Here is a 72,089-nt window from a genome sequence, read left to right as displayed (position 1 = left end):
TCGAAGACGTCGAGCAAATTGCAGTCCAACAGCAAACTATGTCATCAAATTCAAGTTTCATAGGCAAATATGAGTACAACTAAACAACAATGTCATCATGTTTTAGTTGTCATACAATCACCAAACACAAATCAGCATACATAACAAGTGATGTTCTCACAGCAAAATACTAAACAACATGTTCATCAGGTTTCAGTTGTCATAGCAAACACAATTTCACATAGTAGATAAAAAAACGTCTTCTGACAGGCAAATACGACAAAAGCAATGTAATCATCATCCGCAGCAGCAGCGTCAACATCTTTGCCATGTGTATCAGTCTGAATCGTAATTCCCCATGGTGTCATCTTCTTCTTCGTCCTCAACGTCCTCGAACGTTGGCTTCTTCTTGATCAACTCTTGTATGTCCACAGCACGATAGGCATTGTTTCGCCGGCGTCATTGACATGATGGTTCTCAAAGATATTAGGAACATCTGTGTTATCTTGTACATCAGGAGCAGTGTAAGCATCATCTTGTTGTGCAACTTCGTTAAACGAATTCCTCTGCTCAAACCATTGCAATACTCTCCAGTCATCGCTACGTGCAAATGTGTCTTCCAAGAAAAATATCTGTGTTGCTTGATTTGCCAAAATAAAAGGCTCGTTGGTCTGGTACGCCGCCTTGACATTGATGGATTTGAAATAATCATCAGCTCTGGGTTTTGCGATCCTGGAAAACAGGTTATACCAACGACAGCACAACAGAACCACACACCGATGATCCTCGAAACTGGAGATATACTGCAACTGAACAATGTCTGTTATGTTAGCATACATTTCAGTTGTCTCTTTGTCATATGTATCCGTGCTCATGATGGCACTATTTTGTGTCTTCCTGCCTTCGTCTCGTGCAAGGGTGTTGTAGCGCACATCTCCAACAATGCAAGATTCATAATGTCTTACCCGAGTATCTGGACCCATTGCTAGTGAGTAAAGGGCATCATCAACTGCCTGCCCATCCTCCCGCATCTTCTTAACCTATGGTTAGCAAATAGACAAGCTGATCATCTTATGTACTCAATATATTAAAAAAACTGACAGTGCACTTCAAAAGCTTACATGGTTCTTGAACCATTTCGCAAATCATGCCATAACCAGTTTGTCAATGTTTCTTGGATTTTGCAGGAGTAACTCCTCTTTGTAGATGTTGCACAACATAGTGATCGCGTCAAACATCTAAATATATAAGAATGTGCTGCAAGTTTAGTAGATTACGATGTATAAGCTGCAGTACTGCACTTACTTGATATAAGGTAGTATCTCAGGACAGTTATTCAACACATACCAAACCATTTTTTCCAAATCTTTAGGTTTGTCCTCTTGTCGACTCTTCCCTGTAACTCGAACAGAATAATCAAAAACATTGAGCCCGGGATTGTCTTCACCCACCTCTTTGCTCAGCTGATCAGCTGTTTCAATGTATTCTGAGCAGAATGTCAACGCTTCTGTAGAAATTTAGGCCTCTGCAATGGAACCCTCGGGTCTAGCTCTCTTCCTAACATAGCCCTTGAAAGTGCCTAGCCGCCTTTCAATAGGGTACATCCAGCCATACTGTACTGGACCTCTAAGTAGTGCCTCATCAGGTAGATCAACAGCAAATGCACCATAACATCAAAGAAGGCTGGAGGATATATCTTCTCAAGGTCGCATAGGATAGTTGGTATCTTGTCTCTAAGACGCTCCAAAGCATCTATCCTGATATTCCTACTGCAGAGTTCCCTGAAGAATTGTCCCAACTCTGCAACTGCTCTGTATAAGTCAGGGCGGCCCAATCCTCTAAGGATAACAGGTAAAACCCTTTGATGTAGGACGTGGCAGTCATGAGTTTTCAACCCTTGTACCTTGTTTCCATCTGCACTGACTCTCCTTTCAGGGTTGGAAGCAAATCCATGTGGGAATCTCACACGTGACAGGACCTCGCAGAATTCTTTTCTTTTTACCTTGTCCAAGACGTACACAGCTGGTGCCATATCCCGTGGTTTACCTTCATCTTGCACCTGCAAATCCTTTCTGATAGCTAGGTGTGTCAAATCAATCCTAGATTTTAAGGTATCTTTCGTCTTGCCTTCAATATTAAGAAGTGTGCCGATAATGCTGTCACATATATTTTTCTCGATGTGCATCACATCAAGATTATGCCGCAGATCCAAATCTTTCCAATACTCCAAGTCCCACAAAGTGGACCTGCGGGTAAACAATAATCTCTCTTCTACCCTGCCACGCTTCCTTTTCCCGCTACCATTACCAGGATGGTTTCCTGGGGTAATATGCCTGACCTTCTCTAATTCCACTTGCAACTCATCAGCGGTGAGCCTCTTTGGCGCATCACGGTTTTCATGCTTTGCATTGAACACATGTCTTCGGTATTTTCTAGGATGCGGCTTATCCTTGGCAAGGAAACGACGGTGTCCAATGTAACAGATCTTGCTAAGTATTGCGTATGACAACGGATTCCTGTCACAGCGAACACATGCATTGTAACCATGTGTCGTTCGCCCTGACATAGTGCCAAAGCCGGATAATCATGGATGCACCAAATTATAACAGCACGCAGAAAGAAATCAGCTGGTGGGCTGCTATATAGGTCTTGAGTGAGAACACCCTTCCATAGCTGTTGAAGTTCCTCCACAAGAGGCTCCATGAACAAACAAAATCCTTTCCAGGACTTTTTGGACCTGGGATGAGCAAGGCCATCATGTAGTTTGATTCTTTGGTGCAGACATTTGGAGGCATGTTGTAAGGGATAACAAGCACTGGCCACATGCTATATGTGGCGCTCTGGTGGCCAAATGGAGTAAATCCAGTTGAAGCTAAGCCAAGTCTAATGTGTCTCGGGTCAGCAGCAAACTCTTTGTGTTTACCATTCAAGCTTTTCCACTCACTACGATGAGATGGATGGCTCATTACATTCTGATCTCTGTACTCCTGGTTCCTAGAATGCCACAGTACATCCTCTCTTGTTTCAGCATCATGAAACAACCTCTGCAATCTTGGTATAATTGGAAAATGTCTCAGAACATTATGAGGAATCCTCTTCACAGCATCGCCATCTTTCCATCTTGATGATTTGCATTTCGGGCATTCACTTAAGTTGGCATAATCCTTCCGGAATAGAACACAATTGTTCTTACAAACATGGATCATATCATATCCAATTCCAACTGCACGAAGGAAATTTTTCATTTTACTGTAGGTGTGTGGCAGCTCAGACGCATCTGGGAAAGATTCACGGAAAGCAGCCAACATCGCATCGAATGATTTGTTGGTCATCCGCTCAGATGTCTTCACCTGAAGAAAGGTGACCATAGCTAAGAATACTGATAGCTTATTTCCTGGGGTGACAGCAACGTTGCATTGTTCCAACATGCGGGCCCACCGTTTTTCTTCTGCAGGTGAAAGTTCACGGAATGCACGAGCATTTCGTAGCATTGTTTCAATGTTGGTCAAACTCACTGGCTCCGCCACCACCACCTCCTCCTCCTCTTCCACCTGAGCATCAGGCAGATCAAGATGGTGATCTGCTGCTTCCCATAGTAAATAACATTGACGTTCACAGCTTCACCATGATGAACCCACCTAGTATATGTGACCGACATCCCATACAAGTGTAGATGATTTTGCACAGTTGACTGGGGTCTTGTAACTGAATTCATACAACTGCTACACGGGCAGAGCACATCTGATTTCGGACCATCGTACTCAGCTCTGATAAAGTTCATGAAGTTTTCAACCCCCTCGACATATGCAGCGGAGAATCTTCGATCAGAAGTTATCCAAGTCCCGTCCATCGGTTAGACATACAAATTAGTTCTTCTACTAGATATTACAGGAAAAACATATATGCTTTTTTATGAAGTCCAGAAAAAATACCTAGGTCGATGTCTAAAGCTATTGCAAGATATTTGGACGAGCAGATCTAAGTAACAAAATATATGTAAAGCTAATTTAGCAAACATATTTGAGTGCCAAATTATGGCAGGCTGTTTCAGCAGTCAATGAGGCCGAGCACACAGCCATCGAACTACCGAAGGCCATCGCAGCAACAAAGATCGAGTATAAAACGGTGTAGAGCTATTTCACCTAACAGATTGGCTACTAGACCATGGCAATCTACGTCACAATAAATATATGGCAGGATATTTTAGCAACTAATCGGCCTTGGCATGCCATCTCAGTTAAGCAGATTGAGTGCAGAACAGGGCAAGGAAGCTTCTTAAGCAGAGCATATTGAAAGTAAACTACTTCAGCAAACAGTGAGATTAACAGCGTCTATCAGCTAACATTCAGCGCTACACCGACATGAACGGGGCCTCAGTCTAGAATGCGCATACCGTGGGAGAAGCTAACCGCCGTGCGTCTCCACACGAACGTCGCCAGCCGTGGCGGCGCTGACCGCCGTGCGCCTCCACAAGAACGTAGCCAGAGGTGGTGGTGCGGCTAGAGGACGGCAGTCTACGAGAGCGTACTGTGGGAGCGAGAGGATCACCGAACCGCGGCGCCGACGTGTCGGCGCGGCGGGGAGGGCGGCTTTGGCGGAGCGAATGGAGTGGAGGGGGACAGGGGGGAGGGGGGTTTGGGGAATATTATTGGCTAGTTGGCCGAAGGGCAATTGAATCAGATTTGGGGGAATTTTTGGGTGTGGGGGGGGGAGGATTTTCGCCCGGTGGGCGGGGGGAGTTTGGCGCATTGTCGGTTTCTCCAAGTGCAGTCCCACGTGTCAGTGAAGAGGAAAGCCGAAGCGCGTTCCGTTTGCGTGAGCCGTGTGCAGGACCGAACGGGTGTGGGGTGCAATGCGACCGCGACAGGAGTGCAGTGAGTGTACCGCCTTTTTTCCTTTTAAACTAGGTGCTTCGTCCCCTCAAAAAAAATTGTTGCTTCGCGCGATCCATCGATACTACTACTAGTAATCCGGTAATCCCGACTAAAACGGCGCAGCCGGGTCTTTTCCCGCGCGATATGCTGGGAGGTTGGCTTAGTTGGGTTTTTTAGGACGAGTAATGTTACACCTACGTAATCCCAGTTATGTAATTAACATAATGTGAAACGTGTGAGCTGTTGATTGTAGATTGGGGGGAGGGAGGGGCCCACCACCATGAAAATCAGGGGAGGAGAGAGAGAGGCAATTTACGTTAACCCTTTCCTAGGTTCCCGTAGATGTAGAAAGATGTGAAATGCGTGAATGTGTAGTGGACGTACTATTGGAGTGCCTAAGATAATTTGTGTATGTATAGACCCTATGTGTTTATTTTACTTCGCATGTTAGATTTGTCTCGGTTCAATAAAAAGCAGAGTTGGTGATGATGGTGCGCCTGTCATCCTGCAATATAGGCCGTCCGATCTATATCTAACGGATAGGAAGGAAACTATGACAATTTAGCCGCGCTCCTCTCCACATTTGCAGATAAGGCTTTCCCTCGTTCATCCTTTTCTCCCACAAGATCTTGATCTTCCGTGCAACGCACGGGCATCTTGCTAGTACTCCTACAATATGTATATTATTGTGAAAGTTCATATACACCGGCCGAGATTAATGCAAACACGGCAGATTTTCATTACATTTCGAACTTTTATAGGACAGAAAAATAAAATAAACCCGACCCTAAACCTATTCTACGGCGGCGACCGACGTCCTCCATCTGCGATCTCTATGTACAGGGGCGGGGTTTAAGACCCATGAAGTGAAGGTGCGGTCTCTAGCGAGGAAGAGTAGAACACGGGATACAGACCGGCCAGTTGGCACACCATGCCCTGCCGCCTCCCATGCCCTACTCATCCTCGGAGGAATCCCCGCCCTCGGCGGTGTCGGACGTTGGACGGCGGCAAGTAGGACGCGTGGCTGACGGTGCTGCCGTCGTCGGCCGCCAGCGTGGCCACCGCTTGTGCGGTCGCGTCCGCGTCCGGCTACGCCGCTATTGCGTCGCAAGAGGCGACTTGAGCGAGGGCGGCGACCTCGAGCTTCATCCCCGAAGACAAGCTCTCCCGCAGAGCGTTCGCACTTGCGGTCATGGCGGATGTGGTGCCAGGTAGGAGGACGATGCGCTATGGTGTGGAGGTTAGCTGGGCATTGCCGCTTTAAGTAGCGCATTCCGGTGAGGCCAAGCGTCTGGGTGCGTCATTAAGTCGCCAGAGTTGGTTCCTCGGGCACCGAGCCTCTTAACGACGACATACGAACGGACGGCATGAATGCGGGCAGCTGGCACTGGCTGGGAACGCACCGCGCGACGGCGCGAGGGACGAGGGTTTTGGTGTGCCAGGGTAGTCAGCTGCGGTCGTGGCAACCTTGGAGACGCCCTTTGCTCACATGCGATCCCCGCATGTCATTGAAAAAGCAAGACAACCCGGCATGGTCTCTGGTCCAGAGGATGCAGTTGGCCGCGCTACACCACTCCGCGGACGCGTCGCGGCGCCCCGTGCATCCTCGACGAGCCGGGTGTTGGGGTGTGTTTGGATTGTGGCCAAAGTGCACTTTACCAAAATTTTGGTCATGACCCAAAGATTGGTCTTTGTTTGGATGGTTGCCATTTTTTCGGCATGCCAATGAACTCTAGCCAACTCTAGTTCATTTTTCTTCCCAGTGTCGACCAAATCATGGACAATCAATACCTCAACCAAAATTTTGGTCATGACCCAAAGATTGGTCTTTGTTTGGATGGTTGCCATTTCTTTGGCAGGCCAATGAACTCTAGCCAACAGTGGTTCATTTTCTTGCCAATGTCGGCCAAATCATGGTCAACCAATACCTCAACCAAAATTTTGGCTACCCAATGCTTTGATGGGGCAACCTTGGGCACAAACCAAACATACTGTTGGTTGTGCCACACCACTAACGCCACCCTCGGCACACTGAAACCGACCGTGTCTAGCGACGATATGAGCGTGTCGCTGACCGCGGTCGCCGTGTCCAGAGGCGGTGCTGTAGCTGCGCCCCGTTGTTGGCCCCAATGACCCACATGAACGGTTGTCGGTGGCGAGGAGGTCGTGGGCCAGCTCCTCCATTGGACTAGTATGTACTACGCCGTCCCGACGGGTGTGCCCCACATGTCGGTTTCCCTGTTTTCCTGGCCATATTCGAGCATCAGTGCTCCGCATTGCGCATTAGGCCTTTCACTATGTAGGCCAAGCGAGACAACTTATTGTTTATTTGAGCCGTTCAACTATAATCATGTGGCGTTTGCTTATTTCTCATTCCTCTCCAACCCTCTTCTCCATCGATCATGTCGCCCTCCAGTCGAGTCCATCCTCCCGCATGCCTCATTTGAACATTCCGCCGAGTATCATTCGCATGTACCCACCCTAGTCCTCTTTCAATAGATCTCCGGACCCCGAGATGAAATCGAGAGGGAACGAGTGGGGGCACGTGATACCTAAGGCGGATTCAAAATTTTGAACCGGTGATCATAGCATCCGCAAATCATATATAAAGGGTATTCAATGTTCGTTTCGTTTTTGAACGTACAATATACTCACCCTATCCTTTCTAGTTTACATATAAGTTTTATGTGTAGTCAAAGTATCTCTACTTTGATCAAAAAGGTATGAACATTCAACAACGCCCAATTAATATTGTTAGATTCGTACGTACTCCTAAATTTGTACTCGAGATGGTTTCCAATTTGACTATTGACAAGATTAATAGTACATGAGATGTATAATGTGAAAATTATATCATTGGAAACTCCTTTCACATACGAATTTGACCGTATGCTTTGTGTAAGTTGCATGTCATATATTATTACTCTAACATTTGGTCAAAGTTAGCCTCGAAAAATGCATTAGACCCTGTATGCTATGTGTAAGTTGCATGTCATATATTATTACTCTAACATTTGTGTAAGTTGCATGTCATATATTATTACTCTAACATTTGGTCAAAGTAGTATAGTGGAAGTGGATCCTCTGACGTAGGTATCCCTGCCTTACCCTCCCTTTCGGTCACTTACTGGCGGACCCCATGCTTGCTAGGCCCCGCATGTCAGTTACTCAATGGGTTCGGCCATGTCAGGGGATCCTCATCTGTAGTATACTCCCTCTGTTTTTATTTACTCCGCATAAAACGGAGGGAGTGGTGGTATAATAAATGACGCGGGCGGGGGAGGGGAGGGACGTCGGTTTGCTCTCAACTGCGGTCCCACAAGCGATCGAAAACGCAAGATGAAGCGCGTTCCATTCGGTGAGCGACGTGGAGGGTCCAGCGTGCCGGGCTGCAGCGCGAACGCGACAAGAGCGATGTATAGTCAAAACCGATTGACCAGTCGTCACCGGAACCACTATTCACACCAGAACCTTCGCTGCTCGGCCTACGCCAGCCACTGCCCTAAAACCACACCAAATCTCCAGCCCATTCCCCCACCTTTCGATCCCCTGGCCCGCATCAAGCGTCCCCTAGTTCGCCGGAAAGCCATGGTGCGCCGCAAGATCACTTACTACAAGATGCTGACACCGGAGCGCCGCGCAGAAATCGCGGCGGCGGTCGGCGCCACAGACCTCCGTTCCCAAGCTCGCTTTGCGGCGGGCCAATCCCCGAGTTCTCTGGAGCCAAGCTACGAGGAGGAGGAAGCCGATCCAATGTTCATGGCGGAGGTCGCGGCGCAGAAGGCCCCCGATGGGTATGAGACGATGGACGTCAACCTCGTGCCGGCGTCCGAGTCCCCCATGGTGCAGGCGGACCAGTGGTTCAACATGGCAATACTAAAGGAGGACCGGGAGGCAGAGGCTCAACTCGATGCGGAGCGCGTGCATGCCGCTGCCATCGAGGCTCTCCTACAGGCGGAACCGGATGTCGTGGATGTGAACCGAGCGGCGGAGGCTCAACTTGAGGCGGAGCGCGCGGATGCCGCTGCCATTGAGGCCCTCCTGCAGGCGGAACCGGACGTCCTGGACTTGAACCAGGCGTAAGAGGCTCGACTCGACACAGAGCGCGCGGATGCCGCTCTCATCGACGCCCTCCTGCAGGCGGAACCGGACGTCCTGGACTTGAACCGGGCGGCGGAGGCTCGACTCGACGCGGAGCGCGCCGATGCCGCTGCCATCGAGGCCCTCCTGCAGGCGGAACCGGACATCCTCGACTTGAACCGTGCTATGCTCTCGTCCGTGCAGAGCGCCCGCACGCTCCGCTCGAACGAGTAGCTGGAGGCCGAGGACAACCACGGTGCGGAGACACACATCGGCAGCGACGGCTGGTTCGCGCCGGCAGCCAAATACGATGAGGTCGTCTCTTTCCGCGAGCAGTGATAGTTTTTCTTTATGTTGTTGTTTTTATGGATCTTTTGCTGTGTAAAAACATATATTTTTATGCAAGTCGCCTGACTTGGGTCAGTCTACCATTTCAGGCGGTTGGATGAATATCCTACGTCTCCTAACCCTTCTTTCCTTCTTCGTCACCTCTTCTTCTTCCCCGACAGACCACCGCACGGGCCGTACGGATAATCCCCAACATGTGGTTGGCTAAACATACTCTATGAACGAAAATTATGTGTCAGCGATTGGATGGCTGAGTTTGGTTTGTTCACATGCGACAGCACGTGTCAGTGAGGGTGCGTTCCCTTGGTTGGGTTTGCGGCGTGCAGGAGCGACTGTGTGAGGGTGCGGTGCGACCGCGGCGTGCAGGAGCGACCGTGTGAGGGTGCGGTGCGACCGCGACAGCCGTGCGCAAGTGTACCTCCTTCTCATTTTGAAAACTTTAGGCAAGCTTTGCAAAAATGTGTGGCGAAGTTTGGCAATGCAAGGCCTAGACCCAAACAGGATAAGTACATACGTACTAGGAGTACTAGTGTTAAAAAAGAAAGGCGGGGTTTTCCTTCGCGGGATTTAATCGATACAAATCCTCGTTTCACGTGTCAATTAATGCGTATTTTTTTCTCCAAAGACCAAAGAGCTAACCATCTCACTCCTCATCGCTTGATTAATGCAGCGCCATGCAAACCAACCTTCTCACTTCCGCATGCATGCAGGGGATATTAATGTCCTTGGTTGCTAACCCCATTTTGCCTCGATTAGTGTTAGTGGCCCTTTGCAAATTGTAATTTTGATATACTGGCCTTGTGTACAAAAAAATGGAGGTAGTAACTATATTTGACTTCCTTCCCCATTGCGGTGACGTCGACGATATCTTTTTTTTGGTGGTATGGCGAAGTGCGCTCGACGGAGAACACCATTGAGGGAGACCACGGTAAGTCGTTCGCAAGTGCCGCCTGCAAGCCGAGACAACCGCCTTATTTGCATCCAGGAAGTCCTTTACTAGTACTACTAGGAGTACTAGTGCGGTGAGATGGTTTCTCGAAGAAGACGATGGAGAAGCGGAGTCAGCGAAGAGTGAAATGATGGTTGCTTCGTCCGTGCTTTTGTGATTTGACGCCTCACTGCTTTGTGATTTGTGATAGAAGGGACAGGGGAGTAGACTCTGTTCTCTATACTATACTACATGCGTCCAAGCATGGGAGAAAGAGGAGAGACGTTGCATTTTTCTATTCCTTCAATCAATCAATCAGGGAGCTTCGGTTCCATCTTTTTGGCTTTGGCAACACCGTCCACAATGGTTCCCACGATGCCAAAAGCTATTTTCACATTTGGCTACACATTGTGGATGCCCTTAACCGTACCACTTGGTTTTGCTCATGTGTGCTATCTATACAAATCTCAATTATATTGATCTAAAAAATTATAGAATCAAGATTAGTAAAAAGGAGGTGATTTTGCCGCGCAGATGGCGGGGGAGGTTTCTTATTTGAGCAATGCTACATCCATGTAATGGTTTACGTAAAGTTACGAACTGATGTGATGTGGGACTATTTGATTGGATTAAAGGAGAGGATTAGGCCCACCCCACCTGAAAATCAGGGGGGCATATATAGATTAGATGGAAAGTATACGTAGCAGCTACGTAGCCCTTTGTAAGTCTAGGATTAGGCTTCTTATTTTTGGAGGACGTTGTCCTGGCGGTTTAACATGCGGTCCCACGTGTCAGTGCTTTACCAAGCCGATCCGCGTCCCACATGAGGCAGAACAACGGCAGAAGCAACACGTGGTTAAGTTGAAGAAGATGAGGGAGAAGCGGATTCAGCAACGAGTGAAATGATGGTTGCTTCGTCCCTCCAACTTAACTGCGGGAAAGGTGCAACTTGTGATTTGACGCCTCATTGCTCATTACTACGCCGGCGCCATGACTGGGGTGCTTCACCCCGACTGCTCTGCACTGTATTCCGGTATGGCACGTGGACCCGGTAGCTTGATGTCCCACATGTCGGCGAAAGGGACTAGAAGATTTATGAAAGCGAGCGCTCCACTCTTACGATGGAGGAGTAGACGACACGACGGCCCAGTGAACTGTCACTTGTAGTACTGTATAGTACTATAGTTTTGTTGTTTCGCACGATCCATCGATACAAACCCGATTAAACAGGAAAGGGCAGGATTTTTCCCGCGCGGTAGATGATACTGGCCATACATTTCAAAGGCACTTTTAATGTATGCAAACTGAATAATTATAAGTAACAATATGATATCTAGTAAAACTAAAAACACATATGATTTATTGTGTTAGAGTGTAGTAGTAGTGCTGTATTGCATAGTTGTTAGATGTAACATGCGAGAACGTGTAGAGATGTAGTTTTGGAGGGCCTACAGAGAGAAAAGCGTAATACGGTCACCGAACTTCAGAATAAGCTGATTACGGTCACTATATACGTTTTGCGGTGATTATACGCTCACTTGCTCACAGTTCAGCATCGGATTGCACTCTGTTGACCAGCCAAATAGTCTGCTTGGCGCCATGTTGACTAGTTAAATTGACCACGTTCCTTGTGGGTCCCACCTGTCAGTTCGCATAGGCAAAAGGTCAGATAAACACAAATTTACGCAGGCGCGACAAGGCTCCAACCCGTGCAGGGGAATCACCTGGTTGTGTATGTGTCTGTCAGGGCCTGATGTGTGCGCATGCACGTGTAGGTTGAGCACTTGAGCGTGAGAGTGTGTGTTGGTCGTGTGGTGTACTGGTGTGTGCATGCATGCGTGCGTGTGTGCGTGTGAGTGTTGCGTGCGTGCGTGTGAGTGTTGCGTGCGTGCGTGGCTGCGTGTGTACGTGTGAGTGTTGCGTGCGTGCGTGGGTGCATGTGTTTGTGTGAGTGTTGCGTGGATGCAGTTCGTGTGCATGCGTGCGTGTGTGTATAATCACCACACCAGCTCCTGTGTGTTAAAACAGACGGCTCAGCATACCAATACAAGGCCACCTTGTCCGTTGTGCCCGCGGTCATGTCGAACCACCGTCCAAAAAATTTTTTTGTCGTTTGTTTTCATTCTTACTAGAAAGATGCCCGTGCGTTGCACGTAACATCAAGATGCATTTGTATGACTTGTTTATCTTGTGAGAGAAAAGGATGAACGAGGGAAGGCCTTATTTGCAAATGTGGAGAGGTGTGTGGGTACCTTTTTGCAAAATTGCCATAGTTTCTTTCCTATCCGTCAGATATAAATTGGACGACCTATATTGCAGGATGGCAGGCACACCATCATCACCAACTCTGTTTTTTATAAGAGTGTATTTTATGTATTTTATAAGAGTGTAGATGTAGAGTAGATACAAGTCGATAGGTGGGCATGATCGTAGTGAGATAATGTGATGCAACACTAGAGGTGCCACGTGGAGCGTTTAACTGGTCAACTAGTCATGTCATGAGCAAATACAGAGTTGTACGGTGAGCCCGTGACTGTATAATAACCACTAAACGTAAATGGTGACCGTAATGAGTGGATTCTGAAGTCCAATGTATGTATCGTGCTTTCGCTTCAAATACAATGATCGTCATTGCATATATCGCGAGAGAAAGATGAAACATGCGTGAATTTTTTGGGGGCTTACTTTTAGAGGACCTGGAGATAGTTTTGTGTGCATACGTGAAAGGGGCGTACAGGGGCGGTATGCGATGGAGAGAGAGATGCTCTTCGTTTCTCTTTATTATGACTAACTTTGTATATAGTATAAAAATAAATTCATAGTGCGGAATAAATATCATTGTGGGCACCATGCAATGCAAATTAGCGTTCGTACTCCTCTATATAACTTTGTAATGTTGTATATATGTAGAAACTCTAAAATAATTTTTTGGCCACACTTTATTCAAAAGGAATGTTGTATGCGACATAAACATGAAGAGAGGGCTTTTTAGATCAATGGGGTACGTGATGTAACATGTGTGAATGTGTAGTTGATGCATTTGGCGGGGCCTAGAGAGGTATGTGTGTGTATTACGTATTCGAGAGAGGCATGGATAGAGGGGCCGACCGGGGGGCGCGTGGGAGAGATAGCACGAGAAATGAGAGTGGTCTAGAGAGAGAGACGAATATGACATCACGACAAGAGATTCCATTCCCTTGAGTGTGTATATGCAAGGGTGGAGGGAATAGAGGCACCAGGAGAAATTTTCTGTGTGTGTGGTGTTTGTGTTGGTATGTGTGGGTGTGAGAAGATAATGGGACGTGGGGGCAGAGGGTGTGTCACCACGTGAGGTCCGGTGGGTCGAGGTGAGGCCCTTCGTTCGGTTCCGACCTGCGCCACATTGGTCGGCCCGTGACGCATTTAGGAAGACCCATGGATGACTAGTCGTACAAGACAAAGATAGCAGAATTGTGAAGGACTCTATGTCCACTGACAAAGCCGGCTAGGATTTGTAACCCTAGGTTCTCGGACTAAGGTAACCCCTTTATCTCTGATATTACTATTCATCCAACCTAACTTTAAGGGGCATCCTACAGAATGCTCTGCTAGAATAATACTTGTCGATTAGGAAGAGAGGTGTGAGACAATGCGTGAGAGACAGGCGTAAAGATAATGTGCGTACATGAGACACGTAGGCAGGTCCATGTATATAGAAAGGGTCGATGAGGATTGTGCGTGTGTATGTTTGCGAGAGGAAGAGTGCTTGTGATAAAGGTTAGTGAAAACAATTGTAAATGGTTACGAGAGGGAGGGAGGGTTATATCTAGAGCATGTGTGCGAGAAAGACACCTCGGGAGAGAGTGTGTGAGCATGTGTGAGAGACCACCGATGGAGAGTGAAACTACACGTAAAAGACTGCTCTACACATTGATTAAAGATATAAATTGTATCCAAATATTAGGATGGGATCATGATATTTGTAATTCGCGTAAGGAGCGGTCATTGATCCATCAGACATCTAGATTCTATCGAATTTGAGCATGTCTATGTTATTATTCGACACAATTGATCCACATAGTTAGTATTTTGAACTCCAGAAAATGCATCGCTTTAGCAATCGAATATAAACGTGAGTATAGTTCATGTTGTGTGTGTAAAGCACATTATACATACGAAAGTTACACAATGGACATTATAAATAGCTACCTATGAACTAGCATACATTTGAATTAAACTTAAGGTGGTTTAAAAAAATCGAATTCAACATGAAGTCCATTCAATTATTTGAATTTGATATCATGGCATTTGTAAACCATACCTAAATTATGGGGGCACCAATCTTTGCTCTGATTTTCTACATAATAGCATATGTAGTCGTGTACAAAATAGATTCAAATTTAGCTCCTCCATTCCAAAATAATCGTAGTTATAGGATTTTCAAGTGTCAAAATTTCAAAAAGAAGCAGATAATTTAATGAGGTTTTCAAACATACAAGGTCAAATATAACGTTGTCTATTTAGGTCAATCCTCATAGTTCAAGAGTACTCTAAACGTGAATGCTTGTGTTTCAAAATTTCGAACAAAGCGCCAAAAGAGCCTCTACTCGCCCGAAACCGCGTGAGACCAATGTTTGGTAGTACAAGGAAATTACTTTTCTAATAACTCCGACCCGTGAAACCTACCGGACCGACGTCCAAAGGTCTAAACCAGGGTAGGTTTGTAGCTTCATCTAGACGCCACGCAACCGCATCCGAAAAACATTCATACACAATGGCCGCATGTTCAAAAAAGCCAAAAACAAGCGCGTCCCATACCGAAACATGGTTCCCCCCCCACCCGTCCGATTCCCCATTCGTACTCCGTGGGCGCCAAAACTACCTCTCCACCAGCCGCGAAACCCCGGCATCCTCCGTCCGCCACCCCATCCCACCCATCAACCGCCGCCCTCCTCCATCACGCCGGAGCCGATACCCCGACGTCGTCGTCCACCGCAACCTCAACCGCAACGCCCTCCACGGCTAGTAGTTGAAGCCGAGGCCGAGCCGTCCATACCCGAGGCAGTTCAACCACACCTTCCTGTGCCTCACCGCTGCCGCTCCAACTTCGCCACCCTCCACCGCATCGGAGCTGTTCCTGCTACGCCATCCTTCGCCGCCTCGGATCTGCTTCCCCTCCGCCGACATACGGCCACGGCAACACAGTCAACAATTTGGCCATGGGTTCGTCCAAGCCTGCACCCTCCAGAACATCGGTTTCCCCGGTAAAAAGAAGATCGGCGCGACATGTGGAGGTGACCACACCGGCAACCGAAAAAGGTACTCCTCTTCCCTTATTCATGCAAATCTTACGTCTCTGCTTGCACGGTATTCATCCCATAGAAGACACTAGTTGACCGCTTCTTCTTGATACTAGATGTTCCTAGTAACTCGCGATGCACAAGGTTTCTCCTCATATACTATTTCACCTTAGCTAGAGGTCCGTCGCCCCCCTGAATTTCAATTTCTTGCCAGTTGATTCCCAATTAACGGAAGCATTCCCCGGCGTAATAGGCGCTAGTACGCCTATTACACCGGGGAAGCAGCGCCTTGGTGTTTATCTTAGGGGCGTGTGCGGCCTAGAGCTACTGGCGCCCGATCTGGAGGTCGATCGGGATTAAAGGGATGGCCTGGGGGCGCTGCCAAGCACGGCGGTGGTGTGAGGTCGATGGGAGGGCGGGGCGGCGGAGGCAGGGGTCTGGGCCGGTGGTCGCTGGCGGTTCGAGAAAGATCGTCAACAGTGACTGGCGGGAGGTAGACGAAGGCCATCTGCCCGTTCCTTATAGGTCGGATGGTTCATAAAAAAAATTGACTGACCTATTTATTTTCAGTCGACTGTTATCTTAGATATGACCAAATGTGGCGGTGTGCTGGAGGAGTACCTGCATTTCCTGTGCTCATATATTACAAAATCATACAGAGTAGAATCTAATTTTGTTTGCCATGCAATGTTGTAGAGCTATCATATGTCTCCTATCATTTATTTTTCAGCCACCTGCTATCTGCTACTGCACACACTTCACCATTACTCTCACTATTGTGTTTTTATGCAAGGGTATTTCAGACTCTGCTGCCATGAGAGAAGCCAAAAAGAAAAGAGAGAAGTCGCTCCAGCTTCGTGTGCGGTTAGGCAAGACACGTTACAGCGCTATAAAGGGTGCAGTGTCAGCAGATGGAGACGGTAAACGTAGCTCTAGAGTTGATGACCTCGCTCACAATGAACCACCATCCCAGGTGCTTGCTTTAACTTCGCGGTGTCATATGTGGTTGCATGTTCCATATGGTGTCTAGCTTGTATTCGAAAGGCCGAAGTCGGTAAGGTAATGAAAGATATTTTTTTTACATGAACCACCATCCCGTGAGCACCAGAAGACAAATAGCTAGTCAGGGCACTGGCCGAGCCAGTGACAAGCCCAGCAAAGATAGGCATCACCTGGAAGCCAACTAAAAAGCTGCGATGGTGGCGAAGCAGCCCGCCTCCCACCAGGCTCTCAGGTCCTAGATGATCATGCTTACCACTCCAGCCGGATGTCTAGCTTGTATTGCTTCCAATTTGGTTAAATTGCATCTGATTAGCTTACACATTATACCTTTGAATATGACATGCCTTTCTGTTTTTGGTACATACTAGTACATCTGTGTATTAACCATGTTCTTACATCAAACTAATGTTCTTGTGTATCCCTCATCAATCACTTATGACGAGGTAGGCAGGCAAGGGGACTACTCCTCATTTAAAGAATGCAGCGTCAGCCTCCCGACATGATTCTCAAGAAACAGAAATGCTAGATGAAGATAGTGAACGTAGCTCTGTAGTTGATTACAGCATTTCCCCTAAACTAGCATCGCAGGTGCTTGCTCTAACTTGGCAGCGTGATATGTGGTTGCATGTTGCATATGGTGTCTAGATTGTAATTCTTCCAATCTGGTTAAACTGCATGTGCTAGTCTGCTTAGCTTATACATTATACCTGTTAATGTGACATGCCTTCCTGTATTTAGTACATAGTACATCTGTCTATTAAGCATGTCCTTACATAAAACTATTGTTTTTTTTGTATCCCGCATCAATCAACATGACGAGACACCTTTAGTATATGCAGTGCGATATTAGTTGCATCTTTCATATGATTTATAGCATGCGCTGCTTCTAATTTGTTGAAAAATTACATTTATGATGGGACGCTTTTAACTTGGCAGAGTCATATTGGTTGCATCTTTCATGTGGTGTCTAGCTTGCATTGCTTCTTATTTGCTGGAATGGTTTCTGCTTAGTTTACATAAACAGTTGTGAACATGCCATGCCGTCCTGTTTTTCATACATATTCCATCCTGGTATCATGTGTTTGCCTTACATCAAAGTAGTGATTGTCAGTATCATGCATGAATGAGTTCTGAAGAGAGAATTTTATTGCTTTTTATTGTCGGTTTTACTTGACAATTCAAAATCAATAAAGCGGAAGGAAGTTAGCAAGGCAGCGGATAAAGGTGCTCCTTCCGAACAGAGGGCCTCTACAGTTTCTACTCCTCCACACCCCCAAGATGATTTCCAAGACAACACATGCATACACACTCAACAAAGCTGTGTTTATGATGAGCACGTCTCCCCTAGTGCAGCATCACCTGTGCTCCCTCTAACTTGGCACTGTTATATGTGGTTGCATGTTATGTGTGATGTCTAGCTTGTATTGCTTCTAATTTTGTTGAATTCCATCTGCTTATTTTACACATTATACTTGAATAAGACACGTGTTCCTGTTTCTAGAACATACAATATCTGTCTATCACACCATGTTCTTACATCAAATTACTACTGTTGTGTAACCTGCAACAATCACTTATCATAAGACACGTTTGACTTCGGAGTGTGATATAGGTTACATCTCACATTCTTTTCTAGCTTGTACTACTAATTTGTTGAAATGGCACTTATGACGAGACAGTTTTAACTTGGTAGAGTGATATTCGTTGCATCTTTCATATGGTGTCTAGCTTTCATTGCTTCTAATTTGTTGAAATGCCTTCTCCTTAGTTTACACATCATAAGCTGTGAATATGCAATGCTGTGAATATGCAATGGCACTAATGACGAGAGACCTCTAACATGGTAGTGTGATGTTGTTTGCATCTTGCATATGATTTATTTCTTGTACTGCTCCACATTTGTTTAAACGCCATTTCTAATGAGACACTGTTAACTTGGCAGAGCGATATTTGTAGCATCTTTCATATGGTGTCTACCTTCCATTGCATTGCTTCTAATTTGGTGAAATGTCTTCTTCTTAGTTCACACATCATAGTTCTGGTTATCTCTTCCGTCCTGTTTTTCATACATATTACATCCTCCTATCATGTGGTTGTCTAACATCAAAGTTCAGTTCGTCTGCATCATGCATCAATTTGTTCTGAAGAACTAAATTGTTATTCGTTTCTTGTCGGCTTGACTTAACATGGCATAGAGAAAGAGGAAGAAACACAGAATGGTAGGGGATGAGAAGCGGATGAATCCTGCCGATTCTGCTGGTACTGATGGTGCAATAGAAGGTCAAAGTCCAGCAGAAAATTCTACAAACACGGCATCCCATGCTCCACGAGTTGCAAAAAAGCCAAACATAAACAAATAGCTGCCACCAAACAAGCAGAGACAGCCCTAGTTCTTGCAACACCTACCACAGTACTACCAGCTGCACGACTTACTCGTGCGTCAACTGAGCTAGCAGCACGTTCCCAAGCTCCCTTGCCACCTGACACTACTTCCCAAGCACTCTTGACACAAGACGAGTTGGCAATATCAGATGAACCTTGTGAGCTTCAACAGCAAGAAGGTAGTTGCTGGAGTCAAGTTACAGTTGCATGCTTCTTTATATGTAGTCTCACAGTTTGATGTACACTAACACTTCCTATGTTCGTTGTTGGACTAGCACCTAGGCGCAAGAGGAAACAAACATCAGGGATAATGCTCGATAGGTTAACTAAATCTAGAGGAGGAAGAATGGAGATCCGTTTTGAGGCAGGTTTAAAAAGGCCACGTGATGCTACAGAGTCAGCCAAGTTAGTATCAGAGGTAGCAGTTGCCGTTAGGTGTCATGTACGTATCCTCCCAACATGGATTCAGTACAGGAATGACAAAGACGAAACCCAGTTCAACACCTTCCTCGACCATTTATCTGTAAGTATGGTTATGTATGGAAACTAGTAATATCGTCTTGCTCTGTCCCATACTTTCTAGGTTGCTGATAATGAGACTCCCATAATTTTCAACAGATGAGGTTCAAGTTGGATAGCCAAGATGATGCAACCAGACAAGCTTGCACCCATGTTTTCAAGTCTGCTTTGCGACAGTATCGGTATAACTTGAGGAAAACTCACTTTGAAGGCAAGGCTAACAGTGAACTTTCCCAAACATCTCCAGTGGAAAATATATCGGATGAAGACTGGAGGGGCCTTGTTAAACACTGGTCTGATCTGAAGTATCAAGTACATTATATATATGTGATCAGATCACATGTTGAAGTCCTATTTACGCATGTGCCACACAAATCTATCTTCTTGTAGGTGAACTGTTCAAAGAACAAGGCCAACCGTACGAAAGTGAAATTCCAACAGACGACAGGATCTCGTAGCTATATTGCACACTGCGAGGCTCTTGTAATTAGCTGTTGTTTCACTCTTTTCGCTGTACCATATTATCAGATCTATATTGACTTGTTCGAAATGCAGAGGAAAGCCCGCAAGGACCAAAAAGTACCTGAACCAAATGCAGTGGAAATCTTCAAGGACTGTCACACCAGCAAGAAGAAGGGCATGACTACACCAGTCAAAGCCGCTGTTGTAAGTCCTTAATCCTCATGCCTTTTAACTACTACTTACTCTGACTTGTGCCTTGAACTGCATGGTTTGCAGCCAATGTCTATTACTCTTTTCAATTTTATACACAATTGTCTTAGCGTATCATTGCACCTTACAAGGTTTAAAAGAGAGGAGTGATGTTCCTTTGATCTTGACCCGTAATCTAGTTCCGTGCTGGACTTGCCCACACAACGTTACAATTGCATGTTTGTCTGTTCTCAGTTGTTTTGTGATATGACTGATGTCATACTATGCTTACCGTATTATAAACTTCGTCTCTTTATCCTTAGCCCTCAATACAATGTGAAGAAATAGACAATACATTAGCGATGGTACATGGTCATATGTTTGGAATCTGGTTTTATTATGTACTTTGCAATAAAATACAACTAATATTTTACATGCGTTCACGAGAATAAGTTCTGTATATAGACCAAAGCTATTTTGTTTGGTTTTGTTGCCTCCTTAATATCTTCTGTTCTGGTACTACTAATGTAAAACCTCAACTTTTCAGCAAGCTATGGAAAAAATGGTGGAACCGCCACCTTCTGAAGGTGGCGAGGCAACTATAACCGCAATGTCAGCTCTTGCTGCAGTGGGTCAGTACCTGTCCACTAACAGTGCCAAAAGCACGTTCCTGCGTAATACTGGGTTGGTCGTTAAGGCAATATCGTCCAAACTGCCTCATGATCAAGATATGCAAGCTCAAAGCAATGTTGTATCTGCGCTTCAGACACAAGTCCATTCCCTAACAGAGACCCTTTGTGAAATAAGGAGAAACATTGCTCAATGTCGTCAAGATATGCATGGTTTTGAAACCAGACTATCAGACATTTGCTATGTTGTTCAGGAGCCTAGGGGAAATGAAGGCGAGGGTTATGGTGCTCCATCGGACAATACAGCATGAAAACATAACAGTCGGGTCAAATGAACTGAGCTTCTGAACTTCTAGTGGTGCATTTATCTGCTAGAATGTTAAGTTTTATGCCAACCTTCCTTTTGTTATATAGTTGTAATTTGTTTTGGTGCGATACAAAATTTATTCTTAACGTGCAGCCATCGGCTGAAGAAAACAACAAGCCATTTTTGTATAGTGTAGGGTGTTCCCTATATTTGCACTGGTGGCGATCTTTGATGCCGAGTGGATGTAATCTGTGCAATCGCCTTAATAGCCTAGCATTAGTTTTGGCCTTATTTATTTCCTAGTCTTCTTTTTCCCTGGTTTGCTAGTGGCCGCAACTACCATGGGCCATATACGTGCCGTAGGATCCATGGGTCTCCTACGGGCCGTTGATAAATGGGCCTGTAATCGGTGGGCCTCGGGCCGTCGGATAAATGGGTCTACATGGGCCGTAATCGGGCGTAATTGGTATCGGCCCAGCACGGTAACAGGCCGTAGGACAGGAAAGGCTTAATTCTGTCACAGGCATAACGGGTCGTTAATGGGCCAGAATATAGGACGGGCTGGAAACGGCGCAACGGGTTAACAGGCCAGAAACGGGCCGACTCTTGCCATGGGCCAAATTTGGCCCATTAGGGTAACAGGCCAGTAACGGGCCGACTCTTGCCATGGGCCGAATTTGGCCCATTAGGGGAACATGCCAGTAATGGGCCGACTCTTGCCATGGGCCGAATTTGGCCCATTAGGGGAACAGGCCAGTAACGGGCCGACTCTTGGCATGGGCCGAATTTGGCCCATTAGGGGAACATGCCAGTAATGGGCCGGAAGTAATCGAGGGCCGAAAAGGAGCCCAAGAACGTATGGGCCGTCAATAGGCCGAAAGCTAACACGGGATGGAAACGGCCCATGTAAATCACGGGCCGTTAACGGGTATAAAGAAAATTACTGTTCATTATGGGCTAGAGTCATCGTGGGCCTGTAAAGGGCCAAAAGAAACGAAGGCCTCATATAGGCCGAAAGACGTCATGGGCCATACATGGGCCGAAAGTGAAATGGGCTGGTGTTATATTCGACGGCCCACATGACGTTGTTGGGCCGATTTCCTTTAGGGCCTAACGGGCCGTGAGTTAACGGACCGTAAATGGGCTATTTGCGAAGAGACCGTTAACAGGCTTTTCATGGGCCAGCCCGTTAACTTTTGACCAAGCCAAACGGGCCGGCTTTGTAAGCTAAATGGGCCAGTGGTGGGCCGTGGCACGTGTCGACATATCATAGGCGCCTATCTGACCCACTGACGAGCTGACACGTGTTTCGTCCGGCCAATAAGAATTTTACACGTGGAAATTTCCCATTGGTCGGGGCTGTTAACGGGTTATCGGATCCAAAACCCGACCCGATAGCTTAACGGTGTTCCGTTACGGTGGATGCCACGTGTCGGTCACCCTTGACGAAAGCACTTCTGTGACGCGCGATTTATCGTCATGGAAGTGGACACTTCCGTGATGATAATTTTGGTAATGTCATGGAACACTTCTACGACAGCACAGGTATGACTATCTTGATTCTGTCATAAAATCGTCATGGATGTACATGCATGACAAAAAACGCGACCTACAGTGACAAACACGTATCATCACGGAAGTGTATTTTTTTGTAGTGATAATAAGCAGAGTTTAGCGTGTTGTAACACCCCGGATGTAACTTTCCATATTTGTAACTCCAACTCTTGCCATTTTTGGCTATGTGTTATGATATTCCCTTCGTTGTCGGGTTTTGTCTTTCGTTTTGCATTTTTTTTCATGTCATGCATCTCATATCATGTCATCATGCGCATCTCATTTGCATACGTGTTCGTCTCATGCATCCGAGCATTTTCCCCGTTGTCCGTTTTGCAATCCGGCACTCCCACATGCACCGGCGCACCCCTCTTGTTTCTTTTCGTGAGTGGGTGTTAAACATTCTTGGAATGGACCGAGGTTTGCCAAGTGGCCTTGGTACACCACCGGTAGACCACCTGTCAAGTTTCGTTCCATTTGGAGGTCGTTTGATGCTCCAACGGTTAACCGGGTAACCGCAAAGGCCTTTTGTGTGTTGCAGCAAAAACCCCTCCAAACAGCCCAATATCCCATCTAAGTCCCCTCCATGCTCTCGGTCGTTCGATCAAGATCGTGTGGGCGAAAACCGCACTCCATTTGGAGTCTCCTAGCTCCCTCTAGCTATAAATATGTCCTCCTCGTCCAAATTCGCGGTGCAACCCTAGCCCCGCTCCCCTCGCGCCGCCGGACGAAAAAAAAAACCCCGACGGACGTGTCCGCCGCCCTCTCCGCCGCCACGTGTCGCCTCCAGATTCGCCCGTCGCCCGTGGCCACTTCCCCCGCGCCGCCGCGCGTCGGCCCGCCCGGCCCGATCCAGCCGCGCCGCCGCCCCTCGTCCTCCCACTCGCCCGCGTCCCGAGGCGCCCTGCGCCGCCGCCGTTCCCGCTCCCCGCCGCCTCGTCGCCCGTCCGCCGTCCGCCGGACGTCGCCGCGCCGCCCTCGCGCTCCGGTCGCCGGACCCGCGCCACCCCGAGTCGCCCGCGCCCCGTCGCCTCCTCGTCCCACGCCGGCGCCTCCTCACGGCCCGCTCCGGCCTCGTCCCCTCCGGCCGCCGTCGCCCTCTCCTCCGGCCATCCTCGGTTCACGCGAGAAACCCTAGATCTGGAGAGGTTGACCCTGAAAATCTTCCAAGTCCCGAAAATATCACTTTGTGTTCCTATGTTCATCACATCATATCTCATTGCATACTGCTCCGTTTTGCGTGCATGATATATCGATATGTTCATCACGAGATGCTCTTCATTTTGTTCCATTGTGCCATGCTCGTTTGAGTTCAACTTGATGCCCAAATCTCTGGTGCAAGAGTGCTATATGATGTTTACTGCTGTTACTTATCAGAACTTGATGTTTTGTTATTTTGTTGAATTTGATGTGTGCATCTTATCGGCATGAGCTCTACAGGTGTTTTGATCTATGCCATGCCATCTTTACAGGGGTGGATGCCATGTATTTTTGTGATCTATGTGGTGACTAGCACAAGCATGCAAACTAGGCTTCGTGATGTTTCTGTTTTCAGGGACAGGATTTTGCTAAGTCCATGTTTCTACAGTGAGATTCATGCTTCTTTTGGGCATGTTCAGTAAGGATGTTTTGTAGATATAATGGTGCTCTATCCATCCATGCCCCTTTTGCAATTATGGAGTGCCATAGCATGTCTTAATATTGCTCTACGTTTGCTATAAAATGTTCTTGGCAGAATGTAAACATGATATTCAATTTTGCCAAGGTTGTTGTAGTTTAATCCATACATGCTATGAACTTGCTCTTGCTATGGTTAGCTTCATAAACATGCCATATTGCTGTAGGTATTCTTGTTTTGTCATGCATTGCTTTGTGCTGAGTGAATCGAGCTCACAAAGATGCCTTCATAATTCTGTTAATGCCATGCTCTGTTTTCTGCTAAGTCTGAAACCTGTTAACGAAATTTGCTATGTTTACATGGGTGCCACCATATCTTCTGTGCCTTTTTGGCTCATGGTCAGTAAGGGACTTTTGTTCTATGCATTTAGTAGATTCATGCCATGCCTTGTTTTGCTATGATAAGTTCCTGTAGCATGTGTTTTTCTTGCTCTGAACATTGCTACCTGATGCTGTTTCAGCCATGTTCAGTATTTTCACTAAATCTGTGAAGCTGTTCTCTTTTGCACTTTTGCCATGCTTGTTTGAACCTATGGTGTGATCTAGCCGTAGCTCAGTGTTCATCTTTTGTCAAGCATCTCCTGTAGATCACTTCCATATGCTTTGTTGCTATGTTGGGGTGCTGTAGAATAGTTACTTGATGTATTCTAAGTGCTATCCTGCTGTTAATCGTAGATTTATGTCATTCTTGTTTTGCTTGCCAATTGCAAACCGTGCATCCGTTTCCGGTGATCTTTATATCGATTTCGACCGAAATCATCTCATCTTTCCAGTGGCATACTTGGTTTGCCAAGTTACTGCCTTGTTCATCCTTTTTTCTTCCGGAGCACGCATATGCATCGCATATCACATCTCGCATATCATGCATGTATTGCATCATGTTGCTTGTGCATTTCCCGTGATTGATTGTGGTTCCATTGCTTGTGTTCTTGCTGTGGGTAGAGCTAGGAGACGAGTTCGTGAATGAGGAACCTGTTGAGTACGCTTACGAGGATCAAGCTTTCGATAACTCTGAGAACCTTGCAGGCAAGATGACCATACCCTCGAAATCACTTCTATCTTTGCTTTGCTAGTTGTTCGTTCTATTGCTATGTTGTGCTACCTACCACTTGCTATACCATGCCTCCCATATTTCCATGTCAAGCCTCTAACCATCCTTTCCTAGCAAACCGTTGTTTGGCTAAGTTACCGCTTTTGCTCAGCCCTTCTTATAGCGTTGCTAGTTGCAGGTGAAGTTGAAGTTGGTTCCATGTTGGAACATGGATATTTTGGGATATCACAATATCTCTTACTTAATTAATTCATCTATATATTTGGTAAAGGGTGGAAGGCTCGGCCTTATGCCTGGTGTTTTGTTCCACTCTTGCCGCCCTAGTTTCCGTCATACCGGGATTATGTTCCTTGAGTTTGCGTTCCTTACGCGGTTGGGTGATTTATGGGACCCCCTTGACAGTTCGCCTTGAATAAAACTCTTCCAGCAAGGCTCAACCTTGGTTTTACATTTGCCTACCTAAGCCTTTTCCCCTTGGGTTTTCGCGAGCCCGAGGGTCATCTTTATTTTAACCCCGGGACAGTGCTCCTCCGAGTGTTGGTCCAAACTAGAGCACCGTCCGGGACCGTCCCTTGGCAACTTGGGTTACGTTGGTACCTGTACGCTTAGCTTATCCGGTGTGCCCTGAGAACGAGATATGTGCAGCTCCTATCGGGATTTGTCGGCACAGCGGGTGGTCTTGCTGGTCTTGTTTTACCATTGTCGAAATGTCTTGTAAACCGGGATTCCGAGACTGATCGGGTCTTCCCGGGAGAAGGTTTATCCTTCGTTGACTGTGAGAGCTTATAATGGGCTAAGTTGGGACACCCCTGCAGGGTATTATCTTTCGAAAGCCATGCCCGTGGTTATGAGGCAGATGGGAATTTGTTAATGTCCGGTTGTAGAGAACTTGACACTTGACTTAATTTAAAATACATCAACCGCGTGTGTAGCCGTGATGGTCTCTTTTCGGCGGAGTCCGGGAAGTGAACACGGTTGAGTTATGCATGAACGTGAGTAGTTTCAGGATCACTTCTTGATCATTTCTAACTTTGCGACCGTTGCGTTGCTTATCTTCTCGCTCTCATTTGCGTATGTTAGCCACCATATATGCTTAGTGCTTGCTGCAGCTCCACCCCATTTCACCATCCTTTTCTATAAGCTTAAATAGTCCTGATCTCGTGGGTGTGAGATTGTTGAGTCCTCGTGACTCACAGATTCTACCAAAACAGTTGCAGGTGCCGAAGATACCAGTGCAGATGACGCAACCGAGCTCAAGTGGGAGTTCGACGAGGAACGTGGTCGTTACTATGTTTCCTTTCCTGATGATCAGTAGTGGAGCCCAGTTGGGACGATCAGGGATCTAGCATTTTTCATTTGGATTTGACCGTAGTCGGTCTATGTGTGGATTTTGGATGATGTATGAATTAATTTATGTATTGTGTGAAGTGGCGATTGTAAGCCAACTCTCGTTATCCCATTCTTGTTCATTACATGGGATTGTGTGAAGATGACCCTTCTTGCGACAATACCTACAATGCGGTTATGCCTCTAAGTCGTGCCTCGACACGTGGGAGATATAGCCGCATCGTGGGCGTTACAAGTTGGTAATCAGAGCCATCCCCGACTTAGGAGCCCCCTGCTTGATCGAATCGCTGGCGTTGTTGAGTCTAGAACAAAAATGTTTTGAGTCTTAGGATTATATATATCGAAGAGTAGGATTCTTTTTACTCCTCAGTCCCTTCGTCGCTCTGGTGAGGCCTCCTGACGTAGAAGTTTTGACTCTCCTCTCCTCGAATTTCACAAAAAAAATTAGGATCACGCGGGTATCTTGGAATCGTTCCGATGGTTTTGTGACGAGAACATTGTTCTTGGTGCCTCCTGACATTTAGGGGTTGTGGCAGTGTCCCGGGGAGTTGAGCTCCGAGGTGTTGTCGTCACAATTTTATCGTTGCAGTTCTAAAATACCTGAGTTTCGCCGACATCGAAAATCTCTTTTATGCAGTTGTTGGTGAGATCACCTCGACGCCACCCAGTACTAGGGCGGGAGTTCAGGAGTATTGCCATAACTCGTATAACGGATGCTTTTCGAAGGTTGAGGTACACGATTTCCGAAGGTTTCTTGGTTATGTGTTGACGGATGGATACAACTGGATCTAGGGATTGCTAGTTTGGGTGATATATTTTGTGTCCCCGGTATCACCAACACCAGATTGCATAACCAGAAAGTTTCGGGAGTTTATAGGTGGTATTCAAGTAGCTCTTACCATTTTCTTCCCGCAGATATTTGGTTTGTGATTGGGTAATCCTTACCACTTATTTGTTCCACTCGTACCTTATTATTTTATTCATCAACCCTTTATCAAGTGGCTTCTCACCTTATGGAAGTGTGATGATTTACTATGGAATTCATTCGTTCACCCTTGTTTGAATGTTTATGGTGAAGACTATATGTTGCAATTTCTATCCGTTGATTCAACTTGTCTATTTGTCTATCAAGATGCTAACGGATGTCACCCTCTTCAGGATGGCTCCGCCAACGCGTCAGAATCCGGAACGCGATGAGGGGAGTCAGGCGAACCCTCCGCCACCACCTCCGCCTCCGGAGGCATGGCAAGCTATCATGGCAGCCACAAACGCCAATGCTCAGATGATTTTGCAACTCTTGCAAGAGCGCACCCAAGGGCAAGGCAATCAAGGAAATCAAGGCCAAGGCAACAATCAGCCTCACTTCGCTACCCTCAACCAGTTCCTCGCAAATCAGCCAAAGTCTTTCGGCTACTGTGCCGAGGCCACAGACGCCGATGATTGGCTCATGGACATCAACAAGCATTTTGAATGTAGCAATGTCAGGCCTGAGGACTTTGTCAAGTTCGCTTCTTTTCAACTCAAGGATCAAGCTGCCGAGTGGTATCAACAATACAAAGATTCCAGAGGAGGTCGTGTGATTACCTGGGATGATTTCCGTCGAGACTTCAAAGCTCACCACATTCCACAAAGTGTTGTTGAGAGCAAGCGTGAGGAGTTCCGCAATCTCAAGCAAGGCAGCATGTCCGTGTATCAATACAATACTCAGTTTTAGAAACTCGCTCGCTTCGCTAAGCAAGACGTTCCTGATGAAAAGAGTATGATCTATCAATTCAGAGGTGGCCTCAGAGAAGATCTGCAATTACCTCTCGTGATTTTTGAGCCGACCAAGTATGATGATTTCTACAATATGGCACTGAAGCAAGAGGCTGCTCAGCTCAAGTGTGAGGCTTCTAAGAAGAGAGTCAGGGACGCAGTTCAGTCTTCTTCTTCCTCACTAGTGGCTGCTAAGCAACAGAAGTTCTGGTTGCCTCCTCCTCCTCCGTTTCGTCAGCCTTTCCAGCAGAAGAACAAAGGTGGCCATGGATCTTCCCACCCACCCAACCCTGGCTATCAGAACAAGTCTCAGAATCAAGCTCCAAAGTCGAATGCTCCTTATCATCGTCCGCTCTCGGAGGTGACTTGCAACAAGTGTCAGCAGAAAGGTCACTATGCTAACAAGTGCTTCAATCAAAGGCGTCTTCCACCTCCTCCTCCTGTGAGATGTAACATCCCAAATTTTCAATTTGGAATGTTATACATTAGATCATCATTGCATAGCATATTTTATTGCATTTTGGCAAATCCTCGATAAATCCTAAGCAACTCAAGGACCCTCGGAGAGAGTTGGGGATTTTCCCGGTTTTTCATATTTGATTTTATCAAATAATAAAACGAGGATTCTGGTTTTAATTATTTTTCTCTCCGAAAAATATTTCGTATTAAAATAAATGAGAGGAGAAAATATGACTTCTCCAAAATAACTGAAATATTGGAGGTAAAAATATTAAAATCAAATATTGGATTTTATTCAGATTTTTATTTGCTATTTTAATTGCATAAGAAAAAAATTGCACGTTTTCAAAACTGCATTTTGGGCCAAGAAAAATGTTCATCTCATTCTAATTATTTTAATTAGACGGGGAAACTTTGTTTTAGCATTTTTGGACTTTATTTATTTTTCTGCGATTTTTTTTTATTCGGCGAATTTAAAAAAAACGCCGAGCGCGCCGACTGGGCCGAAGCCCAGCCGACGGCCCAGCCTACCCCGCGCCCCGTCTCCCTCCCGAGCACGGCTCCCGCCGCCGCCGAGTCCGGCTCGAGGCCGACGCCGCCGCCGCCTTGCCCCCTCCCCCACGACACCCCCTCCTTTTATACCCCCCACCCCGCCGCCTCTCCCCACCCCGCAGCCGCACCCGTCCCCGCCGCCAGGAGCGCCCGCGCCGCCGCCGAAGACGCCGCCGCCCCGGAGCCCGTACGCCGCTGCCCGTCGCCTCCCGTCGTCACCCGCCGTCTCCCCGAGCCCCGACGCACCTCGCCGCCCTCGCCCAACCCGCCGGAAGCCCCGCCGGAGCTGCTCGCCGAGGTAGCCGAACGCCGCCGCCGTGCCCGGTTTCTAAAAAAACGCCCCGGTTTTTTTCTCTAAACCCTAGTTTTTTTATATAGATCGGTTTATTTTTTCGATTTTATTACTTAGTGAACGTTCACCGATCCGTTCGTTTTAACGAGCGTGTTCGTCGGTTTGTCGTAGATAACGAACGTCCGTTCATTTAACTGTTCGTCAGTTTTCTTTTTCAACGGATTTTCCGCGATTATTCCAGATCGCGATTTCTGATCAGATTTTCGTTCTGGTTTAACTTTTCGCTCGTTTATCGGAATCAGGCGATTCAAGCGCCTAGAGTTTCGTCTCGAAATACTCTTTCTGTTTAACCCACTCAAACAAGTTTTTGCTACTGTAAAATTTGACCTAGATCCAGATTAGTAAACGAAGCTTGTTTCTTTCGCCGTTTGACTTTCGTTGCTTCGTTTGAGTTGATTCTTTTTACAAACCGGAGTTCTTAAGTTGAACTTTCTGGCTAGATCTTTATTTGAGTTTTACTTGTGCATTAGATGAGTGCTTATTGTTTGCTTGTTTGTTTGCGATAGAGTACCCGGAGTGCGCCGCTTGCTACTTCGAATCTCTAGGTTTCACGGATCATCAGCAAGGCAAGTAACACTTTGATCATATCCCTTTTACTACCCAGTTTTATTGCATTAGATCAACCCTCAAACATTGCATGGATAGGATCTAATTAAACTGTGGGAATTGGGAAGTAGATGAGGTAGTACCTATCACCTGTTTCATTATCAAACCCTTGGGAGTTACTTCTACGTTGCTTATATTGCTATGCCATGCTTGTAGACGTGGATTGGGTTTGAGAGATATTCACGACAGATGTGAGATTGTTAATTAATGGTTTACTTAAGGTGGCAACTAAAACTCACATCTGGGTGGACTGAGGTACCTGGGTATTCCAGGATTTCCTGTTTTTCTTTTGGACCGCCACCCAGGTTCAAAGGGATCATGAGATTATTCATGCTAGAAACTTCAGTGTGCAGCCGCAAGCTATTATGGGCTCTAGCATAGTTGATTAAGTTGTGTGAACTCTTACAGTGGTAGACTAGCAGATGTAGGGGATGTAGGTGGTACGGTCTATCACATCGTAAGGTGCAAACGCTTCCGAAAGACTATGTCTCGTTCATCCGTTTCTCAAACATCATGTAGTGCAAGAACCAAGCGGAGGCGATCGAGTCTTGTGGGGAAAAGTGCACAAACCTCTGCAGAGTGTATAAACTAATCATGGTTAGCCGTGTCCCCGGTTATGGACATCTTGAGTATCTAGTACTTGGATTATCATATGAATCTCATCACCATGTTACTTTAATAAATTTTGTTGGGTTAATGATGATACTTACTTGGGATTGAGCTGTTGTCAACCATCTCAATGTTTAACAACCACCATGATAGTTAAATAAAATTTATTCCTTTGAAGTAGGGAAAAACTGGCTTTTCGCAAAACTGTAACCATAGAGCTTTCTACCAGCCATATATGCATGTAGTATATTATTATTATGTTCATTACTCTCTATGTGTTACATTGCCAGCATATTCCATGTGCTGACCCATATTCGGGCTGCAACGTTTCATGTTGCAGACTTTTCAGACGACGAGTAAGGTGCCTTAGGTCGTGGTCTTATACTCAGTGATGCCGTTGGAGTTGATGGACTCACTTATCTTCCAAGCCTTCCGCTGTTATCGTATTAGATGGCCTTAAGCCATATTTATCATACTTATTCTCTTTTGAGATATTCGTTGTAATAAGTGTGTGATTGCTACTCTGTTAGAAATCCTCCATTTGTACTGTGCGTGTCAGCATTACTGATCCAGGGATGACACTGGTGCACAGCAGCATAGACTGTTTGAGGTCTGGTCGCTACAAAGGTGGTATCAGAGCACACGCTGACTGTAGGACACGACCACTAAGCTTAAACCCTAGAACACTACTCTCTTCTCATTTCTGACTCCTCTCCACTTTCTACTCTTTTAGGAATGGCGGATGCAAGAAATAAGTTCATGCAACCAGATGAAGAAACGCCTTTTGGACGACACTTGAAGGAAGTCACTAAGTACTTGAACATTGGAATACCAAGCATCACCGGAACCTACAACGCCACATTACCAGAAGAGGGGAGCTGGAAGATTCAAGTTCAAGTTCCAGGAAGGACGTTTACGCCAGTCACTGAGCCTATAAAGTTGTCTTTTGAAGCACCAACCTGGAGTTTAGGGAAGAGCATGGCAGCCCACATCTCTATGGGACGCATTGGAGAAGTCTACCACAGGGAGCTTAAAGATACTGTTTATCAGATTTGTGGACGCCGAGACGAGCAATGGGAGATGATTAGCACCAAGAAGGATGGATCAATTGCAGCTTTCATCCAGGAGCAAAACCAACACATTCGTCGCCAGGAGAACCAGATGTGCTCAGACATGATAGATCTGAAGAAGGCATTGACTAAGATCAAGGAGTTGGAGGAAGAACTCAAGGCTACACGCGAGGATTATTTGGAGGAAATCGTCGCACTAGTAGGGAAGAATGACGACCTGGAGAAGAAGATTGGAGTATCAAAAGGAGAAGATGATGAATGCGCTTGCCCGGATAACTACATCATCATCGACGACACCGACTCGGACCCCAGTGAAGATGACTTTGTTGATGAAGCTGGAGCAGATATCATGGAGTCTTCGACTGATCAAAATTTCTAGTAGACCACCATATCAGTAGTAGTATTTCCCCATATATATAGTATAGTTCGAGCACTTTTGTAACGCTAGTTAGATCGATTGTATGCCTTGTTTGATTTGATTGAGTGATATTGATTGTGTTTGTCTCATGAGCATATGGGTAGTGTTTTCTCTCTAGACCTCATTCTATTCTAAACTCTCATCTTTTCTAACCTATCAGATGCCTCCGAGACGCGACACCCGATTTGTTTTCCCACCGGAGATCACACAGTTGATTCAGCAGCAGAATGCCCTGGTGCAAGTGTTAGTACAGAACCAAGGCAACAACAACAACAACAACAACCCACCACCACCACCACCTGTTGACCACCTAGCCCGTTTCTTGAGGCTAAATCCGCCGGTGTTTTTCAGCAGCACCGAGCCGATTGTTGCATATGATTGGCTCTGCAAAGTTGGAAGGGAGTTGACCACTGCAGGATGCACAGATGTGGAAAGAGTGTGTTTTGCCGCACATCAGCTTGATGGACCCGCAGCATCATGGTGGGAGAATTACACGGCCACACACCCTATTGACACTGTCACATGGGACCAGTTTCAGCAAGCTTTCCGTACAGCCCATGCTTCAGCAGGAGCTATGGCTATGAAGAAGCGTGAGTTTCGCAACCTACGCCAAGGAGGACGCACCGTAGGCCAGTATGTGGAGGATTTCAATAAGTTAGCACGTTATGCACCAGATGACGTTGCTACTGATGCAGCCAAGCAGGAGAAGTTTTTGGAAGGACTGAATGATGAGCTGAGCATGCATCTAATGGTAGCAACCTTCAACAACTACCAGGAGTTGGTAGATAGAGCACTCATGATTGAGGGGAAACAGCAGCAGATTGAAAACCGTAAGAGGAAGTATGGGCAAGGGAAGTATAATTCTGGAGCCCAGCAGAAGCCACGTTTTACCCCGAAATCGGGAGGACAGTTTCAGCATACCCATGGAGGAGGTAGTTCGCACAACCATAATGACTCCAAGAATGGAAATGGGAACGGAGGAAGCAACGGACAGAACCGTACCAACCCTTCAACCCCAGCTAAGAGAGACCTGAGTCAAGTCACTTACTTTAAATGTCAGAAGACTGGACATTATGCCAATGAATGTCCTGAAGCCCAGAATGGTAATGGAAATGGAAGCTCTGGGAAGAAGCCGAACCCTTTCAACAAAGGACATGTGAACCACGTTAGCATGGAAGAGGTTGAAGCACAGCCTGATGCAGTAATAGGTAAGTTTGTGGTTAAGTCATTTACTGCACTCGTTCTTTTTGATACTGGTGCATCGCATTCGTACATATCAAGGGGATTTGTGGATAAGTATAAACTGCCAACCCAAGCCCTTAGGTCACCCATGTTAGTAACCTCGCCAGGAGCAGAGTATATGGCTAGTTTATGGTGTGATCGGTTACCATTAAGGATTGGTAACTACGTATTTCCCTCGGACCTAATAATATTGGAATCGCAAGGATTGGATGTGATATTAGGCATGGATTGGTTATCAAAGTATGGAGGGAACATCGATTGTACCAGTAAGTCGATTTTGCTTACCACCCCAGAAGGAAGAAGGATTAAGTATGTATCCCGGCATGTGCCGAAGAGGACTCAAGTGAATTCCTTATCAGGAGTTGTACAGGAGGAAGTACCAGTGGTGAAGGATTACCCGGATGTATTTCCAGAAGAGTTGCCAGGCATGCCACCGGATAGAGACATTGAGTTTCTGATTGAACTTTTGCCAGGCACAGGACCGATATCTGTAACATCCCAAATTTTTAATTTCGTATGTTATACATAGATCATCATTGCATATCATGTTTTATTGCATTTTGACAAATCCTCGATAAATCCTAAGCAACTCAAGGACCCTCGGAGAGAGTTGGGGATTTTCTCAAATTTTCATATTTGATTTTCATCAAATTATAAAACGAGGATTTTGGTTTTAATTATTTTTTTGTCCGGAAAAATATTTCATTTCAAATATAAACGAGAGGAGAAACTATGACTTCTCCAAAACAATTGAAATACTGGAGGAAAAATGTTAAAATCATTTATTGGAATTTATTTGGATTTTATTTGCAATTTTTATTGCATTAAAAATATTGCATGTTTTCAAAATATTTATTTTGTGTTAAAAAAATGTTCACCCTATTCTAGATTTTCTAACTAGACGGGGAAAATTTATTTTATATTTTTCTGACTTTTATTTATTTTTCTATGAATTATTTTCCACGATACATTTTAAAAAAAACAGCGCGCGCCCGCTGGGCCGAGCCCAGCCGCGCCAGGCCGTCGGCCCGCCCGCGTCGTCCCCTTCGCGCACGACCGCCGCCGCCGCTCGGAGTCCGAGCTCCGCACGGGAGCCGCCGCCGCCCCCTTCCCCAAGCCACCTCCGCCCCCCCCCCTTTATATACCCCCCCTCTCTTCTCTCCTCTCACCCCGCCGCCGCCCGCCTTGCCCGCCTCGCCGCCGCCGGACCGAGCCCGAGCCGCCGCCGAGCCGCCGCCGTTCGCCGCCCCCTTGCCGCCCCTCGCACCCCCCCCTGAGCTCCGCACCCCCGCCGCACCCCGCGCCCCACCGGAGCCCCGCCGGACCTCTGCCCCGACGAGGTACTGCCTCGCCTCGTTCGTCGCCGGTTTTGTTTTAAAAAAAACCGTTCGTTTAAAAAAAACCCTAGATCGGTTTTTTTCGGTTTTATTATTTTGCGAGCGTTCACTGAACCGTTCGTTTTAACGAACGCGTTCGTCGGTTTTTCTCTATTAACGAACGTCCGTTCTTTAAGCGTTCGTCCGTTTTTCTTTTTCGTCGGATTTTTCTGCGATTATCTCAGATTCGATTTCTGATCGAATCTTTGTTTCTGTTTAACTTCTCGCTCGTTTATCGGAATCAGGCGATTCAAGCGCCTAGAGTTTCGTATCGAAATTCTCTTTCCGTTTAACCTACTCAAACAAGTTTTTGCTACAGTAAAATTTGACCTAGATCCAGATTAGTAAACGAAGCTTGTTTCTTTCGCCGTTTGACTTTCGTTGCTTCTTTCGAGTTGATTCTTTTTGCAAACCGGAGTTCTTAAGTTGAACTTTCTGGTTGGATCTTTCGTTCGAGTTTTACCTGTGCATTAGATGAGTACTGATTGTATGCTTGTTTGTTTGCGATAGAGTACCCGGAGTGTGCCGCTTGTTACTTCGAATCGCTAGGTTTCGCGGATCATCAGCAAGGCAAGTAACACTTTGATCATACTTTTCATACCCAGTTTTATTGCATTAGATCTATTCCTCAAACAATTGCATGATTAGGATCTGATTAAATTGTGGGATCTGGGAAGTAATTGAGGTAGTACCTATTACCTGTTTTCTATTCAAACCCTTGGGAGTTACTTCTACGTTGCTATTATTATTGCCATGCTATGCTCGTAGATGTGGATTGGGTTTGAGAGATATTCATGACAGATGTGAGATGTTTATTAATGGTTCAACTTAAGGTGGCAACTAAAACTCACATCTGGGTGGATTGAGGCACCTGGAGAACCCAGTGTTGCCTGTTTGTATAAGGTCCGCCACCCAGGCTCAAAGGGATCATAAGATTGTTCATGCTAGAAACTTCCGTGTGCAGCCACAAGCTATTATGGGCTCTAGCATAGTTGAGTAGGTTACAAGATCTCTTGAAGAGGTGGGCTAGCAGATGTAGGGGAAAGTAGGTGTACCGGTCCATCCAGAGTAAAGAGTGATTGTTTCTGAAAGACTGTGTCTCGGTCATCCGTTTCTCAAACACCATGCCGTGCGAGAAATAAAACGGAGGCGATCGAGTCTTGTGGGGAAAAGTGCGCAAACCTCTGCAGAGTGTACAAACTAATCATGGTTAGTCGTGTCCCCGGTTATGGACAACTTGAATATCTAGTACCTGGATTATCATTTGATTCTCATCACCATGTTACTTTTAATTAATTTTGTTGGGTTAATGATGACACTTAATTGGGATTGAGTTGGAGGTACCTTCTCAATGTTTAACAACCACCATGATAGTTAAATAAAATTTCTTCCTTTGAAGTAGGATAAAATTGGCTTTTCGCAAAAATGTAACCATAGAGCTTTCCACCAGCCATATATGCATGTAGTATAGCATTATTATTGTTCATTACTCTCTATGTGTTACATTGCCAGCATATTCTATGTGCTGACCCGTTTTCGGGCTGCAACGTTTCATGTTGCAGACTTTTCAGACGACGAGTAAGGTGCCTTAGGTCGTGGTCTTATACTCAGTGATGCCGCTGGAGTTGATGGACTCACTTATCTTCCAAGTCTTCCGCTGTTATCGTATTAGATGGCCTTAAGCCATGTTTATCATACATAATCTCTTCGGAGATATTCGATGTAATAAGTGTGTGATTGCTACTCTGTTATAAATCCTCCATTTGTACTGTGCGTGTCAGCATTACTGATCCAGGGATGACACTGGTGCACAGCAGCACAGACCATTTGAGGCCTGGTCGCTACAAAGTTGGTATCAGAGCACACGATGACTGTAGGACACGACCACTAAGCTTAAGCCCTAGAAAGCTTCTCTCTTCTCATTTCTGACCCCTCTCCTTTTTCTACTCTTCTAGGAATGGCGGATGCAAGGAGCAAGTCCATGCAACCAGATGAAGACACGCCTTTTGGTCGACACTTGAAGGAAGTCACCAAGTACTTGAACATAGGAATACCAAGCATCACCGGAACCTACAACGCCACATTACCCGAAGAGGAGAGCTGGAAGATTCAAGTTCACATTCCAGGAAGGACGTTTGTGCCAGTTACTGAACCCATAAGATTGGTTTTCGAAGCACCAACCTGGAGTTTAGGGAAGAGCATGGCCGCACACATCGCCATGGGACGCATTGGAGAAGTCTACCACCAGGAGCTTAAGGATACAATTTACCAAATTTGTGGACGCCAAGACGCGCAATGGGAGATGATCAGAACCAAGAAGGATGGATCTATTGCAGCTTTCATCCAGGAGCAAAATCAACATATTCGTCGCCAGGAGAACCAGATGTGCACGGACAAGGAAGAACTGAAGAAGGCATTAACGAAGATCAAAGAGCTCCAAGAAGAACTCAAGGCTACACGCGAGGATTATATGGAGGAAATCAACGCACTAGTAGGGAAGAATGATGACCTGGAGAAGAAGATTGGAGTATTCATGGGAAACCCAGTGCCAAAAGCAGAAGTCGACGAATGCACTTGTCCGGATAACTACATCATCATCGACGACACCGACTCGGAACCAAGTGAAGATGACTGGGTTGACGAAGCTGGAGCAGACATCATGGAGTCTTCAACGGATCAGAATTTCTAGTAGACCACCATATCAGTAGTAGTTTTCCCCCATTTAATACTATAGTTCCAGCACCTTGTAACGCTAGTTAGATCGATTGTTTTGCCTTGTTTGAATTGATTGAGTGATATTGATTGTATTTGTCTCATGAGCATATGGGTAGTGTTTCTCTCTAGACCTCATTCTATTCTTAACTCTCATCTTTTCTAAACCTATCAGATGCCTCCGAGACGCGACACCGGATTTGTTTTTCCGCCAGAGATCACCCAGTTGATTCAGCAACAGAATGCCCTGATGCAAGTGTTAATGCAGAACCAAGGCAACAACAACAACAACCCACCGCCACCACCACCTGTTGATCACTTAGCCCGTTTCTTAAGGCTAAACCCGCCGGTGTTTTCCAGTAGCACCGAGCCGATTGTTGCAGATGATTGGCTCCGCAAAGTTGGAAGGGAGTTGACCACTGCAGGATGCACAGATGCGGAAAGAGTGTGATTTGTCGCACATCAGCTTGATGGACCCGCAGCATCATGGTGGGAGAATTATACAGCCACGCACCCTATTGACACTGTCACATGGGACCAGTTTCAGCAAGCTTTCCGTACAGCTCATGTTTCAGCAGGAGCTATGGCTATGAAGAAGCATGAGTTTTGTAACCTACGCCAAGGAGGACGCACCGTAGGCCAGTATGTGGAGGAATTCAGTAAGTTAGCACGTTATGCACCAGATGACGTTGCTACAGATGCTGCCAAGCAGGAGAAATTTTTGGAAGGGCTGAATGATGAACTGAGTATGCAGTTGATGGTAGCAACCTTCAACAACTACCAGGAGCTGGTAGATAGAGCTCTCATGATTGAAGGGAAGCAACAGCAGATTGAAAATCGTAAGAGGAAGTATGGACAAGGGAAGTACAATTCTAGAGCTCAGCAGAAGCCGCGATTTGCCCCAAAACTGGGAGGACAGTTTCAGCATACCCATGGAGGAGGTAGTTCGCACAACCATAATGGCTCCAAGAATGGTAATGGGAATGGAGGAAGCAACGGACAGAACCGCACCAACCCATCTACCCCAACCAAGAGGGATCTAAGTCACATTACTTGTTTCAAGTGCCAGAAGACTGGACATTATGCAACTGATTGTCCTGAAGCCCAAAATGGAAATGGCAATGGAAGCTCTGGGAAGAAGCCGAACCCGTTCAACAAAGGGCATGTGAACCACGTGAGCGTGGAGGAGGTTGAAGCTCAGCCTGATGCAGTAATAGGTAAGTTTTTGGTTAAGTCATTTGCTGCAACCGTTCTTTTCGATACTGGTGCATCGCATTCATACATATCAAGGGGATTCGTGAATAAGTTTAAGATGTCTACCCAAGTTCTCAAAACCCCTATGTTAGTAACCTCGCCAGGAGCAGAGTATATGGCAACCCAAGGATGTTTTCAGATACCATTGGCCATTGGAAGGCATGTTTTCCCCTCAGACCTCATTGTTTTGGAATCGCAAGGTTTGGATGCGTTTTTGGGAATGGATTGGCTATCGTTGTATGGAGGAAACATCGATTGTGCCAGCAAGACGATTTTGCTTACCAACCCGGAAGGAAAAAGGATCAAGTATGTATCCCGGCATATGCCGAAGAGGACTCAAGTAAATTCGTTATCAGCAGTTGTACAGGAGGAAGTACCAGTGGTGAAGGATTATCCGGATGTATTTCCAGAAGAGTTGCCAGGCATGCCACCAGATAGAGACATTGAGTTCTTGATTGAACTTTTGCCAGGCACAGGGCCAATATCTAAGAGACCGTACAGGATGCCCGCAAAAGATTTGGAGGAAATTAAGAAGCAGATTAAGGAGTTACTGGATAAAGGCTATATTCGCCCAAGTTCGTCACCTTGGGGATCACCAGTACTTCTAGTGGAGAAGAAAGATGGATCGCTGAGGATGGTTGTTGATTACCGAGGATTGAATGAAGTGACCATCAAAAACAAGTACCCGCTGCCGATGATCAATGATTTGTTTGACCGCCTACAAGGAGCTAAAGTATTTTCCAAGATCGATCTACGATCAGGATACCATCAGTTAAAGATTCGAGAGCAGGATATACCCAAAACGGCATTTACCACCAGATATGGATTGTATGAGTATACCGTTATATCATTTGGACTGACTAACGCACCTGTCTATTTCATGAACCTGATGAACAAAGTGTTTATGGTGTTTTTGGATAAGTTCGTCGTGGTGTTCATTGATGATATTTTAATCTTTTCCAAGGATGAGGAAGAGCATGAGGAGCATTTGCGATTGGTACTTGAGAAGCTCAGAGAACATCAGTTATATGCCAAGTTCAGCAAGTGTGAATTTTGGCTGAAGGAAGTTGGATTCCTTGGACATGTTATTCCTTGAAGATGGCCCCTTTCGAAGCTTTGTACGAAAGGAGGTGTAGAACACCATTGTTATGGAACGAAGTTGGGGACCGTCAGTTGTTTGGACCGGATTTGATTAAAGAGTCTGAACAGAAAGTGAGGTTGATTCGCGATAGGCTCAAGGTAGCCCAGTCCAGGCAGAAGAGTTATGCGGATTCTAAACGTAAGGAGACAGTTCACGAAGTCGGAGACAGAGTTTATCTTCGAGTATCGCCACTTCGAGGAGTGAAGCGCTTTGGAGTTAAGGGAAAGTTAGCGCCTCGTTTTGTAGGACCATACAGAGTTTTGGGGCGTATGGGAGAGGTTGCCTACAAGCTGGAATTGCCTGAAGGATTGTCAGGAGTTCATGATGTATTTCACGTTTCCCAGTTGAAGAAGTGCCACGCAGAGATGGCTGAGATACCACTGAGAGATACAGTGCCACTGGAAGCGATTCAGCTGGAAAGTGATTTGACCTATGAGGAGAAACAAGTTAAGATTCTTGAGTATGCCAGCCGAGTAACCCGCAGTAAGGTTATCAAGTTTTGCAAAGTCCAGTGGAGTCACCATACTGAGGATGAAGCCACCTGGGAGCGAGAGGAAGATCTACGAAAGAACCACTCTCACCTATTTTCTAGCCAACCCGAATCTCGAGGGCGAGATTCATCTTAAGGGGGTAGGTTTGTAACATCCCAAATTTTCAATTTGGAATGTTATACATTAGATCATCATTGCATAGCATATTTTATTGCATTTTGGCAAATCCTCGATAAATCCTAAGCAACTCAAGGACCCTCGGAGAGAGTTGGGGATTTTCCCGGTTTTTCATATTTGATTTTATCAAATAATAAAACGAGGATTCTGGTTTTAATTATTTTTCTCTCCGAAAAATATTTCGTATTAAAATAAATGAGAGGAGAAAATATGACTTCTCCAAAATAACTGAAATATTGGAGGTAAAAATATTAAAATCAAATATTGGATTTTATTCGGATTTTTATTTGCTATTTTAATTGCATAAGAAAAATTTGCACGTTTTCAAAACTGCATTTTGGGCCAAGAAAAATGTTCATCTCGTTCTAATTATTTTAATTAGACGGGGAAAATTTGTTTTAGCATTTTTGGATTTTATTTATTTTTCTGTGATTTTTTTTGATTCAGCGAATTTAAAAAAAACGCCGAGCGCGCCGACTGGGCCGAAGCCCAGCCGACGGCCCAGCCTGCCCCGCGCCCCGTCTCCCTCCCGAGCACGGCTCCCGCCGCCGCCGAGTCCGGCTCGAGGCCGACGCCGCCGCCGCCTTGCCCCCTCCCCCACGGCACCCCCTCCTTTTATACCCCCCCACCCCGCCGCCTCTCCCCACCCCGCAGCCGCACCCGTCCCCGCCGCCAGGAGCGCCCGCGCCGCCGCCGAAGACGCCGCCGCCCCGGAGCCCGTACGCCGCCGCCCGCCGTCTCCCCGAGCCCCGCCGCACCTCGCCGCCCTCGCCTGACCCGCCGGAAGCCCCGCCGGAGCCCCGCCGGAGCTGCTCGCCGAGGTAGCCGAACGCCGCCGCCGTGCCCGGTTTCTAAAAAAAACGCCCCGGTTTTTTTTCTCTAAACCCTAGTTTTTTTATATATATCGGTTTATTTTTTCGGTTTTTATTACTTAGTGAACGTTCATCGATCCGTTCGTTTTAACGAGCGTGTTCGTCGGTTTGTCGCAGATAACGAACGTCCGTTCGTTTAACTGTTCGTCAGTTTTCTTTTTCAACGGATTTTCCGCGATTATTCCAGATCGCGATTTCTGATCAGATTTTCGTTCTGGTTTAACTTTTCGGTCGTTTATCGGAATCAGGCGATTCAAGCGCCTAGAGTTTCGTCTCAAAATTCTCTTTCTGTTTAACCCACTCAAACAAGTTTTTGCTACTGTAAAATTTGACCTAGATCCAGATTAGTAAACGAGGCTTGTTTCTTTCGCCGTTTGACTTTCGTTGCTTCGTTTGAGTTGATTCTTTTTGCAAACCGGAGTTCTTAAGTTGAACTTTCTGGTTAGATCTTTATTTGAGTTTTACTTGTGCATTAGATGAGTGCTTATTGTTTGCTTGTTTGTTTGCGATAGAGTACCCGGAGTGCGCCGCTTGCTACTTCGAATCTGTCATCAGCAAGGCAAGTAACACTTTGATCATATCCCTTTTACTACCCAGTTTTATTGCATTAGATCAACCCTCAAACATTGCATGGCTAGGATCTAATTAAACTGTGGGAATTGGGAAGTAGATGAGGTAGTACCTATCACCTGTTTCATTATCAAACCCTTGGGAGTTACTTCTACGTTGCTTATATTGCTATGCTATGCTTGTAGACGTGGATTGGGTTTGAGAGATATTCACGACAGATGTGAGATTGTTAATTAATGGTTTACTTAAGGTGGCAACTAAAACTCACATCTGGGTGGATTGAGGTACCTGGGTATTCCAGGATTGCCTGTTTTTTCTTTTGGACCGCCACCCAGGTTCAAAGGGATTATGAGATTATTCATGCTAGAAACTTCCTTGTGCAGCCGCAAACTATTATGGGCTCTAGCATAGTTGATTAAGTTGTGTGAACTCTTACAGTGGTAGACTAGCAGATGTAGGGGATGTAGGTGGTACGGTCTATCACATCGTAAGGTGCAAACGCTTCCGAAAGACTATGTCTCGGTCATCCGTTTCTCAAACATCATGTAGTGCGAGAACCAAGCGGAGGCGATCGAGTCTTGTGGGGAAAAGTGCACAAACGTCTGCAGAGCGTATAAACTAATCATGGTTAGCCGTGTCCCCGGTTATGGACATCTTGAGTATCTAGTACTTGGATTATCATATGAATCTCATCACCATGTTACTTTAATAAATTTTGTTGGGTTAATGATGATACTTAATTGGGATTGAGATGCTGTCAACCATCTCAATGTTTAACAACCACCATGATAGTTAAATAAAATTTATTCCTTTGAAGTAGGGAAAAACTGGCTTTTCGCAAAACTGTAACCATAGAGCTTTCTACCAGCCATATATGCATGTAGTATATTATTATTATGTTCATTACTCTCTATGTGTTACATTGCCAGCATATTCCATGTGCTGACCCGTTTTCGGGCTGCAACGTTTCATGTTGCAGACTTTTCAGACGACGAGTAAGGTGCCTTAGGTCGTGGTCTTATACTCAGTGATGCCGTTGGAGTTGATGGACTCACTTATCTTCCAAGCCTTCCGCTGTTATCGTATTAGATGGCCTTAAGCCATATTTATCATACTTATTCTCTTTTGAGATATTCGTTGTAATAAGTGTGTGATTGCTACTCTGTTATAAATCCTCCATTTGTACTGTGCGTGTCAGCATTACTGATCCAGGGATGACACTGGTGCACAGAAGCACAGACTGTTTGAGGTCTGGTCGCTACATGAGATCTTCCAGCAATGCAGTGGTCAAGCATAATCCCAAGTTTGCAAAGGTCAACATGATGAACGCAGCTCAGGCAGAGGACTCTTCGGAAGTGATAATGGGTAATCTTCCTATTAATGATTTTCCTGCAAAAGTTCTTTTTGACACTGGTGCATCGCTTAGTTTCATCTCAAGACCATTTGCATCTAAGCATGAGTTGCATTTCCAAGAATTGCGTAGAACGTTAGCAGTTGTCTCTCCGGGCAAATGCATGAACGCAAGCTACATGGTTTCGGATGTTTCCATCAAGATGGGGGACTATAAATTTCTGTCTAAGCCAATTGTCCTTGGTGACTCGGATATTGATCTAATTCTCGGGATGGACTAGCTTTGTAAGCACAAGGCTCAACTTGATTGTGCTGCCAGGGAAATTAAATTCACACACTCTTCTGAGGATGTTATCATCTATGCCGCTCGTGATGAAACCATTCGGTTGTTTTCTCTCAATGAGAAGGGCGAGTTGGATGCAAATTCCAGTCGTTTGTGAGTACCAAGATGTCTTTCCAGAAGAGCTTCCTGGTATGCCTCCTCACCGGCCAGTTGAGTTCGTTATCGATCTTGAGCCTGGCATGGAACCCGTTTGCAAGCGTCCATACAAGCTGGGACCCAAGGAGCTGAAAGAATTGAAGAAAACAGCTCGATGAACAAGAGCGTTTGGGTCTGATCAGACCGAGTTCATCTCCATGGGGTTGTGGTGTTCTTTTTGTCCAGAAGAAGGATGGCACGGACCGACTTTGTGTCGACTACCATCCATTGAACAAGAAGACAATCAAGAACAAGTATCCACTTCCCAACATCAATGAGCTATTCGAGCAACTTAAAGGTGCTAAAGTCTTCTCCAAGCTTGACCTCCGAATGGGTTATCATCAGATTCGCATTCGTGAAGAAGATATTCCCAAGACAGCATTCAGAACAAGCTTTGGTTCTTATGGATATACTGTCATGTCTTTCGGCCTTGTCAATGCTCCTCCAACATTCTCTCGAATGATGAACTTCATCTTCAACCCCTATACCAATGAATTCGTCCTGGTGTATCTCGATGATATCTTGGTCTTCTCCTAGAATAAGAAGGATCATGCCAAACATTTGCGATTGGTGCTCGACAAGCTCAGAGAGTATCAATTCTATGCGAAGTTTTCCAAATGTGAGTTTTGGCTTGATGAAGTTCTTTACCTTGGTCATATCATCTCTGCCAAGGGCATCGCTATTAATCCCGAGAAGGTGTCTGCAATTGTGAATTGGGAACCTCCTCAGAATGTCAAGCAGCTCCGCAGCTTCCTTGGTCTTGCAAGCTATTGCCGAAGATTCGTTGAGAATTTCTCTAAGATTGCAAAGCCTCTTTCCAACCTCCTCCAGAAGCATGTGAAGTATGTCTGGACTCCTCAGTGTGACGTTGCTTTCAACACTCTCAAAGAGAAACTCGTCACAGCTCCTGTCTTAACTCCTCCTGACGAATCCAAGCCATTCGAAGTTTTCTGTGATGCTTCTCTTCAAGGTCTCGCTGCTGTGTTAATGCAAGAGAAGAAAGTTGTGGCCTATACCTCTCGTCAGTTGAAGCCCAACGAAAAGAACTACCCCACTCACGATCTTGAGTTGGCGGCAGTTGTCCATGCATTAATAACATGGAGACATCTCTTGTTGGGAAGAAAAGTGGACATATTCACCGATCACAAGAGTCTCAAGTACATCTTCACTCAGCCCAACCTCAACCTCAGGCAAACTCGATGGGTCGAAATGATTCAAGAGTACAATCCGAGTATTGAATATACTCCAGGCAAGGCCAATGTCATTGCAGATGCTTTGAGCAGGATGGCTTATTGCAACAGCTTAATTCTCAAGCCCTTCCAACCGGACCTTTGTGAAGCTTTCCGCAAGCTGAATCTCCAAGTTGTTCCTCAAGGCTTTCTTGCCAACCTCCTAGTCTCTCCTACTTTGGAAGATCAAATTCGTGAGGCACAACTCCTGGATATCATGGTGAAGAAGGTGAAACGTGGTATTGACAAGGGTCTTTCCAAATACAAGTGCTATCGCATTGATGACAGAGACACTTTATTCTTCGAGGACCGAATTGTGGTTCCTAAAGGTGATCTAAGGAAAGTCATTATGAGCGAGGCGCACAATTCTCTTCTTTCCATTCATCCTGGAAGTACGAAGATGTACCATGACCTCAAGCAGTCGTATTGGTGGACTCGAATGAAGCGAGAAATCGCTCAATTCGTGAATGAATGTGATGTCTGTCGAAGGGTGAAAGCAGAACACCAACGACCAGCTGGTCTCCTCCAACCTCTTGCTATTCCAGAATGGAAGTTTGATCATATCGAAATGGACTTCGTGACTGGATTTCCCAAGTCCAGCGCGGAAATGATGCTATCTTCGTTGTCATCGACAAGCTTACTAAAGTGGCTCATTTCCTTCCAATCAAAGAATCTATCACAGCAGCTCAGTTGGCAGAGCTATACACCTCCAGGATTGTCTCCTTGCACGGCATTCCACAATTGATATCTTCAGATCGTGGAAGCATCTTCACATCTAAGTTATGGGACTCCTTCCAGAAGGCCATGGGCACCAAAATTCGCTTCAGCACAACTTTCCATCCTCAAACTAGTGGCCAAGTCGAGCGAGTCAATCAAATCCTTGAAGATATGCTCAGGGCTTGTGTCATTTCCTTTGGCATGAAGTGGGAAGATTGTCTTCCATATGCCGAGTTCTCCTACAACAACAGCTTCCAAGCGAGTTCGGGCAAGGCCCCATTCGAGATTCTCTATGGCAGAAAGTGTCGTACTCCTCTCAATTGGTCAGAGACTGGTGAACGCCAACTTCTTGGCAATGACTTAATCACAGAGGCTGAAGAAATGTGTAAAGTCGTCCGTGAAAATCTCAAAGCCACGCAATCGCGCCAGAAGAGTTACTATGATAGCAAGCACCGTGACTTGGTTTTCGAGATCGGAGACCATGTCTACCTCCGCATCTCTCCAATGAAAGGCACTCGTCGCTTCGGTATCAAAGGGAAGCTTGCCCCTAGATACGTGGGTCCTTTCAAGATCATTGGCAAAAGAGGCTACCTCGCCTATCAACTTGAGCTTCCCTCCAATTTCGCGAACGTGCACGATGTGTTCCACGTGTCACAGCTTCGCAAGTGCTTCAAGACTCCTGAGCGCACCATCAACTTCGAAGAGATTGATCTCCAAGAAGATCTGTCTTATCATGAGCACCCCGTTGCTATTCTTGAAGAAACTGAGCGCAAGACTCGCAACAAGTCAATCAAATTCCTGAAAGTGAAGTGGTCGCACCATTCCGACCGAGAAGCCACCTGGGAACGCGAGGACCACCTCCATTCCAAATATCCAGACTTCTTTCAGTCCTAGATCTCGGGACGAGATCCTCTCGTAGTGGTGGAGTGTTGTAACACCCCGGATGTAACTTTCCATATTTGTAACTCCAACTCTTGCCATTTTCGGCTATGTGTTATGATATTCCCTTCGTGGTCGGGTTTTGTCTTTCGTTTTGCATTTTGTTCATGTCATGCATCTCATATCATGTCATCATGCGCATCTCATTTGCATACGTGTTCGTCTCATGCATCCGAGCATTTTCCCCGTTGTCCGTTTTGCAATCCGGCACTCCCACATGCACCGGCGCACCCCTCTTGTTTATTTTCGTGAGTCGGTGTTAAACGTTCTCGGAATGGACCGAGGTTTGCCAAGTGGCCTTGGTACACCACCGGTAGACCACCTGTCAAGTTTCGTTCCATTTGGAGGTCGTTTGATGCTCCAACGGTTAACCGGGTAACCGCAAAGGCCTTTTGTGTGTTGCAGAAAAAACCCCCTCCAAACAGCCCAATAACCCATCTAAGTCCCCTCCATGCTCTCGGTCGTTCGATCACGATCGTGTGGGCGAAAACCGCACTCCATTTGGAGTCTCCTAGCTCCCTCTAGCTATAAATATGTCCTACTCGTCCAAATTCGCGGTGCAACCCTAGCCCCGCTCCCCTCGCGCCGCCGGACGAAAAAAAAACCCCGACGGACGTGTCCGCCGCCCTGTCCGCCGCCACGTGTCGCCTCCGGATTCGCCCGTCGCCCGTGCCCACTTCCCCCGCGCCGCCGCGCGCCGGCCCGTCAGGGCCCAGGCGGGGCCCTCCCGGCCCGATCCGGCCGCGCCGCCGCCCCTCGTCCTCCCGCTCGCCCGCGCCCCGAGGCGCCCCGCGCCGCCGCCGTTCCCGCTCCCCACCGCCTCGTCGCCCGTCCGCCGGACCTCGCCGCGCCGCCCTCGCGCTTCGGTCGCCAGACCCGCGCCGCCCCGGGTCGCCCGCGCCCCGTCGCCTCCTCGTCCCGCGCCGGCGCCTCCTCCCGGCCCGCTCCGGCCGCCGTCGCCCTCTCCTCCGGCCATCCTCGGTTCGCGCGAGGAACCCTAGATCTGGAGAGGTTGACCCTGAAAATCTTCTAAGTCCCGAAAATATCACTTTGTGTTGCTATGTTCATCACATCATATCTCATTGCATACTGCTTCGTTTTGCGTGCATGATATATCGATATGTTCATCACGAGATGCTCTTCATTTTGTTCCATTGTGCCATACTCGTTTGAGTTCATCTTGATGCCCAAATCTCTGGTGCAAGAGTGCTATGGCACTTCATCTTGATGCCCAAATCTCTGGTGCAAGAGTGCTATATCTCGTGATGTTTACTGTTGTTACTTCTGCAAACTAGGCTTCGTGATGTTTCTGTTTTCAGGGACAGGATTTTGCTAAGTCTTTTACCTGCTGTTATTTTGATGCCATGTATCCATGTGTCTACAGTGAGATCCATGCTTCTTTTGGGCATGTTCAGTAAGGATGTTTTGTAGATATAATGGTGCTCTATCTATCCATGCCCCTGTTTGCAATTATGGAGTGCCATAGGATGTCTTAATCTTGCTCTACTTTTGCTATAAAATGTACCTAGCAGAATGTAAACATGATATTCAATTTTGCGGTTGTTGTAGTTGATCCATACATGCTATGAACTTTCTCTTGCCATGGTTAGCTTCATAAACATGCCATCTTGCTGTAGGTATGCTTGTTTTGTCATGCATTGCTTTGTGATGAGTGAATCGAGCTCACAAAGATGTCTTCATAATTCTGTTAATGTCATGCTCTGTTTTCTGCTAAGTCTGAAACCTGTTAACGAAACTTGCTATGTTTACATGGGTGCCATCATATCTTCTGTGCCTTTTTGGCTCATGGTCAGTAAGGGACTTTTGTTCTATGAACTTAGTAGATTCATGCAATGACTTTTTTTGCTATGATAAGTTCTTGTAGCATGTGTTTTGCTTGCTCTGAACATTGCTACCTGATGTTGTTTCAGCCATGTTCAGTATTTTCACTAAATCTGTGAAGCTGTTATCTTTTGCACTTTTGCCATGCTTATTCGAACCTGTTATTGTGTGATCTAGCCGTACCTCAGTGTTCATCTTTTGTCAAGCATCTCCTGTAGACCACTTCCATATGCTTTGTTGCTATGTTGGGGTGCTGTAGCATAGTTACTTGATGTATTCTAAGTGCTATCCTGCTGTTAATCGCAGATTTATGTCATTCTTGTTTTGCTTGCCAATTGCAAACCGTGCATCCATTTCCGGTGATCTTTATGTCGATTTCGACCGAAATCATCTCATCTTTCCAGTGGCATACTTGGTTTGCCAAGTTACTGCCTTGTTCATCCTTTTTTTCTTCCGGAGCACGCATATGCATCGCATATCACATCTCGCATATCATGCATGTATTGCATCATGTTGCTTGTGCATTTCCCGTGCTTGATTGTGGTTTCATTGCTTGTGTTCTTGCTGTGGGTAGAGCCGGGAGACGAGTTCGTGAACGAGGAACCTGTTGAGTACGCTTACGAGGATCAAGCTTTCGATAACTCTGAGAACCTTGCAGGCAAGATGACCATACCCTCGAAATCACTTCTATCTTTGCTTTGCTAGTTGTTCGTTCTATTGCTATGCTGCGCTACCTACCACTTGCTATACCATGCCTCCCATATTGCCATGTCAAGCCTCTAACCATCCTTTCCTAGCAAACCGTTGTTTGGCTAAGTTACCGCTTTTGCTCAGCCCTTCTTATAGCGTTGCTAGTTGCAGGTGAAGTTGAAGTTGGTTTCATGTTGGAACATGGATATTTTGGGATATCACAATATCTCTTATTTAATTAATGCATCTATATATTTGGTAAAGGGTGGAAGGCTCGGCCTTATGCCTGGTGTTTTGTTCCACTCTTGCCGTCCTAGTTTCCGTCATACCGGGATTATGTTCCTTGAGTTTGCGTTCCTTACGTGGTTGGGTGATTTATGGGACCCCCTTGATAGTTCGCCTTGAATAAAACTCCTCCAACAAGGCCCAACCTTGGTTTTACATTTGCCTACCTAAGCCTTTTCCCCTTGGGTTTTCGCGAGCCCGAGGGTCATCTTTATTTTAACCCCCGGGCCAGTGCTCCTCCGAGTGTTGGTCCAAACTAGAGCACCGTGCGGGACCGTCCCTTGGCAACTTGGGTTACGTTGGTACCTGTACGCTTAGCTTATCCGGTGTGCCCTGAGAACGAGATATGTGCAGCTCCTATCGGGATTTGTCGGCACAGCGGGTGGTCTTCCTGGTCTTGTTTACCTTTGTCGAAATGTCTTGTAAAGCAGGATTCCGAGACTGATCGGGTCTTCCCGGGAGAAGGTTTATCCTTCGTTGACCGTGAGAGCTTATAATGGGCTAAGTTGGGACACCCCTGCAGGGTATTATCTTTCGAAAGCCGTGCCCGCGGTTATGAGGCAGATGGGAATTTGTTAATGTCCGGTTGTAGAGAACTTGACACGACTTAATTTAAAATACATCAACCGCGTGTGTAGCCGTGATGGTCTCTTTTCGGCGGAGTCCGGGAAGTGAACACGGTTGAGTTATGCATGAACGTGAGTAGTTTCAGGATCACTTCTTGATCATTTCTAACTTTGCGACCGTTGCGTTGCTTCTCTTCTCGCTCTCATTTGCGTATGTTAGCCACCATATATGCTTAGTGCTTGCTGCAGCTCCACCCCATTTCACCATCCTTTTCTATAAGCTTAAATAGTCCTGATCTCGCGGGTGTGAGATTGCTGAGTCCTCGTGACTCACAGATTCTACCAAAACAGTTGCAGGTGCCGAAGATACCAGTGCAGATGACGCAACCGAGCTCAAGTGGGAGTTCGACGAGGAACGTGGCCGTTACTATGTTTCCTTTCCTGATGATCAGTAGTGGAGCCCAGTTGAGACGATCGGGGATCTAGCATTTTTCATTTGGATTTGACCGTAGTCGGTCTATGTGTGGATTTTGGATGATGTATGAATTAATTTATGTATTGTGTGAAGTGGCGATCGTAAGCCAACTCTCGTTATCCTATTCTTGTTCATTACATGAGATTGTGTGAAGATGACCCTTCTTGCGACAATACCTACAATGCGGTTATGCCTCTAAGTCGTGCCTCGACACGTGGGAGATATAGCCGCATCGTGGGCGTTACACGTATATGTTTAGCTGTGGCCAAGCTATAGAATGCCCAACGCAATCTGACAGCATCTTCAGCTTTCCATGTTGCCGAGGAAGTATATGATCACCTCTCATCACACTATTCATAAGTACTTCATGGTACTCAGGACCTAAAAGAGATCCTCCCACACGTGCTTCTGGATTGGATGTTTGGAGAGTAGCCTTAGCCACGGGTTGACCACATGGCCTCTCAACAGAAAGTAGAACAACCTCTTTCCCACCCTAGAAATGGAACAATGTTATACTTCACTACAGAATCATACATTATACAACCATGAATAGGGTGGAGCCTTGGGGTGGAGTTACATACCCCCTCGTGTCCTCTAGTGGGTTGGAGTGGAGCTCTTCCTCTCATAGGCACCATGATCATTTGCATGAGATAATTCATCAGCAGGTCACGATTCATTAACATTTGCATAGATCAATTCATTCATCGTTAACATGGTCGAAATCATACCACATCAGCATCATGATTGTTCATCATGTCATCATGCACATTATGATCACCATAATCACTAGAAACTCCTCTCATATGAGTGGTTGGTGAAGGATTAGATCCATGTTCCAGTGTAGGAGAGGACGCACGATCTGTTGCATCATCATCAAGTGTCTCTTCCTGTCCTTCGCCACCTTTCACTATTTCCCTAAGTTCTCTGACCTCATCGAATAGTTGATGTAGAGCGCCCATCAACAATATGTTTTGCTCTTGTGTTTTCTGGCTAGCACGGATTGCCATCTGTACACTTGTGGATGCACATGAGCGGTACCCATCAATGCCCAGAGTAGCAGGAGTTGGTCCTAAACCAACTCCACGTACATATCCCCTTGGTTCACGACCAAATACATGGGCAAATAGATCGCCTTTCTCTATTGGTCTTTCAAGCAATTCAGGATGAAGGATGGATTCTATATTCACAGCATCCTTTTTTGATCTTAGTGCCATATCTTCCATCCTACTACGATTATCTCTAATATTTGCAGCCCTCAAGTCCTCATACTGTTTGGCATATACTTCATCCTCTCTTCCTCTTTTTGACATCCCCCCCCCTGAAATGCATAAAACATATATGTTACATTATAGATGATGACAAGGAAGAGATAACAAAAACAGAGGTCAAGAATTAATATGATTGTGAGGAACAGAGAATGACAATAAGTAAATTGGAAGAAATAAAGACCAAAAAACAGATAATAACAAATACATGATTGCAACAAACTTACTTCCTCTTCTCATTTGATTTAGTTGTATCATTTCTAACCAAGATATCATCACCAAGAACCTTAAAATTTGCATTTAAATTTATAGGAATAACCGGTTCCTGCAATAAATACTCCAGATGTTGATTTCTCACTTCATCAATGTCATAAAGGTCACGTGGCGGTGAGACCCTTACAGCGGACCAATCTTTATTTTGTTTATCAGGAACATAATAAACTTGGCATGCTTGCGATGATAAAATGAAAGGTTCATCCATGGGCTTTTCACCGGTGCTGATAATGTGTGCCATGTGTACACTAGTTACACCAAACTTATCAGTCTTCACCCATTTACCTTGTACTCTGTTGTCAAACCAACCACATTTAAAAAGCACAATGTTTCCTTTCTGATGATAGGTCAATTCTAAGATTCCAGTAATAACACCATAATATGCCTTAGTTTGAGTATGTCCAGAAATGCTCACAGTTTGTCCAACTAAAGCTACTCCATAGCTTTACCCGGGTCTACCCTGATCATATGATTCTGTGTGGAAAACATATCCATTTATGACATAGCTATTATACTTCTTGGCAACCATTAAAAGGCCTGCAGCTAGGGCTATTACTTCTTCCTCAATATGTTCACCACTTCTAAGTAACCCAAGAACCTGTAATAAGTTAATGATATTGTCAAACTGTTTATCTTGTAGATATCCATGCCTATTGAAGCAAATAAGATTTAATTATCTACTTACATGAATTCGCAACCACTCATGGAATGTTTCATGATGTATACGTTGTCTAGATTGATGTCCAAGAGAGGAAAGGTATCCAAAGTGCTTTCTGCGAATATAATTACAGTAACTTAAGGAAAGGTTCCATATGATTGCAGTAAGCCTAGAAGGAAATAAGATAAATCACTTACTTGAGGAAAGGTTCCATATGGTTAGAATTATATAAGACATAGTTGTGAGCTTGAAGCCAAGATTTGTGGTCTAAGGTCACATTACAATTGCCAACCAAAGCTCTACCAACATTCTTGGAGAAGTATGGCAGCATATCTTGAGAGTCATCATCATTTCCAACTTGGTTGGTGCCACCATCGTTTCTAGCTTTCTGATTATGTCTGGTCTCACAACAATTTAAGTATCTAGAGAAAAATGTAAGGCTCTCATCAAATATATAACCCTCAGCTATTGAGCCCTCAGGATGACTTCTTGTTCGAACATATCTTTTTAAAGTCATCAAGAACCTAAATAGATTCAGATTAACCATGTCAAGTTATGCATAGACTAAATGCATGTTTTCATATAGATGTTTTTTTAAATTATACCTCTTCACTGGGTACATATTGCGGGACTGCTCTGTGCCACCAAGTCGAACTTGGCTAGGAAGATGAACCATCAAGTGCACCATAGAATCAAAAAAGAAGGTGGGAATATAGTCTCTAAAATAGACAATGTCTCAGCTATTTCTTCCTCAAGCTGTTGCATATCACTTATGCGCACAACAGGAGAATAAATTCTCTTGAAGAAATTGCTTACACAGATAAGTGCTATGACAACTCCTGGGAATATTCCTCGAATTGCTATTGGAAGCAATTGCTGCAGCAGGATGTGATTATCAGAGCTTTTTAGCCCAACTAACTTCTTTGCATTAACATCTACATGACAACTTATATTTGATGCATAGCCATAAGGAAACTTAACACCTTTGAGCCATTCACATAATAGCTTCTTCTACTCAGGAGTCAAGTAGTATGGGCCACGAGGAATATAGATTTTACCTTCCACTTCATAAGGAAGAAGATCTTTCCTTATTTTTAGATCTCTAACATCATATCGAGAATTTATATTATCTTTGGATTTACCAGCAATTCCTAAAAGTGCGTTAAATATATTATCACACACATTCTTTTCAATATGCATAACATCCAAATTATGCCGAAGAAGTAAATCCTTCCAGTAGGGAAGCCTAAAGAAAATAGATTTCATTTTCCATAGAATTGGTGGATCTCCTTTCTTGCGTTTTTTTGTAGGCTTCTTCCCACTTGGGTCCTTACCAAAAACAACATTCAGATTCTCTGTTTGTTTTAGAATGTCCTCTCCGGACCGTGGAGAAGGTGCTACCCTGACCTCTTCTGCTTCAAACCGTTTTTATCCAATCTAAACATATGATTTTCATCTAAGAACCGGCGATGCCCCATATAACATGTTTTTGTACCATTCTTCAGTCTTAGAAAAGAAGTTTCTGAATGGCACTCAGGGCAAGCAACATCTCCCGAGGTAGGGCAACCATGAGCATATCCTAATCCAGGGAAGTCAGAGATGATGCATAATATTGCAGCTTTCATGAGGAAGAATTCACGCTGGGAGGAATCATAAGTCCAAATGCCCTTGCGCCATAATAGTTCCAGATCTTCAATCAATGGCTCTAGATAGACATCAATATCATTACCTGGAGATTTTGGAACAGAAATCAAAGAGGACATGATGAAGTTGTCCTGTTTCATTATCATCCAAGGTGGTAGGTTATATGGAATCAGAAGAACATGCCAAGTGCTATGGTTACTATGCAAAGACCCAAAAGGATTGAAGCCATCGGTTGCCAATGCTAATCTAACATTGCGACTGTCACCACTAAATTCAGGATGTTCACCATCAATGTGTTTCCAGTTAGGAGAATCTGCTGGATGCCTAAGCAATCCATCTTTTGTGCGCTCTTCATCATGCCACCTCATATTTAGCTGCCTTCTCTGGGTTGAGGAACAACCTTTGGAGATGTTCCCTAATTGGGAAATATCTAAGGACCTTCCTAGGAACTCGGATAACACGTTTCACATCAAGGCTAGTCCTTTCCATTTTCCACCTAGAAGTAATACAAACTGGGCACTTCTGTTTGTTTAGATGCTGCTTCCAAAGCAGTATGCAATCATGTTCACAAGCATGGATAGTTATGTATCCCAGACCAATATGTTTAACTAACTTTCTTGCTTCATGGAATTTCCTTGGCAGAGTACAACCATCAGGGAAAGCCTCTCCAAGCAACTCTAGTAACATATCAAAGCTTTTGTCACTCCATCCTCCAAGGAATTTAGTATGGAGCAACCGAACTATGAAATTCAATTTTGAGATTTTTTTGCACCCAGTATACAGATCTTGACTAGCATCATCAACTAACTTGTAAAAATTTGCCACCCCTGCATCATTAACCCCTTCATTAGCCTTTTTTTAACTCCTTCAGCATCAACACTAGGGTCATCATCCCCTAGATCAGCATCCACATCTCGACCCCCGATATCACCTGCCATTACCACGACCAATATTTCTAAGCATTTCATCCATCTCATCATGATTTTCTGCAATATGTTCTAGCCCTTCATGTGTACTAGCAATATGACGTGCATGACTAGATGATGACTCCCCATGAAATAACCACAATTTGTATCCATGTTTGAATCCTTTACAGATCAAATGCTCAAAAACAGTGTTTCTGTTTCTCCAAGAACAATTACCACACTTTTTGCGGGGGCATAAGATCTTATTTCCTTTTGCTGAATGGGCAAATGCAAACTCTACAAATCCATTAACTCCCTGTACATAAGGTGGTGTGGTCCTACATGTGCAATTACTAGACTTTTAGAAAAAAGCACTATATTTAACATAAAAAGAATTCAATTTTGGTATAGATACCTAGCCCCGTCCATCCATCCTCTATCCATTCTTGACTTGTAGTAAACATCAATTTCAGCAATTACTAGTACACATGTGGTGACAGACAAGCATAAAACTGTAGTGAGCAACATTATGATGACAAATACAAAGAAAATGCATACATAGGCGATTACATTTAGATTTCAACTTAAACACAGGCACAACCAGGGGCAGAGCTGGAGAAAATGTAAACCTGATGCACGCCAAATTTTCAAGCAAAAATTGTACAGTGCGTCAATTAAGTTAACTGAAACAAATGACCACAAATTCAATTATCTTGGCTTGAGACTACAACAGTGCGTCAATTCAATTAATCTGTTGGCTAGTGCAGATCGGGACATAATTTCAATGAATCTGGTGAAAGTACTAAACAGTGCTTTTTACAATCTAACCGCAATAGAATTTATACCTCGAGGAGTACGAGTGGCGGCTGCTCGCCATGCCCTATGCCAGGCATGTGGTGGTGATCTAGTCGACCCTATAGGAAAGCATAACCTAAATCGTGTGTGTGGTTTGTGAGCCGCCTTAGACCAAATGTCAAATATCAATACGTGTGTATCAAAACTATCAGTAGGTTGAGATGTGGTCTGTACGTTGGGCTTGTGCCTTTATCTCACGGGCATGCTGCAGTTTGGGTGATGCACACTGCATGGATTACGGTGATGCACTAGGCCTAAATTGGTGCTAAGCAGTACTATGAAAATGTTTGGACCCTGATACATGTGCATCAGGGTAAGTACATTCGGCTCCGCCCCTGGGCACAACTCGTAGTTACAAACAAAGATACTCAATCCAAAAATGCATAATAGAGATTGAGAATAACTCAACAAGCTTGCTTCAGCTAGTTTCATGGGAGGGATGTAGATATCTAAAAATTGAGAGCAAACCTTGGGCGGAAGCAGCAACACGTCAGGGGAGCTGCGTCAGGTGGCAGATATCACTGGTCCGTGCAGCAGGCCGGTGTACATAGCAGCCCGACAGAGGAGCGGCGGCCGGTAGTGTAGATCGCTCGTCAAGGCACCAGGTGGAGTAAGTCCGAGCAGCAATACAACAGAGGGGCACCAGCCGGATGATGCGTGAGTGGTCGGCGACCTTCAGGTCGATGGGGAGCAGCGAGCAGGAACAAGGAACTGGGGGGAGGGGCGGGGGAGGGGGGAGGCGTGAATGCTGGCGGCCTTTAGGTGGATAGGGAGCGGCGTCCTTGAGAGGAGAGCCATGAGTGGTGGTAGCCGCCTTCGGGTCAATGGGGAGCAGCGAGCAGATGCAGGGAACTAGGGGAGCGGCGAGATGGAGCATGCGGTGAGATTCAGAGGGCGGCGAGGCATCGCGTAGTGGATGTGGATGAACGGGAGCGGTCGAGGAGATGAACGTCGGCGGCGGCAGCGGCAGTGGCGGCGAGGAATAGCGGCAGCAGCGGCGGCGAGGAATAGCGGCGGCAGCGGCGACGAGGAATAGCGGCGGCAGCGGCGACGAGGAATAGCGGCGGCAGCGGCGGCGGCGTGTGCGTGAGAGGCAGATTTGGGAGCGCTGCAACACCTAGGTTTTGGAGGTACTTGGGCGGTGAGAGGATATAGCCACTTTTATTTTTGAGAATCAGGATATAGCCACTTAGAACACCCGCCCAAATTTTCGCTCAGAAACTGGCCCGCTTCAATTTTCGTTTAGTTTTCAAGTGGGCGCGTTAATTTTCTCTAGAGCTTTCCCGACACACGACGTGTTGCTGGGCCGAAAATGAGCCCGCTTCAATTTTCGTTCAGTTTTCGACTGGGCGCGTACATTTTCTCTGGAGCCTTGCCGACGCACGACGTATTGCTGGGCCAAAAACAAGCCCGCTTCAATTTTCGTTTCATTTTCAACTGAGCGCCTAGATTTTTATTTGGGCCTTAAATATTTGCCAACACACGTTGTGTTGCCTGTTTCCCTTATTGCCGTCACACATGTTGTCTCGCTGTACATACTTGCAGACACACTGTGTGCCTATACTTTTGCCGACACATTGTGTGTTTATATGTGGTGGCTTACCAACAGAGGATTTGTTTGTATTTTTACTGACACATAGTATGTTGGCTAGTATTAAGATTTACCAACAGACGGCATGTGAGCTATAGTGGGGCGTGGTGTAGTGAAGATCAATAAGGATAAATTCGTAGGCATTGGATCGATGACTCGTTGGATGATATTCATTATGTGACAGTTATAACCTAGGGCGATACGGCACTAGCTCCAGTTCATCGATATAATGTAGGCATGTATTCCGTAAATAGTCATACGTGCTTTATTAAAAGAACTTGCATGACATCTTTTGTCCTACCCTCCCGTGGCAGCGGGGTCCATATTGGAAACTAAGGGATATTAAGGCCTCCTTTTAATAGAGAGAACCGGAACAAAGCATTAACACATAGTGAATACATGAACTCCTCAAACTACGTCATCACCGAGAGTGGGCCCGGTTGTTGTCACTCCGGGGTTGTCGGATCATAACCGTAATAGGTAACTATAACTTGCAAGATCAGATCTAAAACATGTATATAATGATGAATTCATAAACGGTTCAGATTTGAATTCATGGCACCCGGGCCCAAAGTGACAAGCATTAAGCATAACAAAGTCATAGCAACATCAATCTAAGAACATAGTGGATACTAGGGATCAAGCCCTAACAAAACTAACTCGATTACATGATGAATGTCATCCAACTCCTCACCGACCAGCGAGCCTACGAAGGAATTAGTCACTCCCGGTGGGGAGCATCATGGAATTGGCGATGGAGAAGGGTTGGTGATGACGAAGAACGAAGATCCCCCTCTCCGGAGCCCCAAACGGACTCCAGATCTGCCCTCCCAAGGAGGAACAGGGCTTGGCGGCGGCTCCGTCTCGTGGATTGCGATAATTCTTTCTCCCTGATTTTTTTCTGGAATAATGTGATTTTATAGTATCAAGGGGGTCATCAGCGGGGCCACCAGGTGGTTACAACCTACCTGGGCGCGCCCGGAGAGGGGGGCGCACCCTGGTGGGTTGTGCCCAACCAGGGGCCCCTCTCTAGTGGGTCTTGGCTCCAGAAATTTTTATTATTGATATAAAAAATCCTCGCTAAGTTTCGTTCCATTCCGAGAACTTTTATTTCTGCACAAAAACAACACCATGGTAGTTCTGCTGAAAACAGCGTCAGTCCGGGGTTAGTTTCATTCAAATCATGCATTAGAGTCCAAAACAAGAGGAAAAGCGTGAGAAAAAGTAGATACGTTGGAGGCGTATCAGAAGGTTATAGATACATAGAGTCACGGGCCAGGTGCTATGATTGTTGCTCTCCTCCCCAAAAGGATTAATGCCATCTGCACTTAAACCAAACCATACGTTTCTTGCGTCACCTGCAAAGTCCCCCCACTTTCTCTTGATTTTTCTCCACTGCGACCCGTCAGCGGGTACTCTCAATTTCCCATCTTTCTTACGGTCTTCTTTGTGCCATCACAACAACTTGGCATACTCTTTGTTTCTGAACAAACGTTTCAACCGTGGTATTACAGTGCATACCACATCACCTTGGCAGGAACTCTCTTCCTGGGGAGCTCGCCCTCAACATCACTAGGGTCATCTCGTCTGATCTTATACCGCAATGCACCGCATACCATGCATGCGTTCAATTCCTCGTACTCACCGCGGTAGAGGATGCAGTCATTAGGGCAGAGAACCTTCTTTGCTTCGTACGTACCGTCGGGCAATTCATTATCCTTTGGAAGCTTCTTCTTCATTATTTTCAGTAGCAAACCAAATCCCTTGTCAGATACACCATTGTATGTGTCGGTGTACAAAAGTAGGGGCTATCCTTTTGACCCCTTTACTTGTGCACGGGCAGTCAGAGCCACGCGTCGCGGCCACACTTAGCAGGGCAGAGGAGGGAAGCCGGAGAGAAGCCAAAGCACAAGACAACCAAGGCAACGCCAAGACCAGGAACACAGGAGAGCAAGAGGGCGAGGTAGGCTCCCTCGGCAAGATCCTTGCCGAGGCAGCCTCCGCAGTCCCGGCAAGAGCCTTGCCGGGGCAACCTGCCCGATGCCAGTGGAGCAAGCCACCCTTGAGCCCATGGGTCCCAACACCACCAACTATATTGGAACCAAGGCTCGGGAGGCTCCTCTAAGGTGGCATGCAGATCTTCGTCAAGATCATAAACATGTGAGATCAGATGAGGACTAGAAGAGGGCGACCCTCGGCGGGATCCTGGCCGAGGAAATCCACAAGACCCCCGGCAAGCACCTTGCCAGGGACGACTGCAACGCCACGGCAAGACCCTTGCCGGGCCGCCGGCAAGACCCTTGCCGAAGGCATCAGCGGGGCCACTGCCAGGCCCGGGCCAGCCAAGACTCCACCGCCATCCCCAAGCAGCTGCTAGCTCAACCAGCTGGGCAGACACCTGCGTGGCGACGGGCGGCCTCTACACCAACTCAGCAAGCACCTGCGTGGTGGCATGCAACCCTTCGTGAAGGCTCCACCACCGCGTCGGCCCAGCAACGAGCCAACGTGGCGCCACGACGCCTCGCAAGCTCGGACGCGTGTCAAGGCCAGGCGAGGCGGCGACAGCTGGGACATGCTTCCTTGCCGTCCCCGATAAAGCAAGGGGGACACGTCGGCAGCGCATTAAATGCGTTTGTCTGACAGTCCCAGAGGATAGGCTTATCAACTTTAGACCTTTCCACGTCCTGTGTGCCACTGTGGCAACCCCTTTTTGCCTATAAAAGGAGGCCCAAGGCGACCAGGAGAGGGATTCAGCTCTTTTGGGCAAGTTGCACCCCGTAGCTAGCTCATGAACACAAGAACAGTCAATAAACCCACCAAAGGAGGACTAGGGTATTACGCATCTTCGTGGCCCGAACCTGGGTAAACGGTCAGTGTGCTTCCTGTCAGACCCGCTCTTTGCACAACCTCGCGCCCGCCAACCATAGAAGGGATCCCAGTGATTCCATAGGTGTCGTTCCCACCGACATCTTTGGCGCGCCAGGTAGAGGGCGCAGTTGTGAGAATCTGGTCTAGCAGTTAGCCTAGCGGTTCTTCATCGCCATGGCTCCCAAGAAGAATGCGCCCATAGCGGTCGGTCCGTCGGGAGCCGGACGGCCCGTACCGGTGCGGGCAAGCAGTGGGCCGGTCGCAGACAGGACCCGAGGCGCGGCCCGCGAGCACCAACATCGCTCGGGCAGTCAGAGCCTGGCGAGCGGCATCGTTCGTGCGCGAGACGACGGGCCGCACGCCACAAAATCCAAAGACGGAGCTGGGCCCCCGCAGGCAGCTCGGGGCCCTCCGGGGGCGTCGCCGTGCCACCCACGGGCGGCGTGGCGACCTCCAAGATGCCCACCCCGGCGCCCACAGCGCTCTCTTCTAGGGTGCGCGCGACGAGCAGCGTCACCACACTGGTGACCCTGGACACCGCCGTGGGAAGAGCCCTGTGCATCATCTGCGGGACGAAGGAGGCCAGCATGCCCGCCGAAGTGCTGGCGAAAATGGCACGCAGCCGCTGGGCCGTGATATAGCTCCTAACGTGGTTAGAAGTTGAAGCCCGCCATGGTCCACGGAGCTTTCGCCACCACCGACGCCAGCAGAAGCTTTGGCGCGCGCGCAGCTACTCCTCTACTTCCCTCTTGCTGCGAAGAAGCTCGACGAGTGGAGAGCCACCATCCGGAGGCTAGTCGTCGTCGCCAACAAAGACGAGCCATGGCCGGTGGGGCCCTCAGGCCGGCGCTCCATCGAACCACCGCACGCCAGCAGTGGAGGGGCCGGAGGCGCCGCGGCCACGGTGCACTCTCCTCTTCCACGCCAGCCACCGTGGGTGTCGGTCCGTCGTGATGACACTTGTGATAACATTTCCATAGCGTCGCCCGACCCACGGACCCACCGCGACCAACGCCAAGTTCTTTGGGAGCGAGCTCATGAAGACGCTCGAACCACCATCGAGCGCCGGGGCGATGCACGCCACCAATCAGATGCCCGCTATGGACCACCCAGTGCCAGGAGGCTCCGGCGGCCTACCTTACGAGGTGGGTTGCCCAGCCTTTACCCGTGAGCTGCGGCAGTTCCAGTGGCCCTATCACTGCACGTTCAAGCCCGATGTCGGCGAGAAGTACAATGGCAAGCCGCTGGGGCTTGCGACGATAAGGTGCTTGCCAATTACTTCCGGTTGGCCCTCATGTCTTGGTTGATGCACTTGCCGGCGGATTCCATTTCTTCTTGGTCGGACCTGTGTCATGAGTTCGTTGGTGCCTTCACTGGAGGCCACCAAGCTCATGGCCAGGTGAGTGATTTGCATATCATTCCCCAGAAGGAAGGTGAAAACCTGCGCAAGTACATATAGAGGTTCAGCCGAGTGCAATACAACATCCCAGATGTTCACCCTGCCGCCGTGATCAGCACATTCCATCAGAATGTACACAACCGCAAGATGCGTGAAGAGCTGGCAATGAACAAGGTCAAGGACGTGGCCGAACTTTACGTTCTGGCCGATAGATGCGCTCGGGCTGAAGAGGGGAGGAAGTACCCTGGCGAAGACGCCGGCACGAAAACCGACTCTACCAACGAAGAAGGGTCGGCGTCGCAACAGGAAGTGCAAGGGCAAGACCGTGCTTGCCGTCGAGGGATCCGACGACACCGGCGCCACCAAGAAGGCCAAGGCAGACGACCCCAGCAAGGAGATTGCCGGGTGTGCCGCTTGCCGGGCCTTGGCGGCTGCCTACAAGCCAAGGGGCTCCGACAAGCAGTACTGCAAGATCCACCGCACCAAAGGCCATGACCTCCAGAACTGCCGACAAGTTGAGCTGCTTGCTGAAAAGAAAAAAGCCGAGTATGAGAAGCGGGACAAGGAGAAGGGCCAAGATGGCGCTGAAGGATCCGGCAAAAAGCGTGGCGGCCAAGGAGGTCGCCGCGGCAAGGATAATCAACAAGAGGGGCCCGCTCGGGGCCGCGACAAGAAGCAGGAAGAAGATGATCATGACGAGGACGACGAGTCCGGCGAGCATGAGTTCCAGAAGGCTACGGAGGCCATGTGCGTCGATGGTGGCACCTTGCTGCATACTTCTCACCGCCAGCTCAAACACTGGGCGCGTGAGATCACAGAAGCGAAACCCTCGTTCGACGCTCAGAAGCCACTGAAGTGGTCCATCACGCCCCTCATCTTTAACGCCGAGGACCACCCTGACTGCACAACTACGGTCGGGTGTTTGCCGTTATTGGTCTCACCAATGATACGCAACCTCAAGGTGAACAAGATGCTGGTTGACGGCGGGGCCGGTCTGAACCTGATCTCACCCGTTGTGATCAAAAGGCTGCAAATTCCTGATGGAGACCTCAAGGAAACGGGCACGTTTCAAGGGGTCAACCCAGGAAGAAGCCAGTCGAAGGGAAGGTCACGTTGCCTGTGACTTTTGGAGGCGAGTTAAAATACAGGACAGAGAGGATTGTCTTTGATGTAGCCGAGATCCTTTTGCCTTACAACGGGATCCTCGGCCGCCCGGCACTAGCCAAGTTCATGGCGGCGTCGCACTACGCCTACAACACGCTGAAGATGCCTGGGCCGATGACCATCATCACCGTCCCCTCCGACAAGAAGGACGCGCTGATCTGCGCTGACCAACTCTACCGAGAAGCAGTTGCAGCAGCTGCCGCCAAGGCACTTGCTCCTGCCGCTGAAGCCCCGGGAGGGAAGAAGAAGACCGGCAAGACCTCTCGCACCCACTCCGGCAAGCGCACCTCTTCGGATTGTTGTGCTACCGTCGAGGACGTGCCAGAGAGCTCCACCGGCAAGAGCAAGAAATCCAGAGCTGCGCCACCAGAGACCAAGAGGGTTCACCATAAGCTCCACCCTCGACAGCAAATAGGAAAGCGCGCTCGTCAGTTTCCTGCGGGCGAATGTCGATGTGTTTGATTGGCAAGCATCCGACATCCCCGGCGTTCCCTGGGAAGTGATTGAGCACCATCTTGCTGTCTGTCCCCATGTGCGACCCGTCAAGAAGAAGGTCAGGAAGCAAGCTTTGGAACGGCAGGAATTCATCACAAAGGAGATCAGGAAGTTGGAAGCGGCGGGCTTGGTGAGAGGAGTGCTCCATCCGACGTGGCTGGCCAATCCGGTGGTGGTGCGCATGGCGAACGGGAAGTGGAGGTTGTGTATTGATTACACAGATATCAATAAGGCTTGTCCTAAGGACCCCTTCCCGTTGCCGCGCATTGACCAGCTTGTTGACTCCACGGTCGGGTGCCATCTGTTATCATTCCTCGACGCCTACTCGGGCTACCACCAGATCTTCATGACAAAGCAAGACGAAGAGAAGAGAGCATTCATCACCCCATGTGGTACGTATTGCTTTTCACGGATGCCTTTCGGGTTGAAGAGTGCTAGCTCGACATTCGCAAGGGCGGTCCAAATTGGTTTTGAGCCCCAGCTACATAGAAATTTGGAAGCTTATATGGATGACATAGTGGTCAAAACCAAGTACAAGGCAACCCTTGTACAAGACTTAGAAGAGACGTTTGCCAACCTACGCAAGATCAACCTCAAGTTGAACCCTGAGAAGTGTGTCTTCGGCGTTCCGTCCGGCAAACTTCTCGGGTTCTTTGTGTCGCAGCGCGGGATCGAGGCAAACCCAGACAAGATCAAGGCTATTGAGCAGATTGAGGCACCCAAGCAGATCAAGGATGTGCGTCGGCTCACTGGCTGCGTTGCCGCCATGAGCAGATTCATCTCTAATTCCGTTGAGCGTGCCCTTCCCTTTTTCAAAATCTTGAAGAAGGCGGGCCCAATGGAGTGGACCCAGAGGCCGAGGCAGCGTTGCAGGATCTGAAGAAATACCTTTCCTCTACACCAATACTGGTTGCGCCTAAACCACAAGAGCCGTTGTTGCTGTATCTGGCGGCAACGAATCAAGTGGTCAGTGCCGCGCTAGTGGCGCAGATGGAGGTCGATGAAGAGGCAGTGGCGACGGCGGGACTGACGGATGGCAAGCCAGAGATTCCCCCTAGCAGGGCCCGATGCCACCAAGGCAAGGCCCCCGGCAGAGTCTGACACCATCAGGACAGGGCCCATGCAATCAAAAGAGGTGGTGCAGAAGAAGAAGATGATGTAGCACCCGGTTTACTTTGTAAGCTCCCTCCTGCAGGGGGCTAGGTCAAGGTACTCTGGCGTGCAGAAATTGCTCTTCGGCCTCCTTATGGCCTCGAGGAAGCTGCGTCACTACTTCCAAGCACACGAAATCAACATCGTCACCCGCCTCCCGTTACAACGAATACTGCACAACCCAGACGCGACCGGAAGGATTGTGGAGTGGGCCTTTTTTTGAAGGGTCAAAGACAGTAGGAAAGGATCCTACTGACACATATATTTCATTACTTTCGTCAGAGTGTTAATTTACATGGTTACATTAGGGGTGGTCAGTATATTAGTAGAGGTGTGTAGGCACCTCAGAGATGGGGGGGTGGGTTACAAGTAAGTTACAAGTTGGTTACAAGGAAAGCAGAGATAAGCTCAACTAGGGGGGGCTTGACCCTATGGCGTAGTAAGTCTAGATCTATTCGTAATCTAGCCCTCCAAGAACTAAAGGTGGGGGGAATTCTTTGGAAGATGATCCCATTGCGTTCTTTCCAAATGCTCCAAGCAGATAGCATGAAAATTTCCATGAACAACGACGAATGCCAACGAAGTTTCCCCCCTGGAGAAGTTGCAATCTGTTTCCACTGTCAGGCCAGGAGATACCAAGCGCAGTCTAGCAGCCTTGGCTAAAAGGGCAATTGAAGAAAAGGTGTTCCACGGTTTCCTCCTCATTGCTGTCACAAAGACTATCTGTTTCCACTGTGGAGTGGGCCTTGGAGCTTTCAAGCTTTGGTCTGAAGTTTGAAAGTACTTCGACAATCCAGAGCAGAGTCTTGGTGGAGTTCATTGCAGAATGGACCTCAACGCCTGACCACTCTCCCCGGCAAGGAAGCAAGTCACAACTGGATCATGTACTTTGACGGGGCTTTCTCGCTGCAAGGCGCCGGTGCTGGTGTGCTGCTCGTCGCACCCATCGGAGAGCACCTCAAGTATGTAATCCAGATGCACTTTCCCAGGGAGATGCCCACCAACAACACAGCTGAGTACGAGGGGTTGCTTACTGGTCTCAGGATCACGGCAGACCTCGGGGTCAAGAAGCTCATCGTCAGAGGTGATTCGCAGCTTGTCGTCAGACAAGTCAACAAAGACTATCAGAGCCCGTTGATGGAGGCCTACGTAGATGACGTGAGGAAGCTGGAGGAGCGCTTTGACGATATACAAGCGGAGCACGTTCCCCGAGCGGAGAACGACATCGCCGATTACCTGTCAAAGCACGCTGCATTCAAGCTACCTGTGGGAACCAGGTACTTTTTTGCTTCGGTTAACTCAACCATCTGTCGAACCATCAACGGAGCAGAACAAACGGAGGAAATCCGGCCCCGGCAAGTACTTTCCCACTGAGCCCCCGAGGGCCGCCGGCAAGGATGTTGCCGCGGATTCTGAGCCTGCCGAGGAGCGACTGATTCCGGCAGGCCGTCAAGCCCTGACCGTAGAGACGGCCGCTCCCATGGCAGAAGAAATGCCTTTGGTCCTTGTCGTCGAGCATCAGGCTCCAGCATGGGCACAGCATACCGTCCGATTCCTCCAAACAGGGGAGCTTCCTGAGGAGCAGGAAGAAGCGGAGAAAGTAGCCCGTCGGTCTGCTATGTATCAGTTCGTCGATGACGTCCTATACAGGAAGAGACCGAACGGTCTGAAATTGAAGTGCATTCCCTGGGAGGAAGGATAGGAGCTGTTGGCAGAGATACACGGAGGCATATGTGGCTCCCACATAGGGTTGAGGGCCCTTGCCGGCAAGGCGTTCCGGCAGGGTTTCTTATGGCCCACTGCCCTCCAGGATGCAACGGCACTAGTAACCAAGTGTGAAGCGTGTCAGTTCCATTCGAAGAAGCTTCATCAACCAGCTCAAGCCCTTCAAACAATTCCTCTCTCCTAGCCATTCTCGGCCTGGGGGCTCGACATCCTGGGCCCTTTCCCCCGCGCTGTCGGGGGCCTTGAGTACCTGTACGTTGCAATCGACATGTTCACAAAGTGGCCGGAGGTGGAGGCAGTGAGGAAGGTGACAGCACATTCAGCCGTCAAGTTCTTCAAGGGGCTAGTGTGCCGTTTTGGTGTGCCAAACAGAGTCATCACCAACAACGGCACGCAGTTCACAAGCCACACCTTCATGCAATACATCCAAGACCTCGGCAGGAGGGTCTGTTTCGCTTCCGTGGCACACCCACGGAGCAACGACCAGGCGGAGAGGGCAAATGCTGAAGTTTTTCGAGGCCTGAGGACAAAGACTTTTGACAGGCTGCACAAGAGTGGAAGGTGCTGGATTGATGAGTTGCCGACGGTTCTTTGGTCGATCAGAATGACACCAAATCGAGCCACCGGCCAGACACCCTTTGCCCTTGTATACGGGGCAGAAGCAGTTCTCCCCACAGAACTCTCATACAGGTCACCTCGAGTGCTTGCTTATGACGAGCTTGAGCAAGAGCAATTGCGGCAAGATGACGCAACGCTCCTTGAGGAAGATCGTCTTTGGGCGGCTGTGAGAGTAGCACGCTACCAGCAAGCCTTGCGCCGCTACCATAGCCGCAAGGTTCATGCCTGAAGCTTTGAGGAAGGCGACCTTGTTCTTCGGCGCGTTCAGTCGGCCAAGAATTCCACCAAGTTGACGCCGAAGTGGGAAGGCCCTTATCGGGTAATACGAGTCACCAAGCCCAGCGCAGTCCGCTTGGAGACCGAAGATGCTGTCCCAGTGAGCAACTCCTGGAACATCGAACATCTTCGCAAGTTTTACCCATAAGGCACGGTTGCCGGGCCTCCCGGCAAGCCACCTTTTGTACAAGATTTGCCGGCAAGGCATGTAACAAATCCAGGCGCAGACCCTGAGCATAAATAAACGAAGCGGTGGCGCCCTAAGTTTTAGCATGCATGCTAGGTTAAGTCTCTCCCTCGGTTAGGGTTGATAGTGATAGCGGCGGCTAACCCCTAGCCTAGAGGTCGAGTATGCATCTTTCTGTCCTCTTTGGTTCGCAGGGCACATAGACACTTCTGCTGAGCCGCTTGGGAGAAAGAGGACGAACCGACCCTCCGGCCCCGGCAAGCCGGGACGGCCAGGGGCTGAAGACATAAGGATCTAACCATGGCAAGCCAAAGTTGCCGGGGGCTAAGAATTCAGAAAAGTCCTTCATCCCCTGTTGTGCATTTCCATATGGAACTGGACAAATGAAACCTCGTTTTGCTCCGAGACCACCGTGCTCCCCCTTCTTCTTGTACCCAAGTCCCTGGGACAGAACCGGGTCGTAGATGCGGTGGCAAGGAAATAAACGAGGAGCCTAACTCTACTTTGCCCCTGCCTCCACCAAAAGCGTGAGAATGGTCGACTGAAGTCAGGGGACGGCAAGGCCTGTTGCCGGGCGACAATGTTTATCTTAAAAATAACAAGGATTCGTTCCTTGGCATGGGCCTCGCTCATGCACAAAGAACCCGGAAGGTACCCTTTTTCATTAAAAACATCCCATACAGGTACACTTCATACGGAATTAAAAACATGAGCAAGGGGATTACAAGTCTTAAAATTAACAAGTGCCCACAGGCTTACAAACTAAAAAGAGATAAGATGCCCGTAATCCCTTTCTTGTCCCTCTCCTCAGAAAGCAGCACAAGGTGGCGGGAGGGCAAAAAGAGCACCTAGGCAAGGTACGAGGAGCAGAAGGCACCGAGGGAACATCTTGGTGCCGGGAAAGGAGCAGGAAGACGAGGCAGTGGGCCGGCAATACGCGACGAAGGCGTCGGTGCCTGATACGTCTCCAACGTATCTATAATTTATGAAGTATTCATGCTATTATATTATCTGTTTTGGATGTTTATGGGCTTTACTAAAAACTTTTATATTATTTTTGGGACTAACCTATTAACGGGAGGCCCAGCCCAAATTGCTGTTTTCTTGCCTATTTCAGTGTTTCGAAGAAAAGGAATATCAAACGGAGTCCAAACGGAATGAAACCTTCGGGAGAGTTATTTTTGGAACAGTAGCAATCCATGAGACTTGGAGTAGACGTCAGGGAAGCTTCGAGGTGGCCACGAGGCAGGGAGGCGCGCATGCCCCCTGGGCGCGCCCCCACCCTCGTGGGCCCCTCGTGGCTCCCCTGACTGTCTTCTTTCGCCTATATATGTCCATATAGCCTAAAATCATCGGGGAACAGAATAGATCGGGAGTTTCGCCACCGCAAGCCTCTGTAGCCACCAAAAACCAATCGGGACCCTGTTCCGGCACACTGCCGGAGGTTGGGAACCCTCATCGGTGGCCATCTTCATCATCCCGGCGCTCTCCATGACGAGGAGGGAGTAGTTCACCCTCGGGGCTGAGGGTATGTACCAGTAGCTATGTGTTTGATCTCTCTCTCTCTCTCTCTCTCTCGTGTTCTTGAGATGGTACGATCTTGATGTATCGCGAGCTTTGCTATTATAGTTCTTATGATGTTTCTCCCCCTCTACTCTCTTGTAATGGATTGGGTTTTCCCTTTGAAGTTATCTTATCGGATTGAGTCTTTAAGGATTTGAGAACACTTGATGTATGTCTTGCATGTGCTTATCTATGTTGACATTGCACTACAAACAAAATACACTTCCGTGATGATACGTGTTTGTCACAGTAGGTCGCGTTTTTTGTCATGCATGTACATCCATGACAAATTTATGACAGAATCAAGATAGTCATACCTGTGTTGTCGTAGAAGTGTTCCATGACATTACCAAAATTATCATCACGGAAGTGTCCACTTCCATGACGATAAATCGCGCGTCACAGAAGTGCTTTCGTCAAGGGTGACCAACACATGGCATCCACCGTAACGGAACGCCGTTAAGCTATCGGGTCGGGTTTTGGATCCGATAACCCGTTAACAGCCCCAACCAATGGGAATTTTCCACGTGTAAAATCATCATTGGGTGGAGGAGACATGTGTCAGGTCCGCGTTGGCACAGGTGTCACTCATCTAATGGGCGAGACGCGCCTATGATATGTTGACACGTGGACCGGCCCATCAAGTTTAAATGGGCCGGCCCAACTGAAGGCCCACAAGATTTTGCGGACCATAATGGGCCGGCCCAGCTAAAGGCCCATGAGATTTTGCGGACCATAATGGGCTGGCCCAGCTAAAGGCCCACAAGATTTTGCGGGCCATAATGGGCCGGCCCAGGTAAAGGCCCACAAGATTTTTGTGTGCCATAATGGGCCGGCCCAGGTAAAGGCCCACAAGATTCTTGCGGATCATAATGGGCCGGCCCAGCTAAAGGCCCACGAGATTTCACCAACATTAATGGGCCGGCCCAGCTGTAGGCCCACAAGATTTTGAGGACCCTAGTAGGCCGGCCCATTAACTGGCTGCCATGTTTTGGGCCAAATGTCGGCCCATATTTGATCCGGTCCATTAATGGCCTGCCACGCTCCGGGGCTAATAGTGGCCCATATGAGATCCGGCCCGTTAAAAGCCTACCATGTTCTGGGCCAAATTACGACCCAGATCAGGTCCGACCCTTTAAGAGGCTTTGGGCTCAATTATGGCCCATATCAGATTCGGCCCGTCAACTGGACACTATGCTTTTGGGCCCACTTGCTAAAGGCCCACTTAGTAATTCGGCCTGATATTAGTTTTGGCCTGTTAAAGGCCCGTTTAACATTTTGGCCCTATATTAATTTCGGCCTGTTAAAAGTCCGTCATATAGTTGGGCCTAACTATGGCCCGGTTTGGATCCGGCCTGCTCGCAGCCGATATCTGATTGGGCCAAACAAGGACCGAGACAATTTTGGCCTGTTAAAAGCCCGTGATTTGATTCGCACAATCACGGGCCGGGGTTCATTTCGGGCTGCTGCCGACCCGTGAGCTGTTCGGCACGTTTCAGGCCCAACCTACATCGTGATTGCATGACGACGCGATTATGTACTGTAATTTTACGGTTTGGCCAGTTTACTGCGAAGACAGGATATATATACAGTAAAATAACTGCAGCATCATGAATAAGAAAAAACCTAGACTATACAATAAAGAAATTACGACATATTACAAACAAGAACAGCATTAAAGTTCGCCACTATGATAATAAAGCACAAGCAGACAGCAGATTACATACACTGGGCATCAAAGATCGCCACCAGTGCAAATAAACACGCCGACAAAATAATATACAAAACCGACAACACTTCAATAAAGTTTAAGAAAGGTTAGCCCTGCTGGGGAGCTGCAGCGCAAGCAGCTGAGCAAGATGATGAGACTGCGCTTGTTCAACACTTATATCTTCCTCACTTTGAAAAAGATAAACAAGCAGACAGATGATAGGTTTTGCACATAAAAGTATCAGTGCTGACAATTCATCACATTTCTTACTGACGAATAAAGTGACACAGTTTAAAATTGCATTAACACAATATGGTATTGTTTAGGTCAAGACATGGTAGGAAATGACATTGTGAAGGAGTTGGCAGCTTCACGACACCACTGGATTACAGATCAAGAACTCATAAGTATCAATGGTTAGTGTGCTGCCAATTTATACCATTTCAGATTGGCAAATAAAGAGACGGTTTAAATAATAGTAGAATGATATGACATTGTTCATAGTTAAGACATTGCAGAATATGACATTGTGCTGTAGTGAGTAGGTTCACCACACCACTGGATTACGGATGAAGAACAGAAGCATACATGCAGTGCAAAAGAAGATCACTTGCTCTGTATAGTTTAATTTACATGGTATGAAGAAGGAACTTGGTTGTACAACTAAAAACTTAAATTGAGAAAGGAGAAACTTTTGTTTATGAACTACATAATAAACTTTAAACAAGCAATTTGATGCAAACACCAAAAATAAACAGCTATTGCAGTCATGCCTAACCAAATATATACAACAAAGTTTGAAGGCTTGAGATGGATAAACTTACATTATTGGTGAAGATAGGCTCTATAAAGGCCTTGTCCATGCTGATGGCGGGGGGGGGGGGGGCAATTCAAGAAGTTTACCAC

General features: G+C 47.1%; 1 long non-coding RNA gene across 3 annotated transcripts; it reads right to left on the bottom strand.

Annotated features, from left to right (window-relative positions):
* Window positions 1-51,295: 51,295 nt before the first annotated feature.
* On the bottom strand, window positions 51,296-57,548 carry LOC120966635 (uncharacterized). Of its 3 annotated transcripts, XR_005760801.3 has the most exons (8): window positions 56,903-57,548; window positions 55,995-56,058; window positions 53,636-55,917; window positions 53,228-53,554; window positions 53,058-53,145; window positions 52,327-52,970; window positions 51,416-52,152; window positions 51,296-51,327 (listed from the first exon to the last, which is right to left on the bottom strand). It is a non-coding gene; the product is annotated as an uncharacterized lncRNA (long non-coding RNA). The 3 variants fall into 3 exon arrangements; XR_006665675.2 differs by lacking the exon at window positions 51,296-51,327 and having other exon boundaries at window positions 51,329-52,152; XR_005760800.3 differs by lacking the exons at window positions 51,296-51,327; window positions 55,995-56,058 and having other exon boundaries at window positions 51,329-52,152; window positions 53,636-55,605.
* Between the last annotated feature and the right edge of the window lie 14,541 nt (window positions 57,549-72,089).

This window comes from Aegilops tauschii, chromosome 6, assembly GCF_002575655.3.
Source record: "Aegilops tauschii subsp. strangulata cultivar AL8/78 chromosome 6, Aet v6.0, whole genome shotgun sequence".
In the NCBI taxonomy this organism is placed as follows: Eukaryota; Viridiplantae; Streptophyta; class Magnoliopsida; order Poales; family Poaceae; genus Aegilops; species Aegilops tauschii.
The sequence above is the reverse complement of the archived record's forward strand: the minus strand, read 5'-3'. Positions and strand labels throughout refer to the sequence as shown.